At 27.2% G+C, this 72,089-nt stretch overlaps 4 protein-coding genes across 4 annotated transcripts in view; 2 read left to right on the top strand and 2 right to left on the bottom strand.

Moving 5' to 3' along the window:
* The window catches only part of LOC145841301 (exonuclease mut-7 homolog), a 1,710-nt gene extending 1,275 nt beyond the window's left edge, over positions 1–435 (bottom strand). Inside the window, exon 1 of the mRNA XM_082948664.1 lies at positions 1–435. This exon is cut by the window's left edge and continues 1,275 nt beyond it. Coding sequence (XP_082804790.1) covers positions 1–435 — 435 coding nt within the window.
* A 14,598-nt stretch (positions 436–15,033) lies between these two features.
* Positions 15,034–24,610, top strand: LOC145841300 (multicopper oxidase 3-like). Its single transcript, XM_082948663.1, has 12 exons — positions 15,034–15,065; positions 16,436–16,577; positions 17,119–17,305; positions 17,534–17,662; positions 17,920–18,029; positions 18,828–18,893; positions 19,144–19,283; positions 19,711–19,726; positions 19,832–20,029; positions 20,293–20,438; positions 23,467–23,660; positions 24,423–24,610. Exons 1-12 carry the CDS (start codon positions 15,034–15,036, stop codon positions 24,608–24,610), a joined length of 1,548 nt encoding a protein of 515 aa, XP_082804789.1.
* Positions 24,611–32,595: 7,985 nt separating this feature from the next.
* LOC145840559 (putative ribosome biogenesis protein RLP24) lies at positions 32,596–36,933 on the top strand. The gene is made up of 3 exons (XM_082947859.1): positions 32,596–32,765; positions 34,487–34,674; positions 36,573–36,933. The coding sequence occupies exons 1-3, from the start codon at positions 32,619–32,621 to the stop codon at positions 36,739–36,741; spliced, it is 504 nt and encodes a 167-aa protein (XP_082803985.1). The 5' UTR covers positions 32,596–32,618; the 3' UTR covers positions 36,742–36,933.
* Positions 36,934–66,173: 29,240 nt separating this feature from the next.
* LOC145841299 (multicopper oxidase 3-like) overlaps positions 66,174–72,089 on the bottom strand; it is a 6,702-nt gene continuing 786 nt past the window's right edge. The window contains exons 2-11 of the mRNA XM_082948662.1: positions 71,535–71,676; positions 70,800–70,986; positions 70,437–70,550; positions 70,036–70,163; positions 69,174–69,239; positions 68,785–68,924; positions 68,026–68,344; positions 67,602–67,747; positions 67,093–67,286; positions 66,174–66,361 (exon numbers count right to left, since the gene is read on the bottom strand). Coding sequence (XP_082804788.1) covers positions 66,174–66,361; positions 67,093–67,286; positions 67,602–67,747; positions 68,026–68,344; positions 68,785–68,924; positions 69,174–69,239; positions 70,036–70,163; positions 70,437–70,550; positions 70,800–70,986; positions 71,535–71,676 — 1,624 coding nt within the window. The remainder of the gene's footprint in view (positions 66,362–67,092; positions 67,287–67,601; positions 67,748–68,025; positions 68,345–68,784; positions 68,925–69,173; positions 69,240–70,035; positions 70,164–70,436; positions 70,551–70,799; positions 70,987–71,534; positions 71,677–72,089) is intronic.

The raw sequence follows: 72,089 nt of genomic DNA, 5'->3' as shown, positions 1-72,089 counted from the left end.
GTTGAAGGCTTGAATCATGTAGGCGAGTTTCAAGTACTCTTTGCTCGTTTCAAGTTTGGAGGCTGCTTCATGCACCAGATTAAAATTGGGCTCGTTTAGTTTGAACGTCTGTATTATATTTCGAAGCCAAGATAGTTGAAAGTTGAAAAGTATAGTCAACATTGAGCGCTTTACTTCTTGTGAAACTTCACGCTCAGAGAAGCTGCTCTGCAGTATTTCAAGAACAGTCGGGCATATGGAACGACTTTTTTTTTTTTTGTTTTCTGCCTTTTCTAAAATTTCTGCCGCACTTTCGTACGGGTCTGAAGAATTTTTGATTACGTTGAGTAACTCTTCTTTTGCTTTGTTTTTTTCTCCATTTTCTCCTTTTCTAATAAGCTTACAAAGATTGGAGGTCCAGCTCCTTAACTCATCGTCGTTATTAAAGCTGTCCATTTGTTTATCATAAAATTCTTTAAAATATTAAAATAAGTTTTTAAACAACTGTAAGAACTTGAGTTATATATTCTAAAATTACTAAAACAAGTTGTATAATAATTCACTATGTCAGAAACGTGAAAAACTAAAAATTAAATGCAAAAAAAGCTTGAGTACAACAAGTTTAAAATAAATATGTAAAAATTAACAAAAGTTACCAATTTTTTTTCCAAGTAGTTAACTTTAGCATATTAACTAACATTAAATAACTTTGAAGTAAAACCAAAATTTTTGGTTCAAAAAAAAGTGAATTTTTGACTTGTGCCAGCATTTTCTGTTGAAAATTTAAACAAATCTAGAGGTTCTCTTTCATTGACAAGCCCTCCTTAATTATAAATTCAGTTCACTTTAGTGTAAATTTAATTTTATTAATAAAATTTGCTACAGCTATGCTAATTTTAAAATGATCAAGCCTTTAAATAAAACAAATAATTTCTAATATTTGCATTCATTATTGAAGTTCGACATTCATTAACTAAAAATTACTAAAAAAGCACAAGATTATCTAAGGGTTGCTGCCATACTTGCAAAAACAAATATTCAGTAATTGTAGCTGTTTACTTAGGCTAGTTTTACTTGGTTTATTTGAAAGTATGTAGCTTAGTATTCTTGTAAAGAAACCAGAAGAAAATATCAAATGCATTATTGCAATTCTGGTGGTTAACGACTGTCCCACACGACAGATTCGGCCCACCAGTAGAAATATCTGACTTTAGACGCATTTTTTGGCTTTAAAACATCGTGCGCATGAGAAAAAAACGTATATATAATTTTTGAACGACAAAAAAAGCTCATAATATTTGGTCCTAGGACTATGAACCTTTTGGTTATCGAGTCGCACACCACGGGTACCTTTTAACGTCTTGTTCAGGACAGATATGATAAGAACTATAATTTGTTACATTAATTTGAAATAAGTTCACCTACACATTACATGTTTATGCTATTAAATGATTATTTTGTAGGACTTAACTTGTTTAGTGTTTTCTTTAATGAAATATTTAACATCTACAAAGTTACGCGGTACTTTAAGACTTATTTTAACTAGTACGGTCGGCGAAATATTTTTCTAGCAAATCTATCCAGCTTGTAGTCCTGCAGGGGCTGTGGTAGGAACTACCTTTAATTGGGGAAAGTCCCCTTTTTTTGTGCTAAACGCTTAGCGCGTTTAGCTTTTAAGGTTTTTACTGAATTTACCTTACTCATTAGGTTTAACTTAGTAATTAATAAGTAATAAGTAATTAATAATTAATGTAATAAACTTAATATATATAATTTCTTTAATGAAGTGAGTTTATTGAAAACGTGATGTTAATGTGAAAATTAGGAAGTAGAAATAATAAAGCAGCCAATTTATCAGTAGAATAAAACTGCGAATATAAATACAACAAGTAAACACCAAATTCTACAAACTAAAATGTCTTAATAATGTTCTTAAAGTGTCTTAATGACACAATCTTAAGCACAAAATAGGTCTTACTAAAATACTACTAATAATACAGAGTCTTAATATATGTCGTGCTTCATGGCATAACTAAATGGCTAAACTAAGCACAATATAATACAATCATGCAAATAAACATCAAGATCTTATTAAATAATAAAACAGTTCTTATAATTAGTTAATGTGCATCTCGCACGGTCTTATGGCCTAACTGAGCACATTACAATACAGTTATACAAATAAAGATAAAGTTCTTATAAAATGACAATCATAACAACGTTCTTAAATTCAATCAGTGTCTTAAGTTCTTAAAATTAGTGTGCTTTTTGCACGATCTTATGGCTAACTGAGCCAAAAACAAAATAACGAACAACATATCGAACTGCGCGTAGTGCGCAAGCTAGGGCCTAATGAGCATTATCACAAACATTTTAAAGTTTTATAGTGTAATTTGATATAAAATCGTCTAACGCCCCCTGGCGGTCATTTAAAATACAACAAAATGCATATTTTGTTACATTTCCCCACCTTAAAGTCTTCAATTGAAGTCTTTTGGTGGGGTCTTGCAACATTTTTAAGTGTTTCTTACAAAATGTTTATGCAAAATTTTTGAATATTAATTTTCAAAATGTACAACATTGTTAGATAGTATTATTTTTAAGTTCAAAATGGTTCTTATAAGTGCTTATACAATAGTGAAAAGTAGATAATACTGTCTGTCAGAAGTTTTAATAAGTGTTCACTCCATCGGCGGCCATCAGCTGCTGATTTTTCTGCCCGTCTCTCCAATCTGACCAGTTTTAGGCGCTAAGCACCTCTGTCCATTGAATACCTCTCTTCAACTCGGTTTGATCTCTTTGTAACATCAGCTGTGGTGTATAATAGCTACCAGTGACTTCGAACGTCAGAAACATTGCTTCGCGTCTTTTGTATAAAACAATTTTTTGCATGCTCAACCATTAACTTTAAAAAATTTAGTACAAAAGTACTTGTTATAAATGGACAAGGCAAGCAACTAAAGAGCATTAATAGTGATATCGATAAAAATCTTAATTGTTAATATTTCAAATGTCGTTTAGGGTCAATTTGAAAAAAAAAAGTATTAATTTTTTTAATTTCTAATAGCTTTGCTCAAAAACATTGTTACTAAAATTTTAATTTTCAAAAAATAAAGTTATTTAATTCTTTTTATTAGAACATAACACAGTTAACCTCTTAAAAGTATTGCTTGAAACAAACGATTTTAATAATAACAAGATAATAGCAATATGAGAAAGCAATTAAATTCCTGTTGTGGCAAAGTTAATAACTTTAATCTCCATGCTTAATGTAAAATAAACAACATTATTTTTTAAATCGCATATGTTTTCATGCTTTTTGTAAAACTTTGCTACTAATTAAGTTTAATTACCCGAGTTTAAAGTACGTGATTAGCCAACTGTAAAACTTTCAAGTTTTCCCAGTTCGCGAAGCAAAAAATATCAATAAGCTTTAAAAATTGATTTTTAAAGTAATAATTTACGAAACAATTTTGAGCAAGTTCAATTTTGAGCAACCTAGTTTGAACTTGTTTTAAATTATTTTAAGTTTTATAGGTCAAAAAGATATTGGCTTAAGAGAGCAGATTAAATTAGTGTTTAAAATAATTTTACACATGTTTTTAATTCAAAGTTGTAGTAATTGACCTAAAAACATAAAAGGCCAAAATTAGAATAGGTAAAAGATGTATTTTTTTTAGAAAAAACACACTGTTGAACTTAATTTGGTTCTTAAAATAGCTTAAAAAAGTTTTTTATTTATGGTCGTAAAGTTTGACCTAAATTACACTTAAAACACATTTGTACAAGTTGCTTTACTTTTCAAACCAAGTTGCTATTTTTTTTAAATCTTAGTGAAAAATTTTTTGAAAACTTTTTATCAGCTGCATTGTTACTCGCACTTTAAGCGTTAATAAACTTTTTTGTTACAACAAAATTTAAAACTGACTTCATACATTGTTTTTTTAACGTTCTTTTCAAAAATAAACTTGCTCAAATACATACAAAGTTCATAACTAAAACTCTTTAAAACCTCTCACTACAAGAAGTTATAAAACTTATTGCCATAAAATCTTAAAATATTAATTAAAAAGCTTTAAGGTTTACATAGTTTCTTAAAAATAAATTAAATTTAAAAAACATTTTAACAAAACTTAACTTTAATTTAAATTGATAATGTTTTTCTTAGTATAGATGTTTAAAAATATTTTAAATATTTAAAATTGATTTTTAATTTCAAAATTGTTGTTTAAAAGCTTTTTACATTCAATAACATTGAACTTATGAAGGTTAGGAAAACCAAAATTTAAGCAACAGAAATTAAAGAAAAACTACATTTTACTTGAACTATGTCTAAAAACTTCAAAACTTTAAAAATCAACAAAATTTTAATACAAGTTATTGTCACAACCAACAAATTTGCTGCTATATTTATTGTTTATATTTATATAGAATATTATTTAATTGATTTTAATGAAATTTAGTCAAATGTTCTAATGAGTTTTTCCTGAAGTTTTCATCCTGTTTTTCAAAAAGTTATTTGATAGATTTAAAAAGATTTCAAGGTTGCTTGCCTGATAAAAAATTCTATTTACCATAATGGAGCACTAGAGATTAATACTTTTCAGAATAAATTTCTTAATTTTAAAGAGTTGAGTATTTATATTTCAGTATCATCAGAAGGTAGCAAACTCATATTAAACACAAGGTCACCATTTGTAGTCCTCCAGGGGCTGAGGTAGGAACTACCTTTAATTGGGGGAAGTCCCCTTTTTTTGTGCTAAACGCTTAGCGCGTTTAGCTCTTAAGGTTTTTACTGAATTTACCTTACTCATTAGGTTTAACTTAGTAATTAATAAGTATGTAATAAACTTAATATATATAATTTCTTTAATGAAGTGAGTTTATTGAAAACGTGATGTTAATGTGAAAATTAGGAAGTAGAAATAATAAAGCAGCCAATTTATCAGTAGAATAAAACTGCGAATATAAATACAACAAGTAAACACCAAATTCTACAAACTAAAATGTCTTAATAATGTTCTTAAAGTGTCTTAATGACACAATCTTAAGCACAAAATAGGTCTTACTAAAATACTACTAATAATACAGAGTCTTAATATATGTCGTGCTTCATGGCATAACTAAATGGCTAAACTAAGCACAATATAATACAATCATGCAAATAAACATCAAGATCTTATTAAATAATAAAACAGTTCTTATAATTAGTTAATGTGCATCTCGCACGGTCTTATGGCCTAACTGAGCACATTACAATACAGTTATACAAATAAAGATAAAGTTCTTATAAAATGACAATCATAACAACGTTCTTAAATTCAATCAGTGTCTTAAGTTCTTAAAATTAGTGTGCTTTTTGCACGATCTTATGGCTAACTGAGCCAAAAACAAAATAACGAACAACATATCGAACTGCGCGTAGTGCGCAAGCTAGGGCCTAATGAGCATTATCACAAACATTTTTAAAGTTTTATAGTGTAATTTGAGGGACGGATTCTAACTCTCGGTTTGAAAACTCACTTTTAAAATTTTGCTAATTCATTTGTAAAAATGCAAGCTAGAAGTAGCTGCTTATAGATAAAACATGAAAATCAAAAATAATTACACCTAGTATAGGAAAAAGTGTTGGTATGCTTATATAAAAGCATTTGTATTAAATTTTTACTCATTCTTGTAGTTAATATAGTGATTAAGTGGTGAATGTCACTTTAACTAAACTGCATTAAGTATTGTACTATTGTAAATTTTTCAGTTTGTTTTTGTTTGAATGTACCACTGCAAATATATTCTTAGTTTTTTTTATATTTTGTATATTTGTTGACCACTGGGTTTTGATCTTGCAATGTTCAACTCAGAGTCAACAAGACCCCTTCACCATCAGGCCACAAATTTTGAAATTGATTTTAACAAAAAATGGAATTTTAAAACATGTTTATTATTTAATTCTTACATATTTAGTAAAGTATTCTGGTTAGTTTATAGTAAGGAAAAACAGGTATTTAAATTGTTGTATATCTGTCAACCACTGGTATTCAATGTTGCAATGCTCAAATTAGAGAGTTCATTAAATTTATTGATAGGACCCCTGTTTTAATAGCTGAAAATTAGTATTGAAATGGTTATATGTTGTTTTGTTGTCAGACAATAACAGTTTATGTATTTTTATTACTCTTTTGTATGTACATTATAAAAGAGTTCCTTTTGAATTTTAAGTTTGTCAGTAATCCTTTAATTATGAAAGAGGTTTAATTTTCAATATTACTTTTTTTTATTCATAAATGTTTTTATTCAAAAATTTAAGTTTAAGAGTTATTTGTTTATAAATTTTTACTAATTTTAATATCCAGCCTGATAGAATAGTATAACTTTTATTTTAATAATGATTTTAACTTTACTTGAGCTTTGTTCAAAAAATTAATATGTAGTATTTTTTTATATTTTTTTTACATTATATTTTTTAAATTTTGTTATAATTAAGATAACAGGTATGTTAATTATTAATATTAATTAAATATAAAACTGAAGCGTAAGCCTGGCACTAGTTCTGGTTGTCCTAAACCAACCCTATCAATTAACCGTAAACGTAAAGCTGAAACTTCTTCTTGTGAAGAAGTTCCAAATAAAGTTACAATTATTGAAAATTTATAATAATTATGGTAATCTATTGATATAATTATTATTTATTTAACTTATTGTTTAAATATTAATTGTTTTGCAAAAAAGCAGCTGATTATAATAATAATTTGGTGGGAGTTATTAGAATGATCAGATTGCTTGTAATTGTTTATTTTCTGTGTCAGTAAAAAATTGCTTGGGGATTTGGGATTAATTGTTTTCCCACACTTTGTGGTTTTTAATTTTGAAATTTTAACCAAGCAATTATTTACAGAATGACGTTCCCACCATGGGTTTCTTAGCTAATTTTTTTTGGACTTAACAATTAAGGGAGATTTATTGAAAAATATATATGATGAAGTCTTATTCTTGAATTAATTTATATTTATATGAAAGAAACCATGACAGCTGATATTTTTCAAAAAAAAATCTTTTATTATAGAAATGGACAATATTTTGTACTTATATGTTTTACAGATTTATACAAATTAGTTGTAATATAATACAAAAGGACATGACTAAAGCAACTCATGGAACACCGAGTACAGAAAGCATTTGCCATCTCAATTGGGTAGGGAGCCTATAGAAGCAGATCCTTGACCATCTCTACTGGTCTCTCCTCCTTGTAGCAACAAAACAACTAAAATACAACAGACTAAAAAAGGATAATGAACTTTGGAGCATGCCCAATGAGTACCTGCTAACTGCAGATGGTTGACACATACAGAGGATCAAAAGTTATTATCTTATTTATAAATGATATAAAAAGTAATTTTCTTAAAAAGTGTATGATAATTATGAATGATAAATTAGTTTTTATTTTCATTTTGTTTAGCATCAGAAAGATTCATAATTTAATTTTTTAATGTTTTATTTTGAAAAATTTACTGAATTGCTTATAAGTCTTAGTTTTAAATGAACATATCTACTTAGTTATTTTTATCTTTAGCAATAAATCAATTTAAAGATTTTGATTTAAGTGTTCTTTTTTAAAAGTCAAGTTGATATTAAGTACAATTTCATCAATTTTTTTTTTGTTGGAAATATGTACATTAAATTGTTTTTAAAAATAATAAAATTGTTTAGTTATTTTATGAACATTGGAGATTAAATATCAAAAATATTTTATTTTTTTTGTGAATATAATTTAAATTTAAAACTTTCAAACTACGATCTAGAAACAAGTAGTACAACCTAGTTAATAAATAAAAAATGTTAAGTTTCATATTACAGCTATTGTTCAACTGATAATAAAAGCTTTTATTTAGTCCAAATATATTTAGGAACTTGAAGAAAACTTAACTTGCTCCTATAAATTAGTTTTTAACTTAACTTATTTATTAGTTTTGCAATAGTTAACCTAAGAACTATGAGTTCCCAAGTATACAATGGCAATCATAACTAGACAATAAAAGATTAAATTTATAGTAAAATAAATTTTAGTTTCGAAATCACTTGATTCAAATATATAAACTATTAATAGTTGATATGTTATATAATGGTTATATAATATATATAATGTTTGTTTATATGTTTTCCAAAAATAAAAATTATTTTTCTAGTTTATCTAATCGAACAACAGCCCATTTAAAAATTAAAAAAATACTTGAAAAATCAATTTAAAAAAAAATCATTATAAAAATAGTTATGAAAATATGATTCAAATAAGCTTTTACAATTGATTTGTAAAAACTTTAATAAAGTTAAATTTTGACATACAGACCGTAATTACCGAATAAGAAACATTTTTAGCTAGTAGTTGTAACAATATTCATTTTAGTGTGTAGCTCGATAACCGAAAAGTCTTTCTATATTCCAGGTATTTCGGCCGTGTTTTGACCTTCGATTCATTTTTTGTAAATTTATAATTAACTAGACTTGATACAATGACATTTTAATTTTCACTACTGTTTTTAAAAAATTGGAATGCGAGACTATTTGAAATGTTTGTCTTAAAAAGTTTATTTGTGTTTGCACTAGCTGTTTTTAAGCTTAAAGTGAGTCGCATTCCGTGTGTTGCCCACCCATAATATTTATTTGAATGTTTACTAACCAGTAGTTCTAGGTCAAATACTTTTTGGGGGTTAAGTAAAAGCCCTTTTGTAAGGCAGCTTCTAGAACAAACAAATTCTTTTGAAATGTCTACTTTATATTTCTTTCGTATTGTACTATTTACATTAAGGAAAAGTTTAAATAGGTGTATTGTTTAAGAAATGTTTGTAAAATAAGTTTATAAATGTTTTCGAGCCTTTTACAGCAACAAACGCTTTTAGGTGAAATACTATGTGTTGTATAAACAAAAAAAATTTTCGGTTCATCCGAACTTATAAAGTTTTGTTTTTAAATTGACCTCTAAGAAAAAGGTAGTGATAGACTAAAAGTGTGAGCTAAGCTGAAATTATTTGTTATTTAAAATTAAAATACTAGTAGTCGACATAACATCTTTTATAGCTTTTTTAGTGTTTTTGTAACATTTTTATAAATTTCGATTTAGACTCGTTTCGTTTTAGCTCTCCTGCAAGATTCTCAACGAACGTAAATAAAAATAGTTACTTAGTATTTTTTATTTTGAATTAAGATAAATACTTTTGGTTAGTTTATTAGCACAGAATTTCAGACTTAAAAAAGTATAAATAATTGTTTTTCTGTACCAGATTAAACGTTTAAGTATTTATTCAAAACTGTTACACAATTTCATTAATAACTGAACTATTTTTGTATTCACTATCACTTCAACGGCTGTTCTAAAAAAAATTCAAAGTTTAGGAAATATTTAATCATAATACGAAAACATCCGTTGACTTTGTTGACCGACGAAGTAATAAAATATAAACCGCTCTGCAGAGTCGCAATTTCCAAAATAAGTTCATATTTTATGAACAGCGAAGTGTTGTCAGTCAGTAAAGTATTTGTGTACAAAATAAATTGGTTTGACTTTCCGACGGGATCTGTTTGTTTTAATCCTTAGAGTTTTTAGCTTTATTACCTTATAATTTATCGTAAAATGTGTAAAGATTTTAAATCTTAAAATATAAAAACTTGGAAACTTATTCGAGTTTTAGCAAACTTCATTTTAAATCTACTTCAGCTTTATTTTTTTCTACTTTGTAATTAAAACTTGTAATGATTGATTTCAATTGCAACAATAACTTTTGTGTACACGTTTAATAAAAAAAGAACTTTTTGTAGTTTTGTATAACACTTGTGATGGAAATAAATTTTTTTTGAAATACAATAATTAAAACAGTTTAAAAAACGAAGGATAATTTTTAATTTTTCTTAACACACTATGACTTTTATAAAAATAATTTATTCTGTTAAAGTTGTATTGTAAACCACAACTTCTAACTTATTTTTTTTATAAATCACATATAAATTTTAAAGCTTTTTTTAAGTTAACCATGAGGTCATTGCTACATTTTATTTTAATACCACTATTTTGGCTCAGTTTAGCTGTTAACCTGGGTAAGTAATTTATAGTTTCTTATTACATAAAACTTTGTTTGTTTTGCAATTTTTTACCATATTTTAGTATTCAAAATAATTTGCTGCAAAACATTTTGATTTTCACTACTGTTTTTAAAAATTAGATTGCGAGACTATTTGAAATGTTTGTCTTAAAAAGTTTATTTGTGTTTGCACTAGCTGTATTTAAGCTAAAAGTGAGTCGCATTCCGTGTGTTGCCCACCCATAATATTTATCTGAATGTTTACTAACCAGTAGTTCTAGGTCAAAAATTTTTTGGGGGTTAAGTAAAAGCCCTTTTGTAAGGCAGCTTCTAGAACAAACAAATTCTTTTGAATTTTCTGCTTTTATATTTCTTTCGCATTGTACTATTGACATTAAGGAAAAGTTTAAATAGGTGTATTGTTTAAGAAATGTTTGTAAATAAGTTTATAAATGTTTTTAAGCCTTTTACAGCAACAAAGACTTTTAGGTGAAATATTATGTGTTGTATAAACAAAAAAAATTTTCGGTTCATCCGAACTTATAAAGTTTTGTTTTTAAATTGACCTATAAGAAAATGGTAGTATTAGACTAAAAGTGTGAGCTAAGCTGAAGTTAATCGTTTTTTAAAAAATAAAAACTAAATACTAGTAGTTGACATAACATCTTTTATAGCTTTTTTAGTGTTTTTGTAACATTTTTAAAAATTTCGATTTAGACTCGTTTCGTTTTAGCTCTCCTGCAAGATTCTCAACGAACGTAAATAAAAATAGTTACTTAGTATTTTTTATTTTGAATTAAGATAAATACTTTTGGTTAGTTTATTAGCACAGAATTTCAGACTTAAAAAAGTATAAATAATTGTTTTTCTGTACCAGATTAAACGTTTAAGTATTTATTCAAAACTGTTACACAATTTCATTAATAACTGAACTATTTTTGTATTCACTATCACTTCAACGGCTGTTCTAAAAAAAATTCAAAGTTTAGGAAATATTTAATCATAATACGAAAACATCCGTTGACTTTGTTGACCGACGAAGTAATAAAATATAAACCGCTCTGCAGAGTCGCAATTTCCAAAATAAGTTCATATTTTATGAACAGCGAAGTGTTGTCAGTCAGTAAAGTATTTGTGTACAAAATAAATTGGTTTGACTTTCCGACGGGATCTGTTTGTTTTAATCCTTAGAGTTTTTAGCTTTATTACCTTATAATTTATCGTAAAATGTGTAAAGATTTTAAATCTTAAAATATAAAAACTTGGAAACTTATTCGAGTTTTAGCAAACTTCATTTTAAATCTACTTCAGCTTTATTTTTTTCTACTTTGTAATTAAAACTTGTAATGATTGATTTCAATTGCAACAATAACTTTTGTGTACACGTTTAATAAAAAAAGAACTTTTTGTAGTTTTGTATAACACTTGTGATGGAAATAAATTTTTTTTGAAATACAATAATTAAAACAGTTTAAAAAACGAAGGATAATTTTTAATTTTTCTTAACACACTATGACTTTTATAAAAATAATTTATTCTGTTAAAGTTGTATTGTAAACCACAACTTCTAACTTATTTTTTTTATAAATCACATATAAATTTTAAAGCTTTTTTTAAGTTAACCATGAGGTCATTGCTACATTTTATTTTAATACCACTATTTTGGCTCAGTTTAGCTGTTAACCTGGGTAAGTAATTTATAGTTTCTTATTACATAAAACTTTGTTTGTTTTGCAATTTTTTACCATATTTTAGTATTCAAAATAATTTGCTGCAAAACATTTTGATTTTCACTACTGTTTTTAAAAATTAGATTGCGAGACTATTTGAAATGTTTGTCTTAAAAAGTTTATTTGTGTTTGCACTAGCTGTATTTAAGCTAAAAGTGAGTCGCATTCCGTGTGTTGCCCACCCATAATATTTATCTGAATGTTTACTAACCAGTAGTTCTAGGTCAAAAATTTTTTGCGGGTAAAGTAAAAGCCCTTTTGTAAGGCAGCTTCTAGAACAAACAAATTCTTTTGAATTTTCTGCTTTTATATTTCTTTCGCATTGTACTATTGACATTAAGGAAAAGTTTAAATAGGTGTATTGTTTAAGAAATGTTTGTAAATAAGTTTATAAATGTTTTTAAGCCTTTTACAGCAACAAAGACTTTTAGGTAAAATATTATGTGTTGTATAAACAAAAAAAATTTTCGGTTCATCCGAACTTATAAAGTTTTGTTTTTAAATTGACCGATAAGAAAATGGTAGTATTAGACTAAAAGTGTGAGCTAAGCTGAAGTTAATCGTTTTTTAAAAAATAAAAACTAAATACTAGTAGTTGACATAACATCTTTTATAGCTTTTTTGGTGTTTTTGTAACATTTTTATAAATTTCGATTTAGATTCGTTTCATTTTAGCTCTCCTGCAAGATTCTCAACGAATGTAAATAAATATAGCTACTTAATACTTATTTATTTTGAATTAAGATAAATACTATTTTGAATTGGTTAGTTCTTTAGCACAGAATTTCAGACTTAAAATATTATAAATTATTTTTTTTTGTACCAGATTAAACATTTAAGTATTTTTTCAAAACTGTTACACAATTTCATTAATAACTGAACTATTTTTGTTTTCATTATCACTTTAACGGCAGTTCTAAAAAAATTCAAAGTTTAGGAAATATTTAACCGTAATACGAAAACATCCGTTGACTTTGTTGACCGACGAAGTAATAAAATATAAACCGCTCTGCAGAGTCGCAATTTGCAAAATAAGTTCATATTTTATGAGCAGCGAAGTGTTGTCAGTCAGTAAAGTATTTGTATACAAGATAAGTTCTTTTGACTTTCTAACAGGATCTGTTTTTTTTAGTCCTTAGAGTTTTTAGCTTTATTACCTTATATTTTATCATAAAATGTGTAAAGATTTCAAATCTTAAAATATAGAAACTTAGAAACTTATGTGGTAATTTTTTTTTTGTTTTAATCTGCATAAATCTTTTGAAATTCTTTTTTTTTGTATTTAAAGCTGTATCTATTTGAAATTCATGTTTTTTGTAGCTAACCTATATAACTCAGTCAGCTTATGTGTTTAGTCAATTGATTGTCATTAAAACTTTAAAGCATTTTTTTTAATGCTAATTTTTTTATAATTTTCTTAAAACAATTTTGATTGAAAAAGTACCATTGAACGTAATCATTAAACAAATAATATATTTTAGGGTATTTTTTGGCATTAGTTAGCTACCTGACTACCAGGGGTGTCGCGTTTGGTAGATCATTGGAGCAGATGATCCACCTTAAAAAAATTACTAAACGTTTTATAATAATATAAGGGCACTAATTTTTTTGGTTGTTAAATAATTTTTTATTTACAATATTTTGTTGTAATTGTAGTGTTTTTGTTTAAACAATTTATTTTTAAAACACACCAAACTAAGGGGTTTTTTAATTTTTGTAAGCTCATTCTCACCCCTGATGAAGCGACCACGCGTCGCCACTTCTGACTAACAAAGAATACAAAACAACATACATATGTGTTTATTAACATGCGATTTAAGTATTTTTCAAGCTTAAGAACACATAAAACACACCTAAATTAAATTATTCACCAACAAAATCACATTTTACATTTTGTCACTATTATTAAAGTATATGTTATAAAAACAGTATACTAAATAATAATATAATATAATAATACTAAATTATTCTCATGTTCAAAGATGTTAACTATATAAAGCTAAAGAAATGCTCACACATACAAAATTATTTAAGGTACAAGCTGTACAACTAAATTCACTTTTTAAATCTACTTTAGCATTATTTTTTCTTACTTTATAATGATTAATTTCAAATGCAACAATAACTTTTGAGCACACGTTTAATAAAAAAGAAATTTTCTAGTTTTGCATAACACTTGTAATGGAAATAATTTTCTTTTGAAATACATTGATCAAATCAGTTTATAAACGAGGAATATTTTTTAATTTTGTTTTAACACAATTATGACTTTTATAGAAATAATTTATTCTGTTAAAGTTGTATTGTTAACCACAACTTCTAATTTATTTTTTTTATAAATCACATATAAATTTTTAAAGCTTTCAAAAGTGAACCATGAAGTCATTGTTACATTTCATTTTAATACAACTATTTGGGATCAGTTTAGCTGTTAATCTGGGTAAGTAATTTATAGTTTCTTATTACATAAAATTTTGTTTGTTTTGCAATTTTTTTACCACATTTTAGTATTTAAAATAATTTGCTGCAAAAAATTCGGAAGGTTAAAGTTAAATACGAGTTTATAAAAACAATTAAACTGCGTCTTTAGTAAACGAAGTTATAATACTTACACGCTTTATATAAATCTGCAGTAAACTATATTTGTATATCTTTTAAAGTACAAATAAGTTAGTTTACTAACAAAAAGCTATCCTTATTTGATTTTCAAATTTTTTCAAACGCAAAAGCTTAACTGACTTGAAACTAGTTTAGAAGTTAATTATGTGTTGTTAAAACGTATCAAAATTAAATTTGCCTGATTTGTTAGAGATCAAGTTTATTTTTTAGCTGTAATGCATGTGTTGTGCTTGCCTTAGTTTTAAAAGAAGTAGTTGATGTTTTAATAGTTATAAATGTATATACTTGGTATTTAACTTAACAATTTTTAAACTAAAATATTTTTATAGTAAATGAACCATATTTTATTTATCTACCAACTCTAAACATTTGTAGTACTTACATATGATTGGGTCTTTTACTAAAATAAGTCTATAAACTGTTTTTCAACTTAACTGTAAAACTAAAGCTTGACTATTGTTTTCGATAAACAATTAATCTAAAAGCTGTCGTTGTATTTCATTAAATTGTGCTACAACTACTTTAATTTTTATTTTAGCTAAAACTTAGAAAAGTATTATTTTACTTTTTAAACTTTATTTATTTACATAGGTGAAGACCAACACCAGTGTAATAGAAAATGCGAATCCGGAGTAAAAATGACTTGTCATTTCAACTGGAACATCCAATGGTTTTTATTTTTTGTTTATTGAATTACTTTTAAATGACACAAACAAAAACAACAATAGAGTTAATTTAGGAGTTTTATAAAAGAAAAATTTTGTTAATGAAACTTTGCAATAAAAAAAATTAATTAATAACAAGTAAGTTATAGGGTTGATATGATAATACTGTCTTTGTCAGATATTTTGTTTTGGAAAAAAAAGTGGTATATTAGTTAGAATTTCTATCATTAATTGTAAAACAACCAACCATTAAATCCTTAAAATCGAGGCAAAGAAGAGCAACGGTATATCGAAACATTTTTTGTGAGATAAACATTTTATTCAGCTAACGTTTATACGTTCATAAAACATTAGCAGCTCATGTAGTCTTGAATTATTGAAGGGATTTTTTTTAATTGCTGGTTAAATCTTTGTGCAACATTTAAGTAAATGAATAGTTTTAATAAGGAAAAATAAACTTTGAATACTGTAAACCTGTTTAAGCGTTTAAAACGCTGTTTTAGAAAGTTTTTAAATTTCTTAATGTTTTTTAAGAAATTTAGAAACTTGCTTCAATAGCGTCACATATAAACTTTATACAGTCACTAGTTAAATTTTTATAGCTTTATTTTCTTTTGTTTTAAAGCACTCAAGTTTTTGCATTAACATCTCTCACTTTTATTGTAGATATAGGTCATATTGTTTTCGTTACTACGCTAAAGCTGTACATTTTGTCTACGGTGTAAAGTTATGTTAAATTAATTAAAGAAAAAGCCCGTAAGTTAAACTTAAACTTAATTTTGTTGTTTGCATTTTGTTGATCTACATATGATACATTAAACATAAGTAATCATTTTTTAAATAATATCGCTATTCATTACATATGAAACACTTCATATAAGCTAAAGGTATGCAAATATTGTATAGTTATAAAAACAAGTAATATGAATATTATATATCACCATCAGTATAAACGTATATTTACATATAGAAATGCTCAATACATAACTATATTACGAAAAAAAATTAATTTCACTTAAAGTACGTTACAATCCTCACTATCTCCGTAAAGCTTTTCTATTCTAACTTTGTGGAATCATAAATTATATTTTCGAATGTTGAATGAAGTTGAAGCGTACGAAAATTAGTTGGCTTATCACTATTGCATTAAACTTTGACACTGTTACAAGTGTTTAAATATTAATATAACAGGTTTATAATTAAAAAAGTGTAATCCTTAAGAGAATTAAGTGATTACAACAACTTTTAAAAACATGTTATAACAACCTTTTACAAAACTTTAAAACTGAATTTAAGCTAACTTTTTCAAAAAATGCTCAAGTTTTTTTTTACGCATATAATAGTGTACAAACTACTAATTCGTAAAAACTATCAGGTCTAGAACATTTTCGAAAGCTGCTTGTGGTAATTGCCTCGATAACGCGACAGCTTGTCACAATGAAGGCTGTTTTCCTGCTGACGGATACTCGAAACCAATCATATCAATTAACAAACATCTACCTTGGCCTACAGTTGCAGTCAGTATAAATAATTAACAATTAAAACAATAGATAAAATGCATAATGCTTAATTTGATTAGATTTAACACAGTAGATAAGTGCTTTTAAAACGTAAATAACTAATTTAGTTAAATAAACAAACTTAAAATTATTATTTGTATGCGTGAAAGTACTTTATTTTTATTTTTTCAAGCATGTTTTTTTTAAAGTGCGATCATTCTTATTTAGAATACAACAGTACTCTACTTGATAAACTGATACTTTAAGGCTCTAGTTTAGAGTTTCTCAAAATGAGCCATATAACCCCATTCAGGATCATTTCAGAAGTTTAGCGGGCCATAAGCTACAAAGGGGCAAAAGGGAGGTTCAAGGGGACATAAATTTAAACTTACACCAAATATTCTAGAGTTGATGATGGACAGCAAAAAAAAGTCTTGGGGGTATTTTAAGGGTATTTTTTCAGAGGTGGCCGAAGCTTTTTTTATTCCTTCAATTTTTGGGCTTTACAAAAAAGTTTTGAAACCTTGCTCTGGATTTTTTTTTATCTCTTACTTTTCAGGTATGTGAAAACGACACAGTAGTTGTAAACGTCCGCAACCACCTTCAGTACGGGGACTCCACCACGATTCACTGGCACGGAATCGACATGAGGGATTCCCCGTGGATGGACGGAGTGCCTATGGTGTCCCAGTGTCCGATTTCCATGTCCCAAAGTTTCACGTACACTTTCCGAGCTTATCCTCACGGTAACTTGTTTAAGTGCATTTTTTTTTTGCACATTATCCTTTTTAGTTTGAAAATTTTACCGACTTATTAAAATCTAATCATGTTTTTAAAGCAACAAATACGGTATGTAACCTACAATTTAGGCAACCTTAATTTCAGGTTTAAATATTTCTAAGCGAAAGCTTTTAACTTAAAGTTTGAAATTTTATAAAGTCCTCAAATTAACTTTTTTGTGTTTTATGAGTTAGTAATAATTTTCAATGGAACTCATTGGTTCCATTCCCACAACGCGCTGCAGAGGGGGGACGGTATCGTAGGACCTCTGATTGTCAGGCAACCATCGCAGACCGATGTTCATTCAGATTTGTACGACGTTGGTCAGTTGTGTACATTTTAATATATTCTAGTTTTTTGAAAAAATTATCTTGTTTAAAACAAAGAAAAGTCTGTTGAAAATAATTCTAAAACCAATATATTACTTTATTTACTAAAATTTGAAAAAATATTTGAAAATTAGTCTCGGTTTTTTTTTGTACCAACTCTAAAATTTCAAATCCGTAAAACTGTTCTAAGTGTAAAAATAAACACACAATCAAAAGTTTTGTAGCAGAAAATAAGTAAACAAACCTGACAGACACCAATATGCATGTTGTTATGGTGAGCGATTGGTTTCACACTACTACTTTGGACAAGTTTACTTCTCTGATAGCAGGAGATATATTCGGACTCACACCAGAGAACATTGTAATAAACTTAAAAGGAGTAAGATATACAAGATTTGAAATATGTTGTTTATTTATACTAAGTGGAAAAGAAAATGTAAAAAGCTTATGCGTAAAACAACCATTCTTTTAAAAACATTGCAACATAACTGCATCAAAATTTATAAAGTTGTATTTTGCAAGATCAGATTAATTTGAAAAAGTTTGTACTAAAGTTAAGAAAAACTAAAATTCTGTGAGCAATTATTGTATAATTTAATTTCTATTAATTTATAAACGTGCTTATTCTTAAGCGCTTATCCAAAAAATTAGGTTGTAAGGTTTTAAAACTTATCAAAATAAGTCTAATAAGTATTTATTTATTATGCTGTTTCAAGCGGTCAAGTGAAGTTAATTCAACTACAATACCTTATGAAGAGTTTTTATTAACTCCAAACAGTCGAACCCGATTCAGGGTTATCAACCATGCAGTTCTATATTGTCCTTTAGAGGTTGTTTTTGTTTGTTTATTTTACTTATATTATTATTTCAATCAAATCTAACTCTAAACTTAAAAAGCAACTAAATTTACAATAAAGTACAATAATTTGTCAAAAAATAACAATACTAATTACAGTTTATTTGTTATAAGTTAATTCATTAATCAAACTGTAATTGATTGCAGTTTTCTTAATTTATTTATTTTTATAAATTATTTGTAGACAAAATGTTCGTTCAAAATACTTTCCCATTTAAATATTTTTATATGTTGAATTAAACTGTTAAAAGAGTATTGAATAAATTAATAGTAGATTATAAAAAAAATGTTTTGTTTTGAAAGGTAACTATAGATGATCACAATCTGACTGTGATCAGCAGTAATGGAAATGACATTCAGCCCGAAATCGTTAGTTTTATGTACAGTTCATTCGAGTTTGTATGTGTTTACTTTTTATTTGTGATATAAAAGTATGTATGCGTGTACATCGTTTAAGAAAATATGAAATACTAAAACAATTAACTTTGAAACAAGGCTTATTGAAAAAAATTGTGAAGAATATGGGCTTACAAGCCATATAAAACTAAACGCTAAAAAATAAATACTGAACATAGTATATAAAATAAACATTAAGCTTGAAAATTTTATAAACCAAAAGGTTTCAACATTAACAATCCACCCGGGTGAAAGGTATGACTTTGTAGTAAGTGCAAATAAAAATCCTTCTAACTACTGGATGAGAGTCACAGGTGTCGAGTATACTGAATGCATGGGTCTTTCACAAAAAGCCATTGTCAGGTAGTAACTAAAATCTAAAGATCAAAATGACAACTAATAGTAAAGTATCAAAGTGTCATAGCAAATAAGACTGTTTTAGATAAGAAGTAAAATAATAATAAAAATGTTAGTAGTTTTTAAGTACTACATTCTTTGTTTTTTGCTAAAGACAAACTTGCTTAAAAAATATGATATAACATCCATATTTTGTAAAAAGTTATTTATAATACTGTACTTTATTTCAAATTCAGCTTAAATATCCTACAATGATGCTTTGTAGTATAAAATCTTTATTGTTTATTTGTTAAAAGTTTTATGTTTTGATCTACACTGTTTATTGTCTGAGTTTTTATTGAAGTTTATTTTAGTTAAGTTTAAGTTATTTATTGCTCAAGTTAATAAATTTAATATATTCCAAAATATATAACATAGTATTTAATTTTTTTAGATACAACGACTCATCCGTTAGCCTAACAACTCAACCTTCGTCAACGAAAACTGAAGAGTTCAGAAACTTGAATCCCATGATGAAGCAAAAAGACGTGACAAATCCTGCTTACGTCACCTAGCTCAAATCCGCCAGGGAAATTCCCGAGAAGCTCAGGGGCGAGCCTGGCGAAACTTTGTTTTTCGAGCTCAGTTTCGACCAGGGGCCGGTGATGAACAACATAGTGTACGAGCAAGCCGACCGTCCGTTGCAACACCACTTCGATGCGGTTGACGGGGAAGCAGTTTGTAACGCTCCCAACTTCACTGTTGCGACTGAGGTGAGTTTTTTTTTTGAAATAACTTTAAACCTTTAAATATTTACTCTAACTTTAGACCTTCTCAATTTTTTTTTTCGATAAATAACTTAATTTTTTGTTATAAAAACATAACACCCAAATACTGAATAAGCTTATAAAACAAAATTTAAACCTATGAATTTTAGAGTCTGAAAGTATGTAAAGTTACACTTATGTGGCGTACTACCTTTTCTACAGATTCCAATTTCACAAAAACTAGTTTATTAATACGTGCTTATCAACAGTCAAAGACATGCGTGCACATAGTGAAGGTTGAACGCGACCAGCTAGTAGAAATAGTGATGTTCGACAAGGGAGCAGGAATCAACAATCTTTCCGGGCATCCCATGCATTTGCACGGTCACTCGTACGCCGTCGTCGCAACGAACAGGTAGTTTTTGCAACACTTGCATCAAGTTGTTTTCTATCCCGATTAAAGTGAAGTAAAAGCTTTAGTTTACATCAGGGCTTACCAAACTCGTTTTCATAATCGCCCTTTTGGCAGAAGTCTCAAAACTTGTTGAATTCCCCCTTTTTAAATTAACTTACCATTCATATGTGGCTCTTTCACTAGTTATTGCTCCCAAATAGCCAAAAACACCCAAAAGGACGTTATCGCCCGCTCAGTAAATCCTTTTAACAATCGTGTGAAATAAATTAAATAAACGCTTGAAGGGAACGGGTCACTTTTGCACGAGCGTCACTTTTGCACGAAGACACTTTTGCACGAGGGGACACTTTTGCACGAGCGTCACTTTTGCACGAAGGGTCACTTTTGCACGAGGGGACACTTTTGCACGGCGACTCTTATGCACGAGCGACACTTTAGCACGAGGGGACACTTTTGCGCGGCGTCACTTTTGCACGCAGGGTCACTTTTGCACGAGGGGACACTTTTGCACGGCGACTCTTTTGCACGAGCGTCATTTTAGCACGAGGTGACACTTTTGCACGGCGTCACTTTTGCACGCAGGGTCACTTTTGCACGAGGGGACACTTTTGCACGGCATCACTTTTGCACGCAGGGTCGCTTTTGCACGAGGTGACACTTTTGCACGACGACTCTTTTGCACGGAGGGTCACTTTTGCACGAAGGACACTTTTGCACGGCGTCACTTTTGCACGGCGACATTTTTACACGTCAAAACTTTTGCACGACGTTACATTTGCATGAAGACATTTTTGCAAAGCGTCACTTTCACACAGCGTTATAATTTCACGGGTATACTTATGAACTGCAAAATTTTAAATAATCAGTCAATTTTGAACGGAACTTCACTTTTGCACGCTTCTAATTTTTATTTTCTCAAATAAAAATATAAATAGATTTTTTTTGTCAATTTAAATAATATTCGCTTTTAAACGCAAGTTGTTTTGAATCAATAAAATTTTGTAGTTTTTTAATGAAATTTTAATGTAAAGTTTTTATGAAATTATTGTTGCAAGATTTATTTTACAAACTAAGTTTCGGTCAAATACCTCGTCAGTGCTTAAATGAATTTCTTAAATAAAAGTTTTTATCTTAAGTTTTACGGAGAACAATATAATTACGTACCACAATTCATTTATTCATATTTATAATCTTAATCAAAATAAACTAGATGAATAACAAAAAATTTTGAATAATTTAAATAAAAATTATTGAATCTCGTTAAATTTTAAAGAGAAAGATAACCTTAATTTAGTAAGGCTTTAAAACACGAATCTTGAGTATTATTTTTTATTTATATTCTCTTGATGTTAAAATTAGCAATATATAGTTGTTAAACAAATGGTTAAATTTTTATTTAATTTTAAACGATTGTTAAAATAAAACAAAAGATTTAGTTAATTTTTGAATTATAGAGGTATTTCAGATTTTACTTGACGTTTATTTTTCAGTCTATTTTTTAATTTAGCGTGAGAATAAAAAGAGCAATAAAATGATTTGAACTTGGATTATTTCAGCATTATAACTTTGCATGATCATGATAAGCCAAAGAGAAAGTAACATTTGGAAGCTTGAAGTTATGTTAAAAGAAAATATACCATATTAGTCTTCAACCGCTGCAACATTTCAATAATGAGGCTTGGCAGATTTTTTTTTTTATCGGTCAGTTGAAATATGGAACAAACTTACAAATGAATTAGTTTCTTGCAAAAATTTTAAAGAATTTTGATTTAAGTTAAAATTTTTTTATCAAAATTATATTTGTGTTAGTAAAATTAATAAGCAATTTTTATCGACCGTTGATTTAATTTTAAGATTAAGCTTAGTTTATAATTCAATTTATTATATTAGCAGCACCTTTACTCTATAATAATGAGTCCTTTTTCAATGTATTTAATGATTACTCATCTAGCCAGTCTATTTTTAATGTCTTTGGAGCGTTAGGTTTTTATTTTTGTTGTTAATCAATGCGTTTAAATATTTGACGTTCATCGTTCTACATCAAAGCGTAAATAAGTATAAGTTTGTGCTTAACATTTTACTTTTTATGTTAACCTATAAGTTTTATATCAAACTATGTTTTTATCTTTGTTTTAATAAATAAACTTCTTGTATTAATTTTATTTTTTTATTATGTCTCTTTCAGTTTAAGTGGTCTAGGTTTTGATGCCTAGGTCCATCATATGGACAATAAACTTGTAACTGTGTAGTAAAATATATAATATGACATAGTTGTTGACTAATATATTAAAGTTCAAAATAAACTAGAACAACTTACTTACACTCGAAGTATTTTTTATCCTAGTTTCTAAATTAATTAATTTTTTTTGTCCCTGGTATGAATTTTTTATAAATAATTATATTTTATCTTTCCTTAGTTTGTTTCTAACATTAACTTTTACTGTTTAAGATTTTAAATCTTTCATTTTTTGCCTTTAATATAAGTATGTTAAAAATTTGGTACTAGCTAAAGAACTTTTTACCAAAATGAAAAATTTATGTTCCGTGCGAAAAAATCATTGTGCCAAAATGTCGCTGGGCAAAATCTTCATCGTAAAAATGTGACGTTGTGCAAAAGTACCGTTGTGCAACAATGCTGCCGTAACAAATGTCGCCGTGCAGAAGTGTCTCCTCGTGCAAAAATTACGCCGTGCAAAAGTGATCCTCCGTGCAAAAGAGTCGCCGTGCAAAAGAGTCCCCTCGTGATAAAGTGACGCTCGTGCAAAATTGACGCCGTGCAAAAGTGTCCCCTCGTGCAAAAGTGACCCTGCGTGCAAAAGTGACGCCGTGCAAAAGTGTCCCCTCGTGCTAAAGTGACGCTCGTGCAAAAGAGTCGCCGTGCAAAAGTGTCCCCTCGTGCAAAAGTGACCCTTCGTGCAAAAGTGACAGTCGTGCAAAAGTGTCCCTTCGTGCAAAAGTGACGCTCGTGCAAAAGTGACACCCACCCACGCTTGAATGCATAAAACTGTAAAAAGATTATTTGCTAAAGGGTAAATGAGAGCGAGCCTCTTCCCATGGAGAAAATGAAGGAAATTTATTACAACACTGCGATTGAAAGGCAGCTGGTAAATCCCCCAATGAAAGACACGGTGATCGTGCCGAACAGAGGGTACACCATTGTCAGGTTTTATTCAGACAATCCCGGCTTCTGGCTCTTCCACTGTCACATACTGTTCCATGAAAGTGAGCGAGGAAAACTTTATGTTTCAAAATTTATTTTACTAAACTTTATGTCAACATCATTTCACTTTCTATAGTTTAAATGAGCTGCGTTATGTTTTATAGCACAATGCTAATTCAATACGTAAGTAAACCATTATTAGATTTGAAAAGCATAAAATCTAAACAGTTACAAAGTTACCGTATGTTTAACTTGTATTATTTGGATAAAACATAGAGTAATATAATATTTATTTAAATTTTAAAGAATTCTGACATAAATAATATTTCACTCTATTAGGTATGTTCCTTCAGTAATAACAATGTTCTTATTAAAACGGAACCAACATATTTGCTTCTTTTAAAATTTAAAGTAAGCAATGTAATAACAGTAATTCTACTTTAGTATTATGAGCAGTCATTCACCAGTTTTTACAAGTTCTACACATCAAATAAAAAAATAACTGTTGTACACACCAAACTTAGTAAAAATCATTATTAAGATACTTTTGTACGGTTAAGTAAGTTCCTTCTATAACATAATAAATACGATCAAGATATTATGTTTACAGAAAAATGACTTGAAAATGTTTTAAAAACGACATACATATCTTCAGAACTGCTTCAAAAATTTTCAGGCCAAAGTAAAATATTTTATACGCACTTTACTGTACTCACGCAGTTCAATAAAATAAAGTTTACTAGAGTTTAAATATTAAATATTGTTTAGAAAAACTAAATGGTTTAGCTTTAGACTTTAGATTTCGAAATCCAAACACTTTTCAGCCATGATTGCTGTGATTCAAGTGGGAGAGTACGGTGATGTCAAAGGAGTTCCCGAAAACTTTACCAGATGTGGAAGCTACCAAACTGCTGAGATACTGACAACTGATAACGCATTTTCCACTACAAATGCCGATTTATTATTCGTGTTTGCGTTAATGTTGTCGGCGCTTGCTTGTACCAATTCGTAGTGTTCTAACAATTTAAGTGTTTATTTAATCATTATGCATCTTGTTTTTCTTTACTTAGTTTTATTTTTTAAAGTCATAGTTATTTAAACTTTATTTTTATGACAGTTACTAAATATAACATCAAAATAAAATATTATTAGAAACAAATAAAAATAAAAACAAATTTTTAAAGTAGTTCGAAACAGATACTTTGCTCGTTCTAAGTTTAAATACACAAAACAACTTAATTTTTTTATTCTTACGAGTGTCATTAATGTTTTTCTTTTAACAAAAGTTGTTAAAGAATGTTTTTTGATAAATTTTAGGTAAACAATTTATTTGTTTATAAATTAAACACTTAATAATTACTAATGTTAACTATTTAATTTTATTAACTTCTTTATTATTTTCTAAAAATGTTAAAATAAATTTCTATATTGTGTAACTAGTATTTTGTGTTGCGTATTTGTTGTGTAGTAGTTAAAGTTAAGTAAAATATTTGTCACACAATTACTCCAGCAAGAATCTAGTAAGTTAAAACAGACAAACCTTTATTCAGTATTTAAAACTTTAAAAAAAAATTTTCTTCTAATTTTCTAGCTCTCTTATTGGTAAGTATAAGTATAGCATTAAATTATGTTTGCATAAACTAAACTTTAAAAGTACTTTATTTATCTTAAAATTTTGGTATGGTGAATTTAATAAAAACATATATTTTTTTAAAGTTGTTAAGTAAAAATGTAAAAGTTTTGAAAGTAACTAATTTAAAACTATTTTTGTGACTTTTATATTGATTATAAAAAGTTAATTAAGCGTTAAAATTTTATAAGAAAATCAATCATTTTAAATTTAATTTAAAGTACAAAGTTATTTATTTTTTAAGTTAAGTTTTGTTTTTAAGTTAGCTAAAAGGATATTATTTCTTTATATAAAGTTTTATATAAATTCCCTAAAACTATAAAACATAAAACACACTCTTATTTTTATAATAATTTTTCTAGAACTATTTATTTTACTACAGTTAAAAAAAGAAAGATCATAAAAGTTTTGCATACTTTTAATTTCGCTATGCATACAATTTTTGATTCTTAATGTAAATAGTTTTCATAGTTTGACATCATAAATATTAAACTTTCGTATAAAATGTCAATAAAACACTATTACCGTCTTTGTCAATATAGTTGTAATTTGTGAGTTAAAAGTTTAAGTTAATTATGTAAAATTTAAGTTAAGTTATGGTTTACAATAAAGGGATTTCGTATTATGTTTGGAATGTGCTAAAGAACAAAATAGTCTTTTGCTTAGTGTTTGTGGCTCTTTACTAACACAATTGTAAGAAAAAATAATTAATAAATCACTGAAAAAGTTACCAATAATGTGTTTACATGAGACTAAATAATATTAATTTTTCCGGTGAAGTAGCTAGTTTATACAAATAATTTAGTAAATAATTAAAATCTTTAGAGTTTGTTTTATTGATGTTTTTTTTGTATCTGTGTCCACCACTGGGTTTCAATCTTGCAACATTCAACTCAAAGAGTTTTAGAAGCTATCACGTCTCTCATAATTGAATATATTTATAAAATAAGCTTACTATCTCCTTTTTTTCTTCAACTTACTAAGTTTATTATACTGTTTTACATTATAAATTTATTTAATACTACTTAAATTCACCAAAAATTTTTTAAAAATTTTATCATTAAACGACAATAAATTATGTTTAACTTCAAGCATATTCCACAAATTTTTCAGCTATGTGTTTTCAGTTTATTTTTTATTTAATTTATGTTTTATGTATAGAAATTGATAACAATGTGATATGAATTATTAACCTATTTATTAAATAGTCATTACTATCAGGGTGGCCTTTTACCTAAGGATCAGGTACTTTTTAAGGGTTGTCACAAAACCTATAATGCTGAGAAAAACCTTGAATTCAAGAAATTTTGTAAAGAAACCTAGAAAAAGATAGCATTTTGAACAAAAATCACTAAAGAACCTGAAATTTTGAACAAAGTTTACTTTTTAAGTAGTAAAATTTCAATTTGACACCAAAAGTCTATCATATACTTTAGAAATTTTTTTTTGTCATCATCAATTTTTTTTTTGTCAAATAACACCTTAAAAGTAGCTTTGCAGTATCTTTGAAATGTTTTATACTATTTAAAATGTTTTTTTACTTAACCCTCAATATTAGACTAAAAATAGACCCAAAAAATGTTTTCTTTTAAAACCTGAAGGAAATTTGCCAAAAACCAGTGGCAACCCTGACTTAATTTTTTTTTGAATCTTGAACAAGTTTAACATGCAAAATAAATAAGTTTATGTAACAAATAAATATTAAATAAGTAAAACAAGTAAAAATTTAAAATTTTGTTTATTACAAAGCAAATTTAAATTAGCATGCATAATAGTATATTTTCAGCAATTACTAATAACTATTTTTATCCTAGTATCTATTTTTTACAAAAAGGTGACTTGTGAACTTAAAAAATTTCTAAAAATCAATGGCCACCCTGTTACTTAAGTGAAATTGTAATTTTTCAAAAAAAGGCAATTAAAAAAGAATGTTTTATTTATTGTTGATACTTATGGTTCTGTTAAGATTATTCAAATTTAAAGATTTCAGAAAATGTTGAAACAATTCTAAATAAACAAAAATTATGAATTTATTCTTTCAAAATTTTCTTTTACAAACTAAGTTTCGCTCAAAGACCTCGTCAGTGCTTAAATAAATCTTATTCAAATAGAAATTCAAATTTGAAAGAATAAATTCATTATTTCTCCTGCAGTAATTGATATCTCTCTATTTGTCTTCTTAAAACCGAAGCGTATAAACAAAAATTATTATAACTCTTATAAAATTTAAATAAATTTTAATAATGAATTAAAATATAGTACTAATATATGTCATTACAGCAATGTTGTAGTTATAAAATGACTTTATAAGCTATCAAAGTACATATAAGAATAAAAACTCAAAACTGTTGTAAGTATTAATTAGATTTAATTAAATTAAAACTATACAGTTATAAAATGTGCCAGAATCTGATAAAATGTTTTCTAAAATTTTAGTTATTGATTCAACCTTGTATACAAAACTGATTAAGATGTTTTTAAAGTAACACTATTGACTTTAAAACATTTAAAGCTGCAGTAGTAGCTAAAAAATGTAAAAATTAAACTCAATAGTAAGAAAATATTCAAAAAATCACACATATTTTCATTTGGTTCAAATAGTTTTTATAGAAACTTAGATTGTTATTTGACTAAAAGTTTTGTATAAAAACTTGATATTTTAAATTCTATGTAAAATGAACATTAAAAAACCTTGAATTTTGTGCTTTAGAAAAAAATTATATAGAAAACATTGAAAACCTGAATTTAAAATGATTTTACTTTAAAAAATTATAGGAAATCCTTTAATTTTTATGTTTTTATTGGTCTAGTAAAGTTAATAAATTATTAATACATATTAATACATTAATAAATAAGTTATAAAATTCTTAATTATGGCTGTAAAAGTAATTCATTAATCTCTAGAAAAATTTTGTTGCTCCATCTATGGTCAAAGAATTGTTTTGGAGAAACATTTTTTGGTCATTCAACTTATTTTTTTTGGATGACAGTTAAGGGACAGTTATGAATTTTGTATAGTAATATTTATTGTCTTGAAACTGAAATTTGCATAAATTCAGGTCATCATCAATAAAACATAAATAGGTTAAAATCCTCAAATAACTCAATTTAGAAAACACACACTTGTAGTTTTTTTTAGCTTAGTTTCTGACGTTTTTTAATGGTATCAGGGTTGGTACACTTTCAGGGTACTCAGGATAATTCAGGCTAATTTAAAGTTTTATAAAAGTTTAGACTAATTCTGGCTAGTTTTGCTTTGTTTGAAATCTCTGACTAGTTTTTTCAAATCTTTGCTTTTATCATTATCATTTTTGAACTTTCTGATAAATCAGGCTAGTTTTTGGTCGATTTAGCTTCTAGTAGATAGTTTTACAAACAAGCATTTATGATTATGAGCTTGGTATTTAACTATAAAATAAGTAGTTTGATTATCTAGTATGCTCAAAGTTTTGTAGTTTTTGCTCAATTTTAGCCCAATTCTCTATAATCTTAAAACAATAGCTGTTTTAGACAAGTATTTTATCTTCATTTTTTTTATATGAATACCTTTTATTATTTTATTGTTTTTTGTAAATTTTAGTTTATATTTAACGGAATGGCATTTTTAAAATTTCATTTGATTAAAATGATACCACAGCCGGCAGCTATATATTCATACACTTAATTTTTAAGGTTTTATAAGTATTAATTTATTATGTTTTATATACAATAATCTCAATAAAAGAAAGATTTATTTAAGCACTGACAAGGTCTTTGACCAAAACTTAGTTTGTATATAAGTCTTGAAAGAATAAATTCATTATTTCTCCTCCAGTAGTTGAGATCTTTCTATTTGTTTTCTTAAAACCAAAACATATAATGTTTTATCTACCATAAAAATCTCAAACTTTTAAAAATTATTCACAGTATCACATTAAAGTATTTTTAATTAATTTAGTTTTCTGAAATGGTTAAAACATTTTTACATAATTTATTACAATATCTTAACAATAACATAAAAGTATTTTGGAAACCTGTTTGTTTATTTTTTAAAGTTAGCTTTAAATTTTTTAAGCAAAATCAAGATATTTCTTTGCACACTACTGCAGTGCATACTTTAAACAGCACTGCTTTAACTTATCCCATCTTAATTCTGTCTAGGTTAAGAGTATGAATGTTGAACTTTAGTGAAGCTGGGTTAAGGCTAAGTTTATTAAAATTTATACTTCAGTTTAAAGCTAGAGATATAATGTTGCTAAAGTTATTTTTTACCAAGCAGTAAATATTTTTGCCCTAATTACAGGGTCCCCACTACACTAAAATACTATAATTTAGCAGAAAAAACTGTAAATATGTTGAAAAGTACAAACTCACAGATTTTTTTAAAACCTAGTGTTGAATTATTTATTTAAGTATATAAACTTTATAGTTTAGCAGTTTAACAATAATAAATTAAATATTTTGAAAACTTTATACTTAGTATTTCTTCTCACTTAGGCTTGAATGAAGTTTTAGAAAAGCTGATACTCTATTGAAAATTTTATTAGACAAGTTTCATGTTTTTCTATAACTGTTTAATTATAATATTCTTTTATTTTTAGATTAAAATTTTTGACAATGTGAATTTCTACATTTAGTAATTCTTTTGGTTTTATTGTTTCCAAATTTTTTTTTGCATTTTAAAAGTTTTTAAATAAAAAAAAAAACAAGCAGACAAAGATTTGTTGGTGGTGACTTAAATTGCTTTCAATTAATAAATTAGCATCTCTGCTTTAAATAAGCATTTAAACTATGTTTTAATAGTTTAGTATATTTAATATTTTTTAATAAGTTTTTTTCAACATTTTATTATCTATTTTCAAAACCAAATTTGTACTATGTTGTGACTTATTAAATTTCCATTATGAAATAATTGAGTTTGTTAAATTTAGTTTATAGATATTTAAGTCTGATTCATTTACCAAAGATAACAATAAGTATTTTTCATCACTAATATTTATAAAAAAAAACTGCATTCAAATGTGCTTTTTTCAATGGTTAATTTTTTTTGAAAAGGTATGATCTAAGCTTTATGTTAAATTTTTCAATGGTAGGTTAAGATATATAATTCACATTTTCACTATTTAGGGAAAAGGAAGTTAAAACACTTTTTTTGGTCTTAATTTTTACTTAAATAGATAAGCTACCAATTACTTTTTAATGTTTATTAAAATAAATAACTCTTGAGATATTAGCTGTCTAACTTTGATGTTATCATTATGGTACGCATGAACTAAAAGTGTAAAAAATATTTTTTCACTTCAGGTGTATCTCCCAAAGTTTTTAAGCAATATTTTTAAAACTTTTTTAGTCTAAATTTAATAAAGTTAAAAAAAAGTTTGTTGATTTCTTTTTCCCTAAGTAGTGGAAATGTAAGCCATGTATTTAAACCTACCATTGAAAAGTTTGTTGAAATGAGTTTTTACATTTGTAACTAAAAAATTGTTTAAAAAAAAGCTTATTTCTATTTTATGTTCATAAGAATCATATTTTTTAATTTTAAAAAAGTGTGTTATAGAAAAGTATTCTAAATATTGCAAAGAAACACTTATGAGTAAAATTTAAAGTCTCTTGCTCTGAAAAAAAAAGTAAAACTTTAAGTTTCCAAGAAAATTTACAACTAAAAAAAATGCAGCCCATAGATTTGTATAAGAGAATTTTACATGAGAGAATACAACTCAAAAGTAAATTAAAATTTTATAATCTATAAAAAATACTTAAGTGCTCATAACTTGCTTTCATATAATAGCTAATGTTAATATTTTAATACAAAATTCATTACCCCTTATGTGCCTATTATGTACACTTGTTTATGAATCAACTACGAGTACTTTTATTTAACTTGTTTAGTTTACTTTCTCAATTAAGTATTACATGTAGTGAAAGTTGACTGTTTTTAAATTAATAATTATTTATATTATTTTAAAGTAGCAAACGGTTGAAATCAGCCAAAGTATTTGAACAAATGTTTTTTATTATTATTTTATTTTGGCATAAATTATTTGTTGAATAATAAGTTGATTTATTATTGAACTTTTTTGAATAAATTTTAAAGTTGTTAAGAGTACATAACTGAATTATATTTTTGTTATTATTCAATTAATGATTTGAGTAAGTAAAATTTGGTTCTTTTAGATTTTTTAGTACTGTATGTACTGGTAAGTTTTTCATGTTTTAAAATAATAAAACTTGAAGTATAAACTGAATATCTTACTAAATTGAATTTACATTATTGTTTGTCCACTTCAACTTTACTTGTTTATTACTGTTAGAAATAAAATAAAATTTTATTTTTTTTAACTTTTTAGTAAAATTCTTAATGATTTTTTTTAAAAGTAATAATTTGTTTAATATTCTTATTCAGTAAAAGTAATTTTCTTGACTAGATACACAATAGTAAATAGAGAACTTTTTTGTTATTTTCATAATAATTAATTTCAAAAATGTGTAGGGTCTTGAAAGCTATAGGGGGTGGTCTAACATTTTTTAATAAAAACTATCATAGACTTTTATTTCAAAGTTTAGAGTATACAGTTTAAATACTTATTATAGAACAAAAATATTAATTAACTTTTGAGATATAAATAGTTTTTTAAAATAATTCCAATACAGCTGTATAGAATCAAAAATTTTAAGGACCATTTTTGCAGAATTTTAAAAAGTTTACTTAAAATCTATCTCCTCCTTCATTTTAAAAGCAATTTAATCCAATTTTCAAGATATGTGCTTTTTAATATTATATACAACTAGTAGGAAGCCGAATATAAAAAGCCATTAAAAAATTTAAAGTAAAAGAAAAAAATATTTTTTCATATATTTTTTTTAAAGAAATTAAAAAACCTGTTTCCTACAAGTTGTTTAAAATTTATCAAAGATTACTTTAAAAAAGTTTTAAAACAATTGCTCTAAAATTGAAGGAGGAGATAGATTTTAAGTTAAGTAGTCTTTTTTGTCCTTTTAGTTTGCGCCTCCCTATTGAATGCTCTAACTTATATTTCCAAAGTTACTTTGAATTTTAACAAGTGGTAAAAAGTAATAAGTAGCATATCTAATTGTGTAAAAAATAAGACTAAATTTGAAAAAAAGTGTTTACATCCCTACGCCATTAAATCAATTAAGAATTTTTAATTTAATTTAAATAAAATTATATAATAAGCTTTTTACTAAACTTCTTTATATATCACCATACAGTTACTAAAATATTTTTACATGTTTACAATCATACATACTTAACCTTTTGTTTTTCAAAAAAATATTTAAAAGAGTTTAAATTAAATATGTGCTTGTATATTTTATCTGTATATTTTAGCTTCAGATTATATGCTAACAAGAGTTTTTTTTCCAGCTTTGTAGTAAATACTTAATAGGCAATATGGTTAAAATTCTTTTATGTTCATTTTGCGAGTCAAAAGTCTACCCCGGACACGGAACTCAGTACGTGAGAAATGACGGTGCTCACTTCCACTTCTGCCGTCCCAAGTGCAACAAGGCATTCAAAAAGAAGAGGAACCCTCGTAAGGTTTGTACAATTAGTATTTTGTTTATTTTGATTTCAAAGTTAGCAGTAAACTGAAAAATTGTTTAAAAATTATATAATTTAGAACTAGTAGAAGTCAAAGCTTTTTTTTTTTCAAATGTCTTTTATTTAAAAATCTTTTTATATTGAAACTTTTCTTCTATTTTAGACTACTTTTAAAAAAACTGTAATAGTAAGTATAAAAATATGATTTGGCTTCCTGATATTATTTTTGCTTTTTGAATTACTATTTTATTTCAATATATGAATATATAGTTGAAAGAAAATATGTTAATCCATACCTGAAACTATTTTAGATAAGAACCACATTTTTTTAGAATTTCAGAATTTAAATAAAGTTTCAAGCTAATTTTTTTCAACATGTGTTTTTTGTAAATAACAGTTTTTAGATTATAAGGTTAAAACTTTTTATTTAAAGCATAATAGTTCTTCAGTTAAGACCACTTATAAAATAAAAACAATAAAAATTTAGAATAAACATTACCTTTTGTATTAAATTTCCAATTGTAAGCAAATATTGTGGAGTAATTGTAACTAACTACATTGTATATGTATTTATGCGATCCTTTATTTATAAAGTTAGTTTAAAAGTTACTTATGAACAAAAAGATAAGGATTACTTTTTAACTTTTTACAGACTTTTATCAGGCTTTTGTTTGATCTTTAATAAATTAAATACATAAAACCAAATTTAAAATACATCTATCAAGTTGTAGTTTGTTTGATTTTGTTATGTAGTTTTCATTAAATCATAGCAAATACAGGATTGTTATGCTCTCAATTTAAAAGAATAATAAATAGTTTTTTGAGATTTATTAAAAAACGTAGGCTTATTTTACTATTAAAACTTGGATAATATTTAACTGACTCAGTTTTTAATTTTGTTATTTTTATTAAACTTTTAGTCAATACTTTAGTTTTTGTTAAAATTTTTTTTTTACGATTTCAACTTTAGGTAAAACTTTCCCCTTTTGGTTAGCACTGCTTAGATGTATCATGATTTTTTTCGATTTGAGTGTTAAAGTTAAATTTATGAAGGTAGTTTAAATAGTTTCGACTAAAAAAAGAAAAATTCCATTGCATTATTGTACATAATTTTCTTCTGATTCAAGTTACTTTTTATCAAGCTGTATATGAACTTTTATTTTGGTTCAATCTATAGTTATAGTTGTATATAGTGATTTATTTGAAACTAAGTGTTGTGTATACAGATAAAAAATTTTTACATCAAGTTCTGAACAGACTTAAAATAAAAAGTATTTTATTTTCGAAATTAGGTTTTTCATTAATAACATAAGAGTTTACAACTTTATAGCAGTAGCCACGCCCTTATTGATTTTATAAAAGTATTATTATATAGAAGTTGAAAAGAAGACTAAAATAAGGGTAATAAGACTTGAAATTTGAAACAAGTTTACTGTAGGTTCAGACAGTAACGGTTTAAAATACAGTTTACACTTTACTACTTAATTGATTTATTCTATAATAATATTTATTATTAACATATTTTTATAATATATCACTTGTATATATTTGTATTTATTTATACTTGATTTATTGCATTATATTTTAGTTGGAGTTTAAAAATAGTACCTAAAAACTTCAAGCCATTTTTCAACTGTTTCAAACCTGGCACAGCGTTTGAACAAAAGAGCTTTAAACCTTTTAAACTAAAATAACAAACTTCCAACCAAATAACGCAGACGAAGTGGACGAAGGCGTACAGGCGGGCGCAGGGCAAGGACCTGAGCAACGACTTGTCGCTGGAGTTCGAGAAGAGGAGGAACGTCCCGCTGAAGTACGACAGGGACGTGTGGGAGAGGAACATCCAGTCGATGCAAAAGATCGTTGCCATCAAGGAGAAGAGGCAGGCCAAGCATATCATGGACAGGTATTTTTTTGTTGATTGTTATTAGCAGTAATAAGTGAGTTAATAAACAACATTAATATTTTTTTTTTGAATAAGCTGGTTTTTTTGGAGTTTAAGTAGTTGATAACGACCATAAGCTTTTTAGACTGGTCGGTTGTTTTGAAGTAAAAGTAGCTTTTAGAGGGTATTTTATTCTTTGTTTTATTGGGTAGCAGCTAATTTAGAAGATTGGGTTTGCTTTTGTAAAGTTTTACAAGGTAAATAAATATATTTTCATATAAAAATACTTAAAGGTTATTGAAAGTGCAAATATGTAATGTAATCTGGCAAGTGAGAGGTGTTGTATATCTAACTAGCGTTATTATAATGGTATAGCATAAAACTTGTTTGTTTAACTAGAAAAAAATAATTGAAAATTTGGGGATGGAATTATTTTTACAAGAAATTGTTTAAAGTATAAATATATGTTTTTTATTTTCTGAGTGCATATTGCTTATGAAAAAAACTTCAAAAAATCAATTATAGTTTATTACACTGTTGATAATATGTTTTTAATCATATGAGTGACCAAAGATATCTTGGACTACTTTTAGAATTAAATTTATTAATAAAGAAACTAGTGATTGGTATTTGATGAAAAAGAAAGTAGTACGTGTCTTGTTCTAGATACACAGACGATTTCATAAGTATTAATATTTTAAATTTTTTAGTTTTGTTTAAAGTTAAAAAAAGTTATTATTATCGTAATTATCATTCCAACTAAAAAAAATTTATCATTTTAAGCATAAAGTTTTCACATTGCCTTTAAATTTTATAGCTTTGAGCATATTATGTTGCAATTTTTTTTTAATTATTTAATCTTCTTAAATTTTTGTATTTAATACGGTTTTTTAAAAGTATTTATAAACCTTTTAAACCATATAAAAAGCTAAGCACTTTAATGTTTGAAATGAGTAGTTTGCTAGAATATTTCAGGGTTGCCACAAATCCTGGAAAAGCATGGATTTTTAGAAATTCTGAAAAAAAAAAGACTTAAAAACTTGAGAATTTTCAAATAATATCACTAAAACACTTGGAATTTTAAACAATTTTTACATGTAAAGTAGTAAAGTTCAAATTTGACACAAACAGTTAATCATATAGATAAGAATTTTTTGTCGTCATCACTTTTTTTTCAATTAAAGAACACATTTAAGATAGCTTGACAGTATCATTTCAATGTTGTTATATTACTAAACACAGTTTTTAGCTGTAGAACTTATCTTTAAAGTAAAAATATACCCAAAAGCGTTTACTATCAAAAACCTGGAAGAACTTTCTCAAAATCAGTGGCAACCCTGATGTTTTTTAAGCAGGCATTTTTGACACAAATAAAAAATTCTTTTCAATATTTTAATTTAATTATGTTATTACCATATGTTGTTTTAATGTTTACCAATGTTCTGCTATCAATTAAAAAAAAAAACTATTTTTAAAATTTAAATAAACTCTAAACATGCTTGGCTGTAAAGTAAATTAAATACTTATGCTTATCCTTTTACTCTTGAAATGATATAAGAAAAGTAAATAAAGTTTATATACAGCTATAAGTACATATTAGTTTTGCATAATTGTAAATTTTGATGCAGAGTTTATACCTTTTTTTCTAACATCGAATTTGATATAAAAAACTTTAATGACTAACAATAAAATGGAAAAGCTAGCTGCAGCAGTTTAAATTGTAAATGAAACTTAATGTGGAGTGCCCGGCCATAGTTGGCATAATTTACAGCTTTTTTGTGATTAAATACGAAATTACATTAGCACAGATAATATAGTTATAATTTCCGGCATCCACTCCACACTATCTTAAATTTTTTTGGTTATAAAACAATTAAATTCGCACGTTAGACAGCAACCATAACCTGTTTGCCATAAAGGTTGATCGAGGGAAGGAAAATCGAGGACTTGAAGGACAAGCTGACTGTCGAGCGCGACATCCGGGTCATCCAGGCTCCCGACTCGCTGTTGAGGAAGAACGCGGAGAAGGAGGTCGAAACGGACCAGGTCAGACAGGTCACGTTGGAAACCGTTATGGAGGAGGAGTAGTTGCAAATGGTGTGAATTTTTTAAGGTTGATATTTAGAGCATTATTGTCGTACATACTTTGAGTTTCTTCTTGAAAAAATTTGAACGTTTTATGTTTTAAACGACCTTTTAGTTTTAGCTCCACTGACGTTTCTTGTCAGTTTGGTTTTGTTTCACACAATATTTAAATGTAAATAAACTTTATCTCTTGAATTATTTTATTTCTGTCTTTGTTAACGCTAAAGCTCTTAAATAGTTAAGCGTTGCTACACATTCCAGCTACTCAGGGTAACTACAACTTGTTTGAATTTTTTTTCAGGTTATTTGAGAAACTTTGTCCGAATCAGGCCAGGGTGGCCTCAAAACCTGGAATTTTTGAAACTTTTATAAAAACCTTAAGTTTTGTACGAAATTGTGAAAAAACCTTGAAAGTTTATAAAATTTAGTTTCTTAACAAATTTTTTTAATAATTGAAAGCTTTTAACTTTTAGACTTTAAAAAAATATGCTACATGTTTTTAATTAGTTATTGCAGGTAAATTATTACTGTAGTTAATCTAACTACCTTTTTACTTGCATTTCCATTGTTTTGAATGTCAAGTAAAGTCAGCACGAACCTATTTCTGACTGATGCAACTTAATAGAGTTTTTCTTGTAGATCAGTTTTTGTTTCAGTTTGTTGTGTTTTACATAAGATAAGTAAAGTTTTTCAATGATAAAAAAAATAATTACTTGCACTGAAAAACTGTTGTAATGATGAGTTCGAAGTGAAACAAGTAGAAATAGAATAAGAATTGTAAATTATGTTAAGTTTTAAATGTTTATATTTTATTAAAAATGATTTTAGTTTTTGTTTTAATTTTTATATATCCTTATATTAGTTGATGTAAATTACAATTTTTTTTTAATAGGTTGATAGATAATGCTAGTAAAACAATTAAAAGTAACGTCAAGTTTAACTAGATTGTATGCAGGTTGGCCACTAAATCTTAAAAAATCCTGGAATTTAAAGTTTAGGCTAAAAAACTTTTGAAAACGTGGAGTTATGAAACAATTTTAACATATCAAGTAGTAAAATTTTTTGATTTGACACGAAAAATCTATATCACATAGTTTAAAATTGTTTTGTCACCATCAAAAAATAAATTTATTATAAAACACACTTCAAGTATCTTTTCAATAGTTTAGTTTTGGTACTGGTTTTAACTAAAAAGTTTAAACATAAGTCACTCAATTTCAAGAAGTTTATTAATTAGTTTCATTTAGCGCATCATCAGAATAATCTTGCTAAAAACTGATAATAATATAGTGTAAATCTAGTTATATACAATGAATTTGAAAAGTCTAGATAAAACTAGTTACGTCATAAAGTTAAAAAGTCTGTTTAAAAGGTTTAAATTAGAGTTAAGTTATACTTTGCTGATTTGAAGTTATTTATAAGACAAAATTCTTAAAACAAAATCATTTAAGATAGTAGAAATTTTATGACGTAACTATTTTTAGCTAGACTTTTCAAATTTATTGTATATAACTAGATTTACACTATATTATCAGTTTTTAGCAAGATTATTCTGATGATGCGCTAAATGAAATTAATTAATAAACCTTTTTTAAATGGGTGACTTATGTTAAAATTTATTAGTATCTTTTCAATGATGTTATACTATTTAACACATTTTTTTAAACCTTTAACTTAACATTAAACTAAAAATAGACCCAAAACCGTGTACTTTTAAAAACCTGGAAGAAATTTCTCAAAAACCAGTGGGCACCCTGTGTATGGATATTTATCATCATAAAGGCTTCTTTCATCATATGAGAAGAACTTGATTCAAATTAAAAGTACAAGTTGCAATAGAATAAAACAAAGATTAAATAATAGTAATAGTGTATCGTTTAAGTAGTTTAAAATCATCTTAATTTATGATTGATTTACTACTTAAAATGGTCAAAAAAAAGATGTAATTTCAAAATCCTGGAAGAAGTTTTAAAATCCTAGAGAAATTTTGCCAAATTTTAAGGCCATCCTGCCCCTGACTTGTTTAGAGTTATTTAGAAAAAAACTCCGGCCGGTCTCTAGAACTTTGGAATCAGCCTTTTTTTTCTTCTCGACAATAAGTTCCTTAGTTATTATGACAATATCATTTTAATTAACCAAGTATTTTTGATTTTTCAAAAGTGACTCACATGTTTGCCCTTGCTACTGAGGTCGAGTCAGACCAGCTTTTTTGACCAAAGCTTTTATAACTTTTTGACTGGCTTTTTTGCTTAAAAGAAAAACAACCCTGATTGTATAACTAAAACTTTTTTCAAGGAGTTTTTCAGTTTAAAAACTTTAATTGCTGCTAGCTTATATTTCTGTAAAAATTGTTTAATAACTATTTTATTATTGGACTAGATTTCTATATAACTTGGGTCTTTATATAAGAGAATAACATTTAATATTAAGTAAAAGTTTTCCAAAATCCTAACTATTTTCAGAATGTTTATTTTGCAGAGTTTAATTTAGTTGTTTTTTAAGTTTTAGCTAAAATAATTTAGATTTTTTCTATTTATCTTGAGACAGTTTTGGCTATATGGTCTGTATTGCTCTTTGTATGATTTCATGTTTTTATTTTAAAGTAACTTAATGATAACTAAAGGTTTTGTTTTAAACTGTGATACTAAACTTTAATGCTAGTGTAAAAAAAAATTTATTGAACTATTAAGGAAACAAAATTAAACTATTTATCTGTTTCAACTTATAAAAACCTAGTTTACTAAATCCAAAAGGGTTATGATTAACTAATAACAGTAACATTCAAATAAGTAAATTTTTTTCATTTAAAATAGCAAGTCTTAACAGTGGCAACGCGATTTGTAATCGTTGAGGGATGCGCAAAATTTAGAACAAAGAGTTACTTTAGCACAAAAGTCGTTTTGCACGATTCTATTTTAAGTTTTAGTAGCATTTTATTACGTACAAAAATCTAAAAACGAACTGTGAAACGTGTAAAGCAAAACTAAAAAGTGTTAGAACTTTAAGCTTCAAATAAAACTTCGTGTTTAAATTGTAGTACTATTTAATTTAAAATAAATCTAAACTTGAAAAAAAAATTAGAACGAGAAAGTGTTTTGTTTATTTTTGTTACAAAATTAAAAATATATTTGGTCATACAGAATTTATAAATATTCTAAGAAAAATTGCCCGAAAAATTTAGGTAATATCTCTAAAAACGTAGGAAGGGATAGATTTTTAGTGAAATTGTTATTTTTTGCGCCTTTGTAGTTTGCACCTCTTATAAGGAACCCACTCTCGCACTTTAACTGGCTATATTTCTAAATATATTTTGAAATTTGAAATACAAATTAGGATTAAATTGGGAAAAAAAGTGTTTAACCTCCCTATACCCTTATATAATATATTATAATTGTTATACATAAAAGGTAAAAGTTTTAAGAATATTAAACGATATCCCTTATAATTAAAAAATAATAATTAACCTAATTGAAATTTCCGTAAAAAGCGTTTTTTTTATCAACATCTAAATTTTAATAAAGTTAATTATTTTGTCATCCATGAAGGGAAAAACTTTTAATCTTGTTTACCTATAAACTCTTTTTAATAAAATAGAGTTGTTTTTAACGAATACATTAAAAAAATAGATTCTCAGTTCTACTTTTTTTTTAAATAACTGTAGGTATGCAACTTTTGAATTGGTGTCAAACATGCATGAAGGGTCACTTTTGCACAGTTGAAATAATATTTTTTAATTAATTTGCGTTTTTTCTATAATACCGTTGGTACTTCTAATGCTTAAAATTGGTCGATAGTTTTTTTTGTTATTTTTCTTTATTTTAACTACCACTGTTACCCCTTTCCCTTGGTCGACTTTTTTTTTATAATATATTTAAACCTCGTTCAAAAAAGTTGCATGACAATTCAAATTCTTAAAAATGTTAAAAGGGCCACAAATTAAAAAGTAATATTTAGAATGAAGTATAAAAATGTTTTTAGATTTTATTAATAATTAACATTAATTTTATTAATATAACCCATTTTTTTATATAAAAAAAATTTGACAAATTCATTGCATTGTTTTAATAAGAAAAACTATTTTATTAACTGCTCCAAATGAACTATCGATTGTGTGTTTTAATTTATTTTCCAGGAACTTAGCTTCATAACCTAAATAGGTGAGTCTTAAACACACTGAGCACTTTTTTGGGCCTTGTTTTGCAGGACTAGTGAGTTTTGTGATGGTCTTGTCAATCGTTTGTTTGACTACATAAATAAAATGGATATTATTTTACATTACAAATCGAAGTTTATTAAAATATGTCTAATCGATAAAGCAGATTCTACTATTAAAATCGAAAAAAATTGAGAGACTGGTATTAAAAGATTATATTTCCAAAAATTTATATGAGTCCATTAGACCAACTAGATCACAACGTCCCAAATTATACGGACTTCCAAAAACTCATAAGGAAGGTATTCCATGCCGACCTATTTTAGATATGGTAAATTAAGCCCAATATAATTTATTAAAATTTTTGATTTCTATTTTAAATCCAGTTTCTGAAAAGTATTCCAAACTTTGTGTTAAAGACTCTTTTAATTGTGTTGAAACTTTGCGCAACAACTCCACTTCATCAGACCAAATGTGTTCTTTAGACATTAAAGCCTTTATTACCAATGTCCCACTTGAGGAAACTATAGACATTTTTATCAACGAACTTTACAACACAAATCTTAACCCACCAATTATCCCCAAAGAAGTACTTATACATGTCTGTGAAGAATGATGATTTTAGATTCAACAACTTTGTTTATAGACAAACTGATGGTGTCGCCATGGGAAGTCCTTTAGGTCCTGTGTTAGCGAACATAATCATCGGGTATTTTGAGTCTATTTTATTCAAGAATATAGGTATGCCGTTAATTACTTCAGATATGTAGACGATATTTTTATCTCAGACAAAAAAGGTCTACAAAGTAGAAGTTTTATTTAATAAAATTTCTAACCGACATCCTTATTTAAATTCACTCGTGAAAATAAAATCGACGGTTGTTTACCTTTTCTAGATGTGTCATTACAACGAACATTAACTTTTTTACTACATCTAAATTTGGAAGCCAACATTTGTTGGCCAATACATCCCATGAAAGTTCTTCTGTGCTATTTCACAAAAAGTTTATCTTATTTCATGCTTAGTTTTTTGAGCGTATAAAATATGTTCATAAATCAAAATAAATGAATAAATTTATAAGATTAGTAGCATACTCAGATCATTAGGTTACCCAACGGATATCATCAAACAAACGACTGACAAGACCATCACAAAACTGACTATTCCAGCAAAACAAGGCCCAAAAAATAAATTAAAACACACAATCGATAGTTCATTCGGAGCAGTTAATCTTAAAAGCAGTCATTTCACCAGAAAACCTCTGAATTACTCTGTTTAAAGACGTTACTCCCGATCCTGAAAATAACAATGTTATATATCAATTTAAGTGTCACTTACAGTGTCTACATTTAAGACAATAACTTAATTTAAATGTTTACTATTTCAATAAATAAAATTTTCAACAAGTAAAGTCCGACAAAATAATTATTTATTATCATAATAGTGTACGTATAATATAACTCAAACTAAGGACACAGCTTGTAGTGCTTATTAGATCTGTCCTGAACTAGACGTAAAAAGGTATCTGTGGTGTGCGACTCGATAACCGAAAGGTTCTTCGTGCACCACAGGAAATCTGCAGAAACGTGTACAGTAGACTACTGTTAAGTACGCACTTTTTTTGGTACGCCCCCCGCCTTAAGTACGCACTTATCCAGAAAGACAAAATCGAGAATCCATTCTCATTTCAGCATTAAAAATTCTTAGAAGTTCCCTCATATTATCACGGGAGAGATATGTTGGCTTTGGTGGTGCAACTTTATCCTTAGAAATGTTCCATAGAGTTATTTTCTGACGCTTTCCATCTATTTTTCTAAATTTCTCTAAATTTTCCTATAATTTCTAAATTCTTTTTTATTCAAAAACTTTCAGAATATCTACAAAAGAAAGGCTTATTTTAATGTGACATAATATAAAACTAGTTAACCTTAAAAACTTATTACAAATTTTATAAAGTCAAAATAAACATATAAAAAGAAACAACAACAACAACAAAAATCTAAAGTTAAAAAAAATAATGAGCATCTTATCATTGTGCACTTATACTATAAATGTTTCTACTGGTATAAACTTTCTTAAAAAAATAGTATATTCTTTTTCATATCATTGACTGACATTGACTTTCTATATTAAATGTATGTATTAATTATGTAGAAACTTTCTATAGATTTTGCAGATTAGAATTATGTATTAAATGTTATTTAAAATAAAAAGACTTGTTTATTTGGCTTAATTACTTGGTGGCTAGTTGTAAGAAAAATAACAAATAACTAAATTTCATATTATACTATGTTGTCAAAAAGTACGCACTACCCTTGCTAAATACGCACTTTTTGGTCGGGTTCAATTTGCGTACTTAAGCGGTAGTCTACTGTACTTATGTGCGAAAAAAATTGCTTTTTTTCAGGTTGAAAAGGCCCTGCTTTCTAGCTTTTAGTATTCATTTATACTTGGTTTTAAACTTCTGAGAAATAATTTTGACATATATGTACTCTTTAGAATTTTTTGTGCCGTAAATATTAACAAACTTAAATATTAACGAATCTAAATTGTATACATTTAGCGCATTAAAGATTTAGTTTGTCATAATGCATTGCAAAATTGTTCTAATAGAAGCTGTAGCTTTTTCTTCAACTGTTTTTGAGTTAAATTGTGATTTTCTTATACTTGTTTTAAATGAAAGTTTTAGGGGTTTATACACAAATGGCAACACATAAAGAGTCATAGGGGTGTGAAGCTAATTAAGTTGCCTAGTAAACAGTTATCATTCATACTTCAACATTCCATTTATGTAGTATTAACATAACTGCATATTTTCATAACTAATTCAATAACATTAGAGGTATTTTAAATTGCTCTGTTCCCGCTAGGACGTTATCACGCATCATTTCAGATGTTTTAATTTTTGCAGATTTGTAACTTATTTGAGCTAGCTACGTTCCTGTAACAAGTTATGTAAATTAATGTTTATTAACTGTCATTTTTATTTATAAGCTAGTATTTAACTGTAATTTTTTCAGTTTAATAAACTCTTTAAATTTTGCGATTATTCTTATTCAATAAGCTTAAAATTCAAAAAATTTAGTTTTTTCTCTAAATTTAACACAATTTTGTATTTTGGGGGTAAGTTTGTTAATAAACTTCCAAAAAGGGGCAAACATTTAAAAAGGTTAAGAACCGCCGTTCTATTTAAAGCAGGAAGTTTAGTTCATATACCAGACAAATGTTTTAGTTAAAATTTTAGACACGCTATCATTTTGTTTTAAATATGAAAGAAAAATTGTTTAAAAAACACTCTATGAAATACGTTTTAAGTAACTGAAGAATTTTTCTTTTTATCTACACTGAAAAAAAAAGCTTTAACAAGTTATACTAAATACTTAGCAGTTCAAAAGGGTTTGAATACAATAATAGTACTTCCTTAAACTCAAAAGTTACAATTAAACAAAAATTATTTTGTTGTAGGATAAAACATTTCTAATTGAATAAATTCTGTGTTGTTAAAAAAACAACAAACAAAAGTTAGTACATAAGAGGTTATCAGCGAAATATAAAGCATATTTTTCAAAAAAGTTAATTTTGACTTGAACAACTGAATAAACAACAATAATGAAAAATTTCGTTACTTTTGGTTTGGTAAGTTATATACATGTAAACTGTATGCATGTTAATTGTTAAATTATTGTTTTTTAGTTGATTTGTATATTAGAAAAATAGAATAAACTAACATTTAAATTTTGTAACCAGGTTCTTGCTACTTTGGTTTTGACATGTCAAGCGTGGTGGGGTAAGTTTCTTATACTTTTTATAACAAAGTATTTCAAAGACTCAAAAATTTTAGTTTTATTTGTAATTTAAGTTGAAAATACAGTTTTTAGTTATTTAATTTAAAGCAAACAAAATGTACGTTGAGGCATTTATTTTTAACATAATAAAGGAAACTAAGCACTATCAATAATAATTCATTTCAATTTGATATGAAGGCAGTTGTAATTTTTTTTTAAAGGCGTTGAACAATTTTTTTCTTTAGTTATCATCAAAAACTTTGCTAAAGTTGATTAGAATTTTAGCAAATTTTTGCTGTAAAAAATGCAGTCAAGTTACGCAATGTTTTCACAGGTACTTACGATCTGAAAGTGGAAACTGACGGCGGGCACATGTGCAGTTTTGAAAGGGGAAACGACAACTACATGAAGCGGGCCAGAACTGACACTTGCACTAGATATTACGAGAAAAAGAAATCACCGCCTTTCGAGTATGCAGGAATTAGAGACGATTGGTGGGAAGGAACTCAATCTAGTTACCCGTGGTGTTACCATAACGACGGGACTTTTTGGACAGCAAGCTGGGATTGGTGTGTTGGTATGTTGAACAATTAATTATTTGTAGGATCTCAATTTGAACTTTGTATGAGAAAATTTCCATTTCGGACAAACCTTTGTAAACCAGTTTTATTGCTTTTAAATGGTGATTTCAAAAATTTATTTTTTTTGTATAAAAGTTATTCTTTTACAGTTAGGTAACTGACGGTTAGTCTTGACGTATTTATGCTAAAAATAAATACATACGAATTTGTTTTAGTAATGTACGGTTAATTTGCAATGATAACAAATATTACAATTATCAAAACTGTTCTTGTGAATTTTTTATTATAAATAATCAATCTTTTAATAACACTTTGTACCATTAAAATTACAGGGTACTTTTGGACTTATTCAGTCAATGATGACCAGCTTTTGATACGCGATTCAAGACATGGAGTCTCTAAAACTGGTGCAAAAATAAAAAAATACGTCTACAGCTACTACTACACTGCCAGAACCTACCATGCAGCTGTTGCTAAATGTAAAAAAAGGGGACAAGAGTGGGATGTCGCTAGTTTTCAAGCTGTGTTTGATTATAAAGACGGTATGCCAGTCTTAAACAGTTTAGCTCAGAAATCCTTCGACAACATTATGTAAATAAGTTTTAAAGTTAAAATATATTTGCTCTAAATTATTTTAGACTATTTTAATAATTTTAACACTTGATTCAAACAATAACTTGGTGTTTTAGATTCTAATGTTATAAAAAGTACTATTCTTGGTTGCAATTTTTATTATTTTTAATAAACAGCAAAGGAATCGATCCATTGGACCAAACACTCAAAACATTTTGGATCAAAAATGAAAATAAGTACTCAAATGACAGATGCATGCTGTACAGCACGGCAACCGACTCTTTAAAATACCATCTGGTTATTGGTGATTGCGATGATGGAGAATGGGTGGCAAATTTTGTTTGCGAAAAAGACGCCTAGTGATAACATGAAGCACTTGTGATCATTATTTTTATTATTGGTTTTATATTGTAACAAAATTCGTATTATTTTTAATAAAAATGTGTTTTTGTATATGTAATACTTGTATAAAAATAATTTTATTATAAAACTTGTTTTAACCGACCAATTAATATTTTGGAGTATTATAAAACAGTTTAGTTTATGTTACTTTATGAGAAGTCATTTTTGTAAAACTTAGTTACAGCTTAGTATATGACTGAACCAAAAGCTTTTAATACAAAATGCTTAGAACTATTAGATTAGAAAATTAAAAACAATAACTTATTAAAAAATATAAAAAGAAATACTCTTAGCAAATATAGTATTTTTATTCTGTAAAAGTTAAGTACAAGTGAAATTTATTTTTCCAAAACTAAACATTTTTTTAAAAATAGTTCGTAAAACAAAAATATCAGAATCAAAAAAAGGTTATAAAGTCAGTAAGATTAGTAGGACAACAACTTCAAAGCCTTCGAATATGATATTATAAATAATTTAAACTTTTCGAAATACTTGTTATTCGTAAATGTAGTTTGAAAACTTTAATTTGTTGTGTCTATCCAAAAATTCTAAACACTAGTTCTAGTGATCAGATTTAAAGAAATTATTACTTATTCACATACTCAGTTTATGTCTTTTTGTCCATTCTGTATTATATTTGATCAAAAACTTAATATTGGATATGTGCAATTAATTTAACTAAGGTACAATTTTCTTTACTTTAAAAATTACTTTTTTGACTAAATGAAGTTTAATAGTATGCTGTGACATGTAAAACCTTACAAACAAGTTAATTAATAATTATTTACAGCGTAAAAATGTTTATTTTTCACTAACAAAACTTGTAAAATTATTTTTTTTGTTTAATAATTTGTCAGCTTAAATACCTTTCGTAGCATAAATCTTAGTACTCAATAAAGTTACTGTACAATATTACACAATTGCTTGATTTCATAAGTGCTTTATAGATTTAATGATTGTAAGTATACAAAAAAAGGCTAATACTTGGTTTTATTGCTTTAAATTTATTTTAAATTAGTAACAGTTTTTAAACTTAGTTACTTAATTATATTTAAATGATTTATTAGTTTATGAATTTCTACTCTTAAAGTATATAGACAATTTGAAGGTTATTATGTGCCGTTTTGCTTAAGTTTAATTACTGATAAAAATATTATTCAATAGATTTAAAGATGAAAAATCATTGAAAAATAGATCAAATTAATGCCAAAAGACTTTTCGCTTGAAAACTTAAAAGTTATTTCATAAACTACTTTAAATACTTGAAAACTTTTCAATTATAAATAGAGAGGAGTATATTTTGTCAAAAAGTTGTAAAAGACGAGAGAAATATTATAACTTCTTTCACAAAGACTTTAATAAAGTAGATTTATTTAATTCTGAACAATGTCTCACAGGTGTCAATCTTAATAACTATTTTCGAGTAATTAAAAACTGAAATTTCTCAAACCTTATCATGAAATAGGATAGTATGAATGTTAATTTTGTTATACCGATGAATTCGTGATATTTCTATTCTTAGAATTGCAGTAGAAAATTCTTTATAAAATTTATTTGAAGAGTTACTTCGGTTTTTTTTTTAATTTTGATAAATTTTAAACAGTTTTTTACAATGTATCGGTTTAATATAATTTACTGCAATTTTAAAAGGTAGCTTAGGTTATAAAACACAATAACTGTCTTTTATTTAAACCAAAATACTTTGAGAAAAACATTTACAATACTTGAAAATGCTAGTGTCAAACGTACACATGAAACTGATACAAAAAAATATATCTAAGTTAAAGCTGCTAAAACTGCAAACAAAAAACGTTTATAATGTAACATTTTTCTATGACGGTCGAAAGACCATAATCTTGCAACCATCACTCTTATATTCGAATTCGGCACACTGCGGGCCATATGCGGCTTGTAATGTACTTTTTGGCTAAAAACATAAATATTTAATAAAAAAAAGATTTAACTACTAGTACTTTACTATTACTTGTTTTATCACATTTTAATTCAAAATAGTACTTTTGTAATGATTATTAAAACTAATATAAACAACTGCAGTCCGCGAGCAACTTTTTTTTTAATAATTAACCTTTGAGTCACATAAGGCTACCTACAACTGACTTTTATTACGAATTGTAGAATAAAATTAGTTTGGAAACTTTTATTTACAAGGTTATTATTTTTTTAAACACGTATACAAATAAATTACATTACAACTAAACATTACAACTAAACATTACAACTAAACGTATGCAACTAAACCATAAAAAATGTTTTCTTTTGTAACATTTAATATTTTTTTCAACTTGACTCAAATATTATACAAACAAACAAACAGTAAGTAATTATAATAAAGTAAAAATTAATGTTTTTAAAAAAAGGGATACGTTTTACAAAAAAGTTGTATACATCTTTTCGGAAATATTGTATTAGAAACTGTTTTAAACAAAAACTTACCATTTTGAAATATTCATTCTTAAGATAAACATTTAAAAAAAGTACTTATATACAAATAGTCAACCCAAATAATATTTTATTAATAGAGTTTTGTAATTTTCTTTTCGAGAAACTTCTAAGTTTAGTATTTACCTGTACAGTTGCTCAAAGAATTGCTAAGTAATTATTTACATAAATACATTATACATTAGTTAAATAACTTTAAATTCGTTTTATAAAACGCTTATAAAACACATATCTTTTATAATAAAATATGTTTGAATACTACTAAAAACAAGAGAATATTCTTCTGATTACAGGCTTATGTATTTATAAAAGTTTTTATTATTGTTGGGATTGTTTAATAACTGCAGTTTGTTTTAACTTAACTAAACATGAAAATCAGTTTAGCATCTGATATGAGCTTGGGGTTGTTATTAGGATTTTGTATTGCTTATATGATGACTTTTTAGTTTGATTTTTTAAGCTTAAAACTTAGTTTTTGACTTATAGAAGTTGTAACAAAAAAAAATTGTATGCAAGTTATTTATTTTAAAACATGTTTATCTTTTTCTATTAAAATTTGTATGAAAAAATCGTTATTAAAGTTTTACATAAAAATGTTACTTGATTTAAACAAACCTTTACGTTTTAATCGAAATTGTAAAAAAAGCTTTCATAAATTACAATAAAAGATTTAACAGTTCAAAAGAGTTTTAAATAGACTTCCTTAAAATTAAAAATTATTATTAAGCATTTGTTTTTTTTTTTGTACAAGGAAAAAACATTTTTAATTAAATTGATAGTGTGGTGTTCAAAAAACAACAAACAAAGCTAAGTACATAAGAGATTTTCAGAAAATTGTAACACATTTGTTTTAACGTTGTTATACTTATTTTGTATACCCGAATAAAAAAAAAACAATGAAAAACATCGTTACTTTTGGTTTGGTAAGTTTATGTATTTTTATGTATATATTAAAACTTAAAAACAATATAAGCTTATGCTAAAGAAAGTTTAATAAATGTTGTATAATCTTAAAAGTATCTTATTTAACAAGTTTTTTATCTTTATTTGACTTACGTATTGAAGAAATAAATATTCTAACATACAAATAATACTTTACAGGTTCTTGCTACTTTCATTTTAACATGTCAAGCTTATTGGGGTTAGTAAATACGTTTTTTAAAAGATAGTTAAAAGATACGTATTTTTAAAAGATATTTAAAAGATTTGAGATTTTTAAAAACTCAAGAAATTTAAATACTTATTATTTTAGTATTTTAAAATTATTTTTGATTTTTAGACTAATAACAAAAAATAATATGCCGATGCAAACTTTTATAAACGGTTAAGCGAAAAGTAAGTAATTTTAGTTTAATTAATAGTAAATTGTTTGAATTTACCATAAAGCAGTTGTTAAATTTATATAAAACCGCTAAACTTATTTTTTCAAAGCCAGCGTTATCAACTTTGCTAAAAACAATTCTAAAATTTTAATTACACTTTATTGAAACACGTCATACTCACAATCACGTTATGCTTAACACAGGTACTTATGATCTCCGAGTAGACACTAATGGCGGGCATCAGTGCAATTTCAAAAGAGAAAACAACAATGTCATTAAGCGGGCGAGAACTGACACTTGCACGACAAACTACAAGAAAAAAAGTCAATGTCTTTCACATATGCAGGAGATAGAGACGATTGGTGGCAAGAGTCCGAATCTATTCGGCCGTGGTGCTACCATAACGACGGGACTTTCTGGACATCAGACTGGGATTGGTGTTATGGTATGTTGTAAAATTAGTTGTTTGTAGGAAGTTTGTCAAGCTAAACTTAAAACGATAAAATATTGCGCTTGTAGATAATTTCAAATTCACCTGTTATAATTATAACTTTTTTCATAGTGCCCCTTTGGGAGAAATTAAAAAGCAAAGGCCCCTTGAAATAAAGTTTTGCAGAAAAAAAAAAAAACTACCCTAATACCTTTCTTTTTTGCTGTTCATCACCAACTCCAAAATATCTAATGTAAGTTCAAAATGGTGGTTTCATGCCCCATTACCTTCTTAAATGTCCCACTTTGTTTTAACTTCTGTAACATGTTTTGAAATTTACAAAAATACCCTTAAATTAACCTAAGACTTTTCTTAATCGTAAACTCCAGAATATCTAGTAAAAGTTTCAAAAATTTCCTGCAATATCTAGTGTAACTTTGAAATTTCTTTATAATATACAGAGTAAGTTTCAAAATTACATTTAAGTACGTCTAAGAACTTTTTTTTGGCTCTTCATCATCAACTCAAGAATATCTAGTGTAAGTTTCAAATTATAGCCTTATGGCCCCCTATTGCCCCATTACTGCCTTTGGCTTCACTTTGGAAACCCCTGTTCTAAATGGTGACTTGGAAACTTGTCTCTTGTTTCTTAAAAAGATGAGTTATTACTGTTAGATTATTTGTGCTCAGTTTAGCGTATTTATAATGGTCATTTTTGGATTAGCAATGTATAGTCTAATTTGCAATATACTAACAAGTATTCCAATTATTATAATGTCAATGTAGTGCATTAATTGTTCAAACCTACAATAACACTTTGTCAAAACTAAAACGTTAGGTTACACATGGAAGTACGCAGTTAATGACGATCGACTATTGATACGTGATACGAGACAAGGAGTCTCTAAAACTAAAGCAAAAGTAACAGAATACTCGTACAACTCTCACTTTAAGAAAATAAACTACGCTGCCGCTATTGCCGAATGTAAAACGAGAGGGAAAGGCTGGGATGTTGCTAGCTTCCAAGCAGTGTTTGACTTCAAAGACGGTGTGGTAGTCAAAAACGACTTGTACCAAAAATCTCTGGACAACATTGTGTTAATAAGTTTTAAAGTTAACATATATGTCTGTAAAACAATATTTTATTTTTATCTAAATTTTCACTAACTATTTTTAAAACTAACTTACTATTTTACATTCTAAAAGTATTTAAAATGCGTTTTTAATCATAGTTTTTGACATGAACAGAAAAGGACTAGACCCGTTGCAGCAAACGTTCAAGTTTTTTTGGATCAAAAACGAAAATGAGGACTCGGAAAAATGCTTGCTGTTTGCCATGAAATCGGGCTCCATCCTAACAGCTATCGATTGCAGCTTGTTGAACTATTTTGGTTTAACAACTTTTGTTTGCGAAAAAGACGCCTAGCGAATGAAAAAAAAAAAACTTCTGATCTTCATTTTTATCATCACGTTCAAATTTTAATAAATTTTGTATGTCACGTTGATTTGTCATAAAAATGTTTTTTTTATGATGTTATACTTAAAATAAAACAAATTTAGTCTGAAACTTTAAAAAAATATTGAACTTTTATTAAAAAAGAAAGTTTAGCTACTAATATTTTGTAAGGGTTTGTTTATGATAAAGCCAGTTTTAGTTCATACATTAACAATACTTAGGACTTTTAACATCATAACAAAATGCTCAATAAATATTAGGTTTGCTAGTTTTTTACCAGAGCATTGTTATGAACCAAATTTTAAAAAGTTGTTTCTAAGTAAGTGTAATATGTTACTTCTGCGAATATAAAAAACTATAACTTATAACCTTGAAGTAAAAACACGTTATGAAACTGTAGAAATAGTAAAGTTAGTACGAAAACAGTTTGAACAACCTTCAAATTTTACTTTAAAAATAACTTAGAACTTTCAAAATATATTTTTTTTCTTCAGTACAGTTTGGTAAGTATAAATTGTTGTGTTCAAAAAGAAAAATAACTTTAATTCTAAAGATCAGGTTTAAAGAAACTATTATTTTTTCATACTCTTGTTTATGTACAATTAGTTTGATCAGAAACTTAAAATTAAATTAATTTAGTTTATTTTAAACCAGGTACAATATTTGTGATTCTAAAGGCTCTTTTTTTAAAAAGTGAGAATTAACTATGAAGTTTAATAATTTGCTTTGACATGTACAAGCTTACAAACAAGAACGACTTACGGCGTAAACATATTTGTTTTTCACTAACAAAACTCATAAAATTAGAAAATTATTTAGTTACATGTAAGCTAAAACATACTTTATACACATGCGTAGATTTACATCCTACTAGAAATCGCCCTTTTTTAGAAAACTAATAAATGATAAACCCCAGAATATCTAGCTTAAAATTCAAATATCTTTTAAATCCCGCCTAAGATCTTTGTTTTTGCTCTTAATTTCAAAACCCAGAATATCTAGAGTAAATTGTTAGTTGCTGCCTTATTAGATATCGCCGAAAATGCCAAAATACCTTCTTCCGTCATATTACTATGAAAATAATGTTCCAATATGGTCTGACCATGAAGATGATCATGACCTTCACTTACAATTAAATTACAAGAAGGAAAATGTTCTCATGGTTGATTCCGTGCAAAAGTTAGTTTTTGTTGAGAAAGAACTATTTTCTAGCTTAGCTGTTGCAAACGAAACAATTCTTGGTTTTGATGCTGAATACACTCGATCAGTTACAGACCCAAATGAATACGAAATTGCTCTTATTCAAATAGCATCTGATGAAAAAGTTTATTTGCTTGATGTATGTTACTTTCGCGACGCAAACAAAATGGAAAACTTGGAACAATTAGTCCCAAAACTTTTCAATTCCAGCTTGTTTGTTATCCTTGGCTATGGAGCTAAGTCTGACTTTAAGCTTATGAGAAAGGAGTTTGAACGTTTTCCCAATGAGCCATATTGTTTTGTAGATCTTGGGCTCATGAGACAATCTGAAACTTTGAGTAAATGTGTAGAAAAAGAAAAATTGGCTTACAGTAGCGATGTAGAAAAAGGTGGTCTGAGCAAACTTTGCCTTCAAGTTTTAGGGCAAAGTCTTGATAAAAAAGAGCAATTGTCTGAATGGGCTAAGAGGCCGTTGCGTGAAAAGCAAGTTACTTATGCGGCGTTAGATGCTGCCTGCCTGCTTAAAATTTATCAAAAATTGAATGAAAGCCTTGCAGATCAAAACTTTTTAGAAGTATGGCAAAAAGAGATGAAAAGTCAGCCAAAGATTGCGAAGGTTGAGAATAAGAAAGAAAGTGTTGTCAGGCCAAACAACCCAGACAGAGTTGGTTAGCACACACATTCAGAGTCTACGCTGTCTGGGCAAAGCTTTAAAATGTTTTGTGAACTTGGGGCTTATCTAAAAGAAGCTTTTTTTTTTGCTTAAATGGCTTTTACCACCAGCAATTTTTATTTGTTTTTCATTTTACTATTCTACAAGATCTTCTTAAAAAATTTATTTTTTAGCAAGTTTTAAAAGCAAAAAGACAAATAAATAAATATATATTTTTTATTTAAATAGAAAATTGTTAACTATATCCTGTCAAGTCTGTTAAGTCGGTTAAGTCTGTTAATTCCTTTGAACTAAATTTGATTTTATTATCGTGTTCAATAAAGTATAGAATTTATAAAGTTGCTATGGATCAAAACATGTACTATGTTATTAAAATTTATTGATAAGTATTATGATTTTAGAGGTAAAAATAATAACTTAATAACTTTGATGAAAATAATGTGTAAAATTATTTTTACAGGATTTAGGAATGTTTAAAATTAATCACTAAAAGTAATAAATAATATCAACTCTGAGACTTGAATGTAAAAATTTAACTATATCATTCGTTTAAGATAATTCTTTTGGCATCCCATTATTTATTGTTTATTCTTCAATTAAAACAAATATTAAGTATCAATTCGTTTAAACTTATAACTTAGCATTTATAATAAGTATTTAAAACGTTTTTAAGGGTAGTGATTAAAAAAGTTGTCTGTGTCCTGGACCGACATGTGAAAGCTTTTTATATTTAAAATTGTCTTAAATATTTCCTAATAAAATAAAAATAAAATAAAAATAATACTAATACTAATAATAATGATATTGTGGTAGTACAAAAATTCAAACTTAACGGTCCGGTGTGCACAAAACCTATTTTTCAATAAAAATTGTTTTGCATAATTTTTGAAAATTTTGAGAGCTACTGCTATAATCAATAATTTAAATCATTACACGCGTATCAATTAAAAAAAAATTATAAAAAAAAAAAAATATTTATTAGTAAACTCCAAACAAATATTAAACTTTCTTTAAATATCTGCTGTTCTTGTCTTCAATCAAGGTTACAATTTACATATACTATTTTATTTTACCACAACAAGAGCTATTTTGTTTATAAGATATTATTATTAAGACACTACGGTCAGCTAATTCATTTCAAATAGATAGGATAGATTTTTAGTCATTTTACCAACAAGTATAAACTATAAGCGCATATGTTATCACTTTAAAAATAAACACAACTACTTAAATTATTAAAATAACTAGCTTAATTTTTTTTAGGTTTCAAACAGATTCTAATTTTGCAAGAGATGCAAAAATGATTCTGTCATTAGCATTTTTACCCACAGAGAAAGTTGTTGACGGTTTAGAGGCTTTAATTGCTAACATTTCTGAAGAACTAGTGCCAGTTCTGGAGTGGTTTCAACACTACTATGTTGAAGGTTAAGTACATTTAAATGTTTGTGTTAATGTTTAGTACACTTTAATTTATTGCCTATTTAAATTTGTTTTTTAATTTGTTAGAATAAAGTTGTAAAAATTAAAATTAAATAGTTTATTTTTTAATGTTTAATTGTTACATTTATTTAAAATTTAAGCGTAAATTTTTGAATTTAAATTATGAGTCTATATTTTGAAATGTACATAAACTTTAGATTAAAAAAAAAAAAACTTAAAGGTGCTAGAGGTGAGCCATTGTTTCCAATTCCTTTGTGGAATACTCCTTTGTGTAGTCAGTACGAACGAGTACTTACAAAAAGTGATCGAACGAACAATATTGCGGAAGCAGCGCATCGAGCTTTGTACGCAGTATTAAATGGAAACCATCCCAATTTATGGAGTTTTATAAATATTCTGAAAACGACTCAGAATTCTCGGGATATGGGACTAGAACACCTTCTGGCAGGGATAAAACCAGATCCCAAAAGAATAAGGTTCAGACAAGCAGATGAGCGTCTGTTTTATCTGGTGTCCAATTTTAATGAAAATAATAATATACTTGAATACCTACGCGGTATTCAATACAATTTTGATATAGATTAAATGTATATATTTGTAAATTTCGTTTGTCTTCGTTTTTATAATAAAATTTAGTGCTATGCATAAATTTTTTATTATTGTTTTACATAAATAAAGTTATTTTAACCATGTCAGCCAAGCAAAGTAATTAAATAAAATGTAAGTAAAGTATTATTATTTTATTAACATAAGTAAAAAAGAATACAGTATAAGAATATTTAATTAATTAAAGATTTTTGAAACTAGTTACCATTTAATTCACCAACTTCTTGTTTTTCAGTACTTATTTTTATTATTAAGTACAGTTTTTCTTAAAAAATACAGGCCACTAAAGATGTTTTTTAACGTTTTGCTACCTACAAATGATTTTTCTAAATATAATTCGAAAAGACTGCCAAACTTTGTCTTACAATTTACTCCTTACTTAGATAATATTTTGTTAAAAATAATTTTGGAAGACACACTCTTTCTTGAAATCACACTTTAAAGTGCCTAAATTGCATAATTAACAGCATGCTGGTTATATAAATTTAATTTTAAACGTTTTATGAAATACAAACTTTACACGTATTTAATTAAGTTACTTAAAAATATCGATGGCGCTTAAGTGTCACTCCGGGCTTGAGAATCATTTTGTGCAAAAAAATCAATCAGTGATAAAGTTACACTCCGTGTTAAAGTATCACCCCGTGCTAAAGTGAAGCCGTGCTAAAGTGACACTCCGTGCTAAAGTGTCACACCGTGCTAAAGTGACACTCCGTGCTAAAGTGACACTAAGTTCCAAAGTGACGCCGTGCTAAAGTGTCATCCCGTGTTAAAGTGACACTTCGTGCTAAAGTGACGCCGTGCTAAAGTGTCATCCCGTGCTAAAGTGACACTCCGTGCTAAAGTGACGCCGTGCTAAAGTGTCACCCCGTGCTAAAGTGCCACTCCGTGCTAAAGTGTCACCCCGTGCTTAAGTGTCACTCCGTGCTAAAGTGTCACCCCGTGCTAAAGTGTCACACCGTGCTAAATTGTCACCCCGTGCTAAAGTGACGCTGTGCTTTTCTGACACCTACCCGTACATACATACAAGTTTTAAAGCTATATAAACGTAAAACAAATAGAGCAATGAAAGCATTTGAAGTAAACAATAACTATCAGAACTTAGTTGATGTAAATATTAAAAAGGAATAAAGTGAAATAATTTAAGTTTCAGAGCAATTACACTAAAATATACTTGCGTAATTCAAAAATAGTATTTAAAATAAACTAAAGTAAAAATTATTAGAACAAAAAAACTTTAAAGTTTGTACAAGTTAGTATTGTAAACTAATTTTTGTTTACAAAGCATAGGCTTATAGGTTTTTATATAAAGATTTTTAAAACACTTAAATAAGTTATGTTACGTCATTTAGTTAAAATTGTAAACTTGTTGTCATTATAATTTTTGGAGCACTCGGGTAGTTAAGTAAGTGATCTCCAATTAACGAAGGACTTTTGGTCGGGTTATTACCTCTATTGGCCATCCAGTTTCTGAGGGATCTTGAAATGTGCTGATCCCTTCTCAAATGGAAGCTCTGAGAAGTTCTCCCAATGTAGACACTGTCGCAGTGACACTTAAATTGATATACAACATTATTCTTTTCAGAATCAGGAGTAACGTCTTTAAATATTCCATTCAGAGGTTTTCTGGTGAAATGACTGATTTGAAGATTAGCTGCTCCAAATGAACTATCGATTGTGTGTTTTAATTTATTTTCCAGGAACTTAGCTTCATTACCTAATTGGAGAAGTCTTAAATACACTGGGCGCTTTTTTGGGCCTTGTTTTGCAGGACTAGTGAGTTTTGTGATGGTCTTGTCAATCGTTTTTTTGCTACATCAATAAAATGGATATTATTTTACATGACAAATCGAAGTTTATAAATTAGGTTCAATCGATAAAGCAGATTCTACTGTTAAAATCGAAAAATCTTTTTCTAAAAGTTGAGAGACTTGTATTAAAAGTTTATATTTCTAAAACATATATGAGTCCATTAGACCAACTGGCTCACAATGCCCCAAACTGTACGGACTTTCGAAAACTCATAAGGAAGATATTTCATGCAAACCTATTTTAGATATGGTAAATTATGCCCAATATAATTTATTAAAGTTTTTGATTTCTATTTTAAATCCAGTTTCTGAAAAGTATTCCAAACTTTGTGTTAAAGACTCTTTTAATTGTGTTGAAACTTTGCGCAACAACTCCACTTCATCAGACCAAATGTGTTCTTTAGACATTAAAAACCTTATTATCAATGTCCTTCTTGAGGAAACGATAGACATTTGTATTAACGAACTTTACAACACAAATCTTAACCCACCAATTATTCCCAAAGAAGTACTTATACATGTCTGTGAAGAATGATGATTTTAGATTCAACAACTTTGTTTATAAACAAACTGATGGTGTCGCCATGGGAAGTCCTTTAGGTCCTGTACTAGCGAACATATTCGTCGGGTATTTTGAGTCTATTTTATTCAAGAATATAGGTATGCCGTTAATTACTTCAGATATGTAGACGATATTTTTATCTCAGACAAAAAAGGTCTACAAAGTAGAAGTTTTATTTAATAAAATTTCTAATCGACATCCTCACTTAAATTCACTCGTGAAAATGAAATCGACGGTTGTTTACCTTTTCTAGATGTGTCATTACAACGAACATCAACTTATTTTACTACATCTAATTTTGGAAGCCAACATTTGTTGGCCAATACATCCCATGAAAGTTCTTCTGTGCTATTTCACAAAAAGTTTATCTTATTTCATGCTTAGTTTTTTGAGCGTATAAAATATGTTCATAAATCAAAATAAATGAATAAATTTATAAGATTAGTAGCATACTCAGATCATTAGGTTACCCAACGGATATCATCAAACAAACGACTGACAAGACGATCACAAAACTCACTATTCCAGCAAAACAAGGCCCAAAAATGTGTCCAGTGTATTTAAAACTTCCCTATTTAGATAATGAAGCTAAGTTTCTGAAAAATAAATTAAAACACACAATCGATAGTTCATTCGGAGCAGTTAATCTTAAAAGCAGTCATTTCACCAGAAAACCTCTGAATGGGATTTTAAAGACGTTTATCCCAATCCTGAAAATAACAATGTTATATATCAATTTAAGTGTCACTTAATGTCTACATTTAAGACAATAACTTAATGTAAATGTTTACTATTTCAATAAATAAAATTTTCAACAAGTAAAGTCCGACAAAATAATCATTTATTATCATAATAGTGTACGTATAATATAACTCAAACTAAGGTCACAGCTTGTAGTACTTATTAGATCTGTCCTGAACTAGACGTAAAAAGGTATCTGTGGTGTGCGACTCGATAACCGAAAGGTTCTTCGTGCACCACAGGAAATCTGCAGAAACGTGTACAGTTGACTACTGTTAAGCACGCACTTATCCAGAAAGACAAAATCGAGAATCCATTCTCATTTCAGCATTGAAAATCCTAAGAAGTTCCCTCATATCATCACGGGAGACATATGTTGGCTTTGGTGGTGCAACTTTATCCTTAGAAATGTTCCATACAGTTATTTTCTGACGCTTTCCATCTATTTTTCTAAATTTTCCTATAATTTCTTAATTCTTTTTTAGTCAAAAACTTTCAGAATATCTGCAAAAGAAAGGCTAATTTTAATGTGACACAATATAAAACTAGTTAACCTTAAAAACTTATTCAAGTTTTATAAATTTAAAATAAACATATAAAAAGAAACAACAACAACAAAAAACTAAAGTTAAAAAAAAATGCTGAGCATCTTATCATTGTGCACTTATACTATAAATGTTTCTACTGGTATAAACTTTCTTAAAAAAATAGTATATTCTTTTTCATATTATTGACTGACATTGACTTTCTATATTAAATGTATGTATTAATTATGTAGAAACTTTTTACAGATTTTGCAGATTAGAATTATGTATTAAATTTTATTTAAAATAAAAAGACTTGTTTATTTGGCTTAATTACTTGGTGGCTAGTTGTAAGAAAAAAAAACAAATAAATAAATTTCATATTATACTATGTCGTCAAAAAGTACGCACTACCCTTGCTAAATACGCATTTTTTGGTCGGGTTCAATTTGCGTACTTAAGCGGTAGTCTACTGTACTTATGTGCGAAAAAAATTGCTTTTTTTCAGCTTGAAAAGGCCCTGCTTTCTAGCTTTTAGTATTCATTTATACTTGGTTTTAAACTTCTGAGAGATAATTTTGACATATATGTACTCTTTAAAATTTTTTGTGCCGTAAATATTAACGAATTAAATACATCTAAATTGTATAAATTTAGCGCATTAAAGATTTAGTTTGTCATAAAGCTATCATAATGCATTGCAAAATTATTCTAATAGAAGCTGTAGCTTTTTCTTCAACTGTTTTTGAGTTAAATTGTGATTTTCTTATACTTGTTTTAAATGAAAGTTTTATGGGTTTATACACAAGTGGCAACACATAAAGAGTCATAGGGGTGTGAAGCTAATTAAGTTGCCTTGTAAACAGTTATCATTCATACTTCAACATTCCATTTATGTAGTATTAACATAACTGCATATTTTCATAACTAATTCAATAACATTAGAGGTATTTTAAATTGCTCTGTTCCCGCTAGGACGTTATCACGCATCATTTCAGATGTTTTAATTTTTACAGATTTGTAACTTATTTGAGCTAGCTACGTTCCTGTAAAAAGTTATGTAAACTAATGTTTATTAACTGTCATTTTTATTTATAAGCTAATATTTAACTGTAATTTTTTCAGTTTAATAAACTCTTTAAATTTTGCGATTATTCTTATTTAATAAGCTTAAAATTCAAAAAAATTTGTTTTTACTCTAAATTTAACACAATTTTGTATTTTGGGGTAAGTTTGTTAATAAACTTCCAAAAAGGGGCAAACATTTAAAAAGGTTAAGAACCGCCGTTCTATTTAAAGCAGGAAGTTTAGTTCATATACCAGACAAATGTTTTAGTTAAAAATTTAGACTTGCTATCATTTTGTTTTAAATATGAAAGAAAAATTGTTTAAAAAACACTCTATGAAATACGTTTTAAGTAACTTAAGAATTTTTCTTTATATCTACACTGAAAAAAAAAAGCTTTAATAAGTTATACTAAATACTTAGCAGTTCAAAAGGGTTTGAATACAATAATAGTAATTCCTTAAACTCAAAAGTTACAATTAAACGAAAATTTTTTTGTTGTAGGATAAAACATTTCTAATTGAATAAATTCTGTGTTGTTAAAAAAAACAACAAACAAAAGTTAGTATATAAGAGGTTATCAGCGAAATATAAAGCATATTTTTCAACAAAGTTAATTTTAACTTGAACAACTGAATATAAAACAATAATGAAAAATTTCGTTACTTTTGGTTTGGTAAGTTATATACATGTAAACTGTATACATGTTAAATGTTAAATTATTGTTTTTTAGTTAATTTGTATATTAGAAAAATAGAATAAACTAATATTTAAATTTTATAACCAGGTTCTTGCTACTTTGGTTTTAACATGTCAGGCATGGTGGGGTAAGTTTTTTATACTTTTTATAACAAAGTATTTCAAAGACTCAAAAATTTTAGTTTTATTTGTAATTTAAGTTGAAAGTACAGTTTTTAGTTATTTTATTTAAAGTAAACAAAATATACGTTGAGGCATTTATTTTTAACATAATAAAGGAAACTAAGCACTATCAATAATAAACCATTTCAATTTGATTTGAAGACAGTTGTAATTTTTTTTTAAAGCCGTTGAACAATTTTTTTCTTTAGTGGTCATCAAAAACTTTGCTAAAGTTGATTAGAATTTTAACTAATTTTTGCTGTAAAAAATGCAGTCAAGTTACGCAATGTTTTCACAGGTACTTACGATCTGAAAGTGGAAACTGACGGCGGGCACATGTGCAGTTTTGAAAGGGGAAACGACAACTACATGAAGCGGGCCAGAACTGACACTTGCACTAGATATTACGAGAAAAAGAAATCACCGCCTTTCGAGTATGCAGGAATTAGAGACGATTGGTGGGAAGGAACTCAATCTAGTTACCCGTGGTGTTACCATAACGACGGGACTTTTTGGACAGCAAGCTGGGATTGGTGCGTTGGTATGTTGAACAATTAATTATTTGTAGGATCTCAATTTGAACTTTGTATGAGAAAATTTCCATTTCGGACAAACCTTTGTAAACCAGTTTTATTGCTTTTAAATGGTGATTTCAAAAATTATTTTTTTTGTATAAAAGTTATTCTTTTACAGTTAGGTAACTGACGGTTAGTCTTGACGTATTTATGCTAAAAATAAATATATACGAATTTGTTTTAGTAATGTACGGTTTAATTTGCAATGATAACAAATATTACAATTATCAAAACTGTTCTTGTAAACTTTTTTTTATAAATAATCAATCTTTTAATAACACTTTGTACCATTAAAATTACAGGGTACTCTTGGACTTATTCAGTCAACGATGACCAACTTGTGATACGCGATTCAAGACATGGAGTCTCAAAAACTGGTGCAAAAATAAAAAAATACGTCTACAGCTACTACTACACTGCCAGAACCTACCATGCAGCTGTTGCTAAATGTAAAAAAAGGGGACAAGAGTGGGATGTCGCTAGTTTTCAAGCTGTGTTTGATTATAAAGACGGTATGCCAGTCTTAAACAGTTTAGCTCAGAAATCTTTCGACAACATTATGTAAATAAGTTTTAAAGTTAAAATATATTTGCTCTGAATTATTTTAGATTATTTTAATAATTTTAACACTTGATTCAAACAATAACTTAGTGTTTTAGATTCTAATGTTATAAAAAGTACTATTCTTGGTTGCAATTTTTATTATTTTTCAATAAACAGCAAAGGAATCGATCCATTGGACCAAACACTCAAAAAATTTTGGATCAAAAATGAAAATAAATACTCAAATGACAGATGCATGGTGTACAGCACGGCAACCGACTCTTTAAAATACCATCTGGTTATTGGTGATTGCGATGATGGAGAATGGGTGGCAAATTTTGTTTGCGAAAAAGACGCCTAGTGATAACACTTGTGATCTTTATTTTTATTATTGGTTTTATATTGTACTAAAACTCGTATTGTTTTTAATAAAAATGTGTTTTTGTATATGGAAGACTTATATAAAAATAGTTTTATTATAAAACTTGTTTTAACCGACCAACTAATATTTTGGAGTATTATAAAACAGTTTAGTTTAAGTTACTTTATGAGAAGTCATTTTTGTAAAACTTAGTTACAGCTTAGTATATGACTGAACCAAAAGCTTTTAATACAAAATGCTTAGAACTATTAGGTTAGAAAATTAAAAAATATAAAAAGTAATACTCTTATCAAATATAGTATTTTTCTTCTGTAAAAGTTAAGTACAAGTGAAATTTATTTTTCCAAAACTAAACAATTTTTTAAAAATAGTTTGTAAAACAAAAATATCAGAATAAAAAAAAGGTTATAAAGTCAGTAAGATTAGTAGGACAACAACTTCAAAGCCTTCGAATATGATATTATAAATAATTTAAACTTTTCGAAATACTTGTTATTCGTAAATGTAGTTTGAAAACTTTAATTTGTTGTGTCTATCCAAAAATTCTAAACACTAGTTCTAGTGATCAGATTTAAAGAAATTATTACTTATTCACATACTCAGTTTATGTCTTTTTGTTCATTCTGTACTATATTTGATCAAAAACTTAATATTGGATAGTTTAAATAAGGTACAATTTTCTTTACTTTAAAAATTACTTTTTTGACTAAATGAAGTTTAATAGTATGCTGTGACATGTAAATGCTTACAAACAAGTTAATTAATAATTATTTACAACGTAAAAATGTTTATTTTTCACTAACAAAACTTATAAATTTTTTTTTTTTGTTTAATAATTTGTCAGCTTAAATATCTTTCGTAGCATATTGTAGTAGTCAATAAAGTTACTGTACAATATTACACAATTGCTTGATTTCATAAGTGCTTTATAGATTTAATGATTGTAAGTATATAAAAAAAGGCTAATACTTGGTTTCATTGCTTTAAATTCATTTTAAACTAGTAACAATTTTCAAACTTAGTTACTTAATTATATTTAAATGATTTATTAGTTTATGAGTTTCTACTCTTAAAGTATATAGACAATTTGAAGGTTATTATGTGCCGTTTTGCTTAAGTTTAATTACTGATAGAAATTATTATTCAATAGATTTAAAGATAAAAATCATTTAAAAATAGATCAAAATAATGCCAAAAGACTTTTCGCTTGAAAACTTAAAAGTTATTTCATAAACTACTTTAAATACTTGAAAACTTTTCAATTATAAATAGAGAGGAGTATATTTTGTCAAAAAGTTGTAAAAGACGAGAGAAATATTATAACTTCTTTCACAAAGACTTTAATAAAGTAGATTTATTTAATTCTGAACAATGTCTCACAGGTGTCAATCTTAATAACTATTTTCGAGTAATTAAAAACTGAAATTTCTCAAACCTTATCATGAAATAGGATAGTATGAATGTTAATTTTGTTATACCGATGAATTCGTGATATTTCTATTCTTACAATTGCAGTAGAAAATTCTTTATAAAATTTATTTGAAGAGTTACTTCGGTTTTTTTTTTTAAATTTTGATAAATTTTAAACAGTTTTTTACAATGTATCGGTTTAATATAATTTACTGCAATTTTAAAAGGTAGCATAGGTTATAAAGCACGATAAATTTCTACCTTTTACTTAAAACATATTCAACAAGTATTACACAAAAGAATATGTCGCTATTAAATCAAGTATACTTTATTCACTAGATAAACTTAGTTTGCAAACTTTTAACAGTTACTGTATAAACTATATACAAAACAATTGCAAATAAAATAAATAAACAAGTTTTTACACAAAAAAAACACATATAAATGACGTTTCTACAACTACTACACGTAATAATATTACAACAAAATTTAAATTAGATTAAAATTGATAAAAAAATGACCTACTTTACCGTGTGTTTCGACTTATATTCACACGAATAACTCAGATTGGAAAGCATTTGCTTGCAAACACCGTTACACTGCCGTTATTTAAGATTTAATTTTGAATAACTTTTTGAAATTCTTAAACAAAGAACGAAAGTTTGATTCGAAGTTCTACAAACAAATGAAACACTCGCTTAAGTTCTATAGGTTCTATAAACAACAACTAATTGAAAAAATAGTTTATTAAGCATAAGTGAAAGGATATTAAATCTTTAACTTTTAACGTTTCTATGCGACTCACTTTTAGCTTAAAAACAACTAGTGCAAACACAAATAAACTTTTTAAGACAAACATTTCAAATAGTCTCGCAATCTGATTTTTTAAAACAGTAATGAAAATTAAAATGTCATTGCATCAAGTCTAGTTCATTATAAATTTACAAAAAATAAATCTCAGGTCAAAAAAAAGTTTGGTTAAAAATGCCGTTTTGTATGAGTTTATTCAAAAAGTAGGCAAATAAAGTTGTCAAATAAATTCAAAGTTATAAAAACCTTATAAGAACATGGGATGTTCTTACAAAACCGAAAGAAAGCGAGCTTTCTGAGGCAGGAATTTAGGTAAACGAATTCAAACTTGTTTAAAGTTAAAATACTATGTTTTTAAGGCAGGAATTTAGGTTAACGAATTTAGATTTGTTAAAGTTAAAATTAGTGAAGTATTCTCTTAGCTACTTATACAAACTATTTTCTTACTTATGCAGTTCTTTTTTTTTTATAGTTAAGTGAATAGATATATTAATTTTTTTATTCTTTTTACATTATATGTTTCAAACTAGTTTGTTTAAATCCTTAGTTTAAATATAAGTATTCTAAAATGTTAAGAGTTTTTAATAGTATTTAAAAATTATTAAAAATTTGAAAAATTTTTAATAAATAAATTAGTTTTACCTATTATATTATTTATCTGCCTTATTTGGCTACCACAAAAGCGCGCTTTGCGCGCGGTGTGCGATGTACTTAGCTATTTATTAGAATCTGTTTTCAAATTTAAAGTACCTCTTTATTGTTTTGTAGTTTACTTCATAGATATATTTAACCTGAAAACCACTCTAAAAAAGTAATTTACAGTAATCCATATAAATTACTAAACTTTATTTGTTATTGTTTATGTTAAACGAATTCAATTCTTAAAAAATTCTTAAAATTTATAAAATTCTTATAATTTTTTTATTTGTTTCTAATAATATTTCATTTTAATCTTATGTTAATAACTGTCATAAAAAGTTAAGTTAAATAACTATGAGTTTAAAAAAATATTGAATAAAGAAAAACAAGATGCATAATGATTAAATAATTACTTTCATTGTTAGGACATTACGAATTGGTACAAGCAAACGCCGACAACATTAACGAAAACACAAATAATAAATCGGCATTTGTAGTGGAAAATGCGTTATCAGTTGTCAGTATCCCAGCAGATTGGTAGCTTCCACATCTAGTAAAGTTTTCAGGAACTCCTTTGACATCACCGTACTCTCCCACTTGAATCACAGCAATCATAGCTGAAAAGTGTTTGTATTTCGAAATCTAAACAAGATTTAAGATAGAAACACTAGTTAAGTTTATTTTATTCAACTGCGAGAGTACACTAAAATGCGTATGAAATATTTTACTTTGGCCTTAAAATTTTTGAAGCAGTTTTGAAAATATGTATGTCGTTTTTAAAACCTTTTTAAGTCATTTTTCTGTAAATATAATATCTTGATCGTATTAATTATATTATAGAAGGAACTTAACCGTACAAAAGTATCTTAATAATGATTTTTTAATTAGTTTGGTGTGTACAACAATTATTTTTTTATTTGACGGCAGAGCTTTTAAAAGCTCGTGAATGACTGCTCATAATACTTAAGTAGAATTACTGATATTACATTGCTTACTTTAAGTTTTAAAAGAAACAGATATGTTGGTTCCGTTTAGATAAGAACATTGTTATTACTAAAGGAACATACCTAAAAGAATAAAATTTTATCTACGTCAGAATGCTTTAAAATTTAAATATATATTATATTACTCTATGTTTTATACAAACAATACAAATCAAACATATGGTAACTTTGTAACTGTTTAGATTTTATGGTTTTCAAATCTGATAATGGTTTACTTACGTATTAAAATAGCATTGTGCTATAAAACATAACGTGGTTCATTTAAACTATAGGAAATGAAATGATGTTGACATAAAGTTTAGTAGAAAAAAGAAATTTTGAATTATAAAGTTTTCCTCGCTCACTTTCATGGAACAGTATGTGACAGTGGAAGAGCCAGAAGCCGGGGTTGTCTGAATAGAACCTGACAATGGTGTACCCTCTGTTTGGCACGATCACCGTGTCTTTCATTGGGGGATTTACCAGCTGCCTTTCAATCGCAGTGTTGTAATAAATTTCCTTCATTTTCTCCATGGGAAGAGGCTCGCTCTCATTTACCCTTTAGCAAATAATCATTTTACAGTTTTATGCATTCAAGCGTTTACTTAATTTATTTCACGTGATTGTTAAAAGGATTTACTGAGCGGGCGATAACGTCCTTTTGGGTGTTTTTAGCTATTAGGGAGCAATAACTAGTGAAAGAGTCCAAATAAATGATAAGTAAATTAAAAAAGGAAGAATTCAACAAGTTTTAAGACTTCTGCCAAAAGGCCGATTAAGAAAACGAGTTTGGTAAGCCCTGATGTAAACTAAAGTTTTTACTTCACTTTAATCGGAAAAGAAAACAACTTGATGCAAGTGTTGCAAAAACTACCTGTTCATTGCGACGACGGCGTACGAGTGACCGTGCAAATGCATGGGATGCCCGGAAAGATTGTTGATTCCTGCTTCCTTGTCGAACATCACTATTTCTACTAGCTGGTCGCGTTCAACCTTCACTATGTGCACGCATGTCTTTGACTGTTGATAAGCACGTATTAATAAACTAGTTTTTGTGAAATTGGAATCTGTAGAAAAGGTAGTATGCCACATAAATGTAAGTTTACATACTTTCAGACTCAGAAATTCAGAAGTTAAAAATTTTTTTTATAAGCTAATTCAGTATTTTGGTGTTGAGTTTTAATAACGAAAAACCAAGTTATATATCTTTTTTTATCAAAAAAAAAATTGAGAAGGTCTAAAGTTAAAGTAAGTATTTAAAGTTTTAATGTTATTTCCATAAAAAAAAAAAAACTCACCTCAGTCGCAACAGTGAAGTTGGGAGCGTTACAAACTGATTCCTCGTCAACCGCATCGAAGTGGTGTAGCAACGGGCGGTCGGCTTGCTCGTACACTATGTTGTTCATCACCGGCCCCTCGTCGAAACTGAGCTCGAAAAACAAAGTTTCGCCAGGCTCGCCCCTGAGCTTCTCGGGAATTTCTCTGGCGGATTTGAGCTGGGTGACGTAAGCAGGATTTTTCACGTCTTTTTGCTTCATCATGGGATTCAAGTTTCTGAACTCTTCAGTTTTCGTTGACGAAGGTTGAGTTGTTAGGCTAACGGATGAGTCGTTGTATCTAAAAAAAATTAAATATTATGTTATACATTTTGGAATATTTTAAAAGTATATTAAATGTTTTAACTTGAGAGATAAATAACTTAAACTTAACTAAAATAAACGTCAATAAAAACTTAGACAATAAACAGTGTAGATCAAAAGATAAAACTTTTAATAGATAAACAATAATGATTTTATACTACAAAGCATTTTCGTAGAATATTTAAGTTGAATTTGAAATACAGAACACTATTTTAAACAACTTATTACTAAATATAGATCTTATATCATATTTTTTAAGCAAGTCTGTCTAAAGCACATAACAAAGAATGTAGTGCTTAAAAACTAGTAATATTTTTTACTGTTATTTTACTTCTTATCTAAAACAGTTTTATTTGCTATGGCACTTTGATACTTTTCTATTAGTTGTCATTTTGATCTTTAGATTTTAGTTACTACCTGACAATGGCTTTTTGTGAAAGACCCATGCATTCAGTATACTCGACACCTGTGACTCTCATCCAGTAATTAGAAGGATTTTTATTTGCACTAACTACAAAGTCATACCTTTCACCCGGGTGGATTGTTAATGTTGAAACCTTTTGGTTTATAAAATTTTCAAACTTAATATTCATTATATATATATATTCAGTATTTATTTTTTAGCGTTTAGTTTTATATAGCTTGTAAGCCCATATTCTTCACAATTTTCTTCGATAAACCTTATTTCAAAGTTGATCGTTTTAGTATTTCATATTTTCTTAAACGATGTACACGCATACATACTTTTATATCACAAATAAAAAGTAAACGCATACAAACTCGAACCAACTGTACATAAAACTAACGATTTCGGGCTGAATATCATTTCCATCACTGCTGATCACAGTCAGATTGTGATCATCTATAGTTATCTTTTAGAACAAAAAGTTTATTTTATAATTTACTATTTAATTTATTTATTACTCTTTTAACAGTTTTATTGAACATATAAAAGTATGTAAATGGGAAAGTATTTTGAACGAACATTTTGTATACAAAAAAGTTATAAAAATAAATAAATTAAGAAAACTGAATTGAATTAAAGTTTGATTAAAGAACTAACTTGATAGGTTACAAATAAACTGTAATTAGTGTTGTAATTTTTAGACAAATTATTGTACTTTTATTGTTAATTTAGTTGCTTTTTAAGTTTAAAGTTAAATTTGATTGAAATAATATTATAAGTAAAATAAACAAACAAAAAAAACCTCTAAAGGACAATATAGAACTGCATGGTTGATAATCCTGAATCGAGTTCGACTGTTTGGAGTTATTAAAAACTCTTCATAAGGTATTGTAGTTGAATTAACTTCACTTGACCGCTTAAAACAATTTAAATTAAATAATAAATAAATACTTATTAGACTTATTTTGATAAGTTTTGAAACCTTACAACCTAATTACTGGATAAGCGCTTAAGAATAAGCACGTTTATAAATTAAGAAAAACTAAATTATACAATAACTGCTCACAAAATTTTAGTTTTTCTTAACTTTATTACAAATTTTTTTCAAATGAATCTGATCTTACAAAATACAAAATTATAAATTTTGATGCAGTTATGTTGCAATGTTTTTAAAAGAATTGTATTTCTACGCATAACTTTTTTCATTCACTTTTCCACTTAGTATGAATAAACAACATATTTCAAATATTTGTATATCTTACTCTTTTTAAGTTTATCACAATGTTCTCTGGTGTGAGTCCGAATATGTCTCCTGCTCTCAGAGAAGTGAACTTGTCCAAAGTAGTAGTGTGAAACCAATCGCTCACCATAACAACATGCATATTGGTGTCTGTCAGGTTCGTTTACTTATTTTCTGCTACCACTACAAAACTTTTGATCATGTGTTTATTTTTACACTTAGAAAAGTTTTAAGGACTTAAAATTTTAGAGTTAGTACAAAAAAAAAAGCGAGACTAAGTTTCAAATATTTTTTCAAATTTTAGTAAATAAAGAAATATATTGATTTTAAAATTATTTTCAACGGATTTTTCTTTGTTTTAAACAAAATCATGTTTTCTTTCATTTTAAAGAACTTGAATATATTAAAATGTGCACAACTGACCAACATCGTACAAGTGTGAATGAACATCGGTCTGCGATAATTGCCTGACAATCAGAGGTCCTACGATACCGTCCCCCCTTTGCAGCGCGTTGTGGGAATGGAACCAATGAGTTCCTTTGAAAATTACCACTAACACATAAAACAAAAAAACAGTTAAGTGGAAGAGGGACTTTATAAAATTTCAAACTTTAAATTAAAAGCTATCGCTTAACAATATTTAAACCTGAAATTAACGTTGCCTAAATTGTAGGTTACATATCGTATTTGTTGCTTTTAAAAAATGATTAGATTTTAATAAGTCGGTAAAATTTTCAACCTAAAAAGGATAATGAAACGCAAAAAAAATGCACTCAAACAAGTCACCGTGAGGATAAGCTCGGAAAGTGTACGGGAAACTTTGGGACATGGAAATCGGACACTGGGACACCATGGGCACTCCGTCCATCCACGGGGAATGCCTATTGTCGATTCCATGCCAGTGAATCGCGGTGGAGTCCCCGTACTGAAGGTGGTTGCGGACGTTTACAACTACTGTGTCGTTTTCGCATACCTGAAAAGTAAGAGATAAAAACAAAATCCAGAGCAAGGTTTCAAAAACTTTTTTCTAAAACCCAAAAATTGAAGGAATAAAAAAGCTATGGCCACCTCTGACAAAATATCTGAAAAAATGCCCTTAAAATACCCCAAGACCTTTTTTTTTTGGTTCCCATCATCAACTCTAGAATACTTGGTGTAAGTTTGAAATTATGTCCCCTTGAACCTCCGTTTTACCCCTTTGTAGCTTATGGCTTCTGAAATGATACTGAATGGGGTCGTATGGTTCATTTTGGGAAACTCTGATCTAGAGGCTTAAAGTATCAGATTATCAAATACAGTACTATTATATTCTCAATAAGTATTATCACCTGACGCACTTTAAAAAAAAACATGCATAAAAAAAAAAGTACTTTCACCCATATAAATAATAATTTCAAGTTTGTTTATTTAACTAAATAAGTTATTTACGTTTTAAAAGCACTTATCTACTGTGTTAAATCTAATCAAATAAAGTATTATACATTTTATCTATTGTTTTAATTATTAAAAACTTATACTGACTGCAACAGTAGGCCAAGGTAGATGCTTGTTAATTGATATGATTGGTTTCGAATATCCGTCAGCAGGAAAACAGCCTTCATTGTGACAAGCTGTCGCGTTATCGAGGCAATTACCACTAGCAGCTTTCGAAAATGTTCTAGACCTGATAGTTTTTACGCATAAGTAGTTTGTACATTATTATATGCGTAAAAAAAACTTTGATTATTTTTTGAAAAAGTTAGCTTAAACTTAGTTTTAAAGTTTTTTAAAAGGTTGTTATAACATGTTCTTAAAATTTGTTGTAATCACTTAATTCTCTTAAGGATTACACTTTTCTTATTATAAACCTGTTATATTAATATTTAAACACTTGTAACAGTGTTAAAGTTTCATGCATTAGTGATAAGCCAACTCATTTTCATACGCTTCAGCTTCATTCAACATTCGAAAACATAATTTATGTTTCCACAAAGTAAGGTTAGAAAAGCTTTACGGAGATAGTTAGGATTGTTACGTACTTTAAGTGAAATTAATTTTTTTACGTAATATAGTTATGTATTGAGCATTTCTATATAT

The sequence above is a fragment of the Thalia democratica genome, chromosome 7, assembly GCF_965202585.1.
Source record: "Thalia democratica chromosome 7, ktThaDemo2.hap1.1, whole genome shotgun sequence".
Taxonomy (NCBI): Eukaryota; Metazoa; Chordata; class Thaliacea; order Salpida; family Salpidae; genus Thalia; species Thalia democratica.
Note: the sequence above shows the minus strand (reverse complement) of the source record. Positions and strands in the feature narration are given on the sequence as shown.

Coding starts and splice junctions, on each gene's coding strand:
- LOC145841300 (XM_082948663.1), top strand. CDS start 15,034: ATGACTTGTCATTTCAACTGGAACATCCAATG. Junction 18,030..18,827: donor GACTCACACCAGAGAACATT/GTAATAAACTTA, acceptor TTGTTTTGAAAG/GTAACTATAGATGATCACAA. Junction 23,661..24,422: donor TCACATACTGTTCCATGAAA/GTGAGCGAGGAA, acceptor AACACTTTTCAG/CCATGATTGCTGTGATTCAA.
- LOC145840559 (XM_082947859.1), top strand. CDS start 32,619: ATGGTTAAAATTCTTTTATGTTCATTTTGCGAGTCAAAAGTCTACCCC. Junction 32,766..34,486: donor AGAAGAGGAACCCTCGTAAG/GTTTGTACAATT, acceptor CAAATAACGCAG/ACGAAGTGGACGAAGGCGTA. Junction 34,675..36,572: donor GCCAAGCATATCATGGACAG/GTATTTTTTTGT, acceptor TTTGCCATAAAG/GTTGATCGAGGGAAGGAAAA.